The 70,701-nt window shown below is 43.8% G+C and overlaps 2 protein-coding genes across 4 annotated transcripts in view; one reads left to right on the top strand and one right to left on the bottom strand.

Annotated features, from left to right (window-relative positions):
- Positions 1 to 1,428, bottom strand: part of REDIC1 (regulator of DNA class I crossover intermediates 1) — a 243,801-nt gene extending 242,373 nt beyond the window's left edge. For both annotated transcript variants that reach the window (XM_075857251.1, XM_075857250.1), the window contains exon 1: positions 1,285 to 1,428. In XM_075857251.1, the coding sequence (XP_075713366.1) occupies positions 1,285 to 1,307 (23 nt within the window). In that variant the 5' untranslated portion in view covers positions 1,308 to 1,428. The remainder of the gene's footprint in view (positions 1 to 1,284) is intronic.
- Positions 1,429 to 10,128: 8,700 nt separating this feature from the next.
- Positions 10,129 to 61,916, top strand: ABCD2 (ATP binding cassette subfamily D member 2). 2 transcript variants are annotated; one of them, XM_075857248.1, is made up of 10 exons: positions 10,129 to 10,618; positions 14,345 to 14,525; positions 28,607 to 28,728; positions 29,959 to 30,115; positions 34,293 to 34,387; positions 42,146 to 42,291; positions 48,604 to 48,749; positions 55,590 to 55,674; positions 58,057 to 58,182; positions 59,662 to 61,916. In XM_075857248.1, exons 1-10 carry the CDS (start codon positions 10,352 to 10,354, stop codon positions 59,870 to 59,872), a joined length of 1,536 nt encoding a protein of 511 aa, XP_075713363.1. In that variant the 5' UTR covers positions 10,129 to 10,351; the 3' UTR covers positions 59,873 to 61,916. The 2 variants fall into 2 exon arrangements, with proteins under 2 accessions (XP_075713363.1, XP_075713362.1); XM_075857247.1 differs by having other exon boundaries at positions 10,129 to 11,260.
- Positions 61,917 to 70,701: the final 8,785 nt, after the last annotated feature.

Raw genomic sequence — 70,701 nt, 5'->3', positions numbered from 1 at the left:
CTGTAAAAAAATAATTTTATAGCTATTGGAAAGCGGAGAGGAAAAAACGAAAATTCAAAAATGAAAAATGGCTACGGCGGCAAGGGGTTAAAAGGAGTTTGGAAGTATTCCTTTGTGTCTTTTGCTATTCCCTTCTATCTCCTTAGAGAATCTTTCCCCTCTCCTCATGCCACAATCTGATCCTCCTTTTGATCAAAAAAAGATGTACAGAACGTATCTCTTGTACGTAAAGTGAAGACGGCCTTACATTTCTGGATATATTTTTTTTCACATAAAATCCAGAACATGTGGGCACAGTATTAGGCCTTATTCACACGAACGTGTTATACGTCCGTGCTACGCGCGTGACTTTCACGCGCGTTGCACGGACCTATGTTAGTGAATGGGGCCGTTCAGACTGTCAGTGAATTTCACACAGCGTATGTGCGCTTTGTGAAACTCATGACATGTCCTACATTTGGTCGTGTTTCTCGCGGCACGCACCCATTGAATTCAATGGGTGCGTGCAAATCGCGCTCGGCACACGGAAGCACTTCCGGGTGCCGCGCGTGATTCGCGTAACAGTAGTAAAAACAATGAATGAAAACAGAAAAGTACCACGTAAACATAAAACCAGAGTGTTATCATGATGCCGGCTGCGCGAAAATTACGCAGCCGCGCACCATATGCTGATGACATACTGACCTTTTGCGCATGCAAAACGCAGCGTTTTTTGCACGCGCAAAACGGACACTTCTGTGTGAATAAGGCCTTATGATGTAATATTGTGGTTGCCTAATCACAACAAATGTTTGCCACAAAAGCAAATATCTCAGAACTGGATTTTGAGAGGAAATGGATTAAGAATGAATATAACGTGCGTCAAACACCTGGAGGACCATAGCAAGACTTGTGTATCTGAGGGTGGATGCGCCATCACAATGTAGTCTAGTTTCTCTCACATCCCCCAGCGAGGCACATGGGGACTAAAAGGGACATAAGGACATAGAAGAACAACGGCTGCCTATTCTCAGAAAGGTGACAAAGAACTTCTAAAAATAATATGTATTTGTATAAAAAATAAAATCATTCCCCATCAGTTGCCGACAGCACACGGTCTATTATTTTTTTTATATACTGTAATAACATAAAACAAGCTGTATTTATGATACATTTCACAAACGTTCATTCACCTAAATGAACAAATACACAATGAATGAAGAATTATAGCCCGCTCTCCGCAAAAAGTCACCACATATTACACCAAACAGATGATCCAGAAACTATTGTGCCGTAACTACCCACCGAGAGCCGCCGACCCAGTTCATTGCGCTAGTGGAAGTTTAGCGATATGTGACGTCGACGGAAATGGCGGCAACACGGACCACCGCTCTGCAGAGTGAATCGTCGGCTCTTCACGTCATGTGACCTGACCGAGCTCTTCCAGGATTTTTGCTGCCGCTCGTGGAACTTGGGCTTTGTTGTGTAGGAAAATGAAAGTAGACATTGTAGCTTGTAATATTTATAATATGCATTCCTGGGTAAAAGGTCGTTCTCTGCCACTAATGATAATGGAATATTGATATGATAAGTCAGATATGTATGAGGGGTCTCACCACCTACAGCTAAAATGAAAACCCTTGACAAGTGTGCCTAATGTAAAACCATAACGTATGCAACTGCCGTATGCAACTGCCCCCCATGGTAAAGAACTATTCTGCGCAGTATACGTTTTTTTGCAGGATGCCTCTGTATTGAAATGCATAGTTGACTACGTTTTTCAAAACAGCTTGTGTATACCCAAAACATACCCCCGAATGTATAACTAAGGACAGCCCTTTTAAATATGTTACTCTCTGAACGAGTAACATATTTAACGTATGCGCCAGGGGAAAAAAAAAATGCTATGTGAACATAGTCTTAGGGGCTGTTCACATATGTCCGGCTTCAGTTTACCTTTGGCATGTTGAACAAAAGGCAAACTGATGCTGGAACGGATCCCATAGCTTTCTATGGGATCTGTTCTGGCACAGGGGACATCAGTTGTGGCGCCGGACCTCCCTGGGAGCCAGATCCCAAAACGTTACCTGTAGCATTTTTGGTTCCGCCACTGTATCCTATCTATTTTAATTGTGGCCGGATGAACACCGTGTGCTGCCGCATCCACCTTCCGGCAGCACCCAGCGGGAAGGTGGATGTGAGCTAGGAGCGGAATCCCCGGTCATAGCATTGCCGTGGATTCCGCTCCAGGCGGAGACCCTGATGACTACCCTCCCACCCGTCCCGCTGCTCCGTGCGGCCGGGGGTATATCCCGCTGTCAACTGTATTTGCGTACTCAGGATGCAGACACAGTTGAACTTAAAGAGGCTCTGTCACCAGATTCTCAAATCCCTATCTCCTATTGCATGTGATCGGCGCTGCAATGTAGATAACAGTAACGTTTGTTGTTTTTTTTAAAATGTCATGTCTATTCAGAATCCTGACACTTCTGAATCTTTTCTGTGAGATTTCCAGCAAGGGAAACAAAATCTCGTTTACCTTCGTAATCTCGCGAGATTTCGTTGCCCGTGCTAGAAATCTCAAAGAAAAGAGTCAGAAGTGTCAGGATTCTGAATACACATGACGTCCAGGCTGGATTTCATGTGTATTCATTATCAGGACACTTGATTAACGTTAATCTCTGTGTATGTGGCTGCACATCGCTGCTGTGTAAATGAATGGAGAGGAGAGTATGATGCTGACTGGTCACTGATTCGTCAGCGTCATACACGTAAACACGCCCAGTTAAAAACACAATACACGCCCAGTTGGACATAACGAAAAAAAAACGCCCAATTGTCCATTTCAAACCTCATTTGCATATATATAAAATAGCTCATAACTTGGCCAAAAAGGAATGTTTTTTAAAAAAAAAAACGTTACTGTTATCTACATTGCAGCGCCGATCACATGCAATAGGAGATAGGGATTTGAGAATCTGGTGACAGAGCCTCTTTAATACTGAAGCAGGGAGTGATTAGGTCCCTGCTTCAGAATGAGTTCAGAGCAGAGGGAGCTCCTCCGCTCGCCGATAATTCCCCGGGCACAGTGCTACTTTAAGCGCTGTGCTCGGGGAAGCCCATGACATCACTGTCCATATATGGGCAGTGGTGTCAGGGAGTCCTCCGAGAGGGAATCCCCGGCCGCAGCGTCCGCAATGCTCTGGCCGGGGATTTTTCTGCTAGAGGGACCTTCAGTGGCGCTATCTACAGGGGAAAGGGGGTAGCACTATATACAGTGGGTGGCGCTATCTATAGGGGGGCGCTATGTGGCACAATCTACATAGAGCACTGTGTGGCGCTATCTACAGGAGGCGCTGTGTTGCGCTATCTACAGGGGGGGCTGTGTGACATTATCTACAGGGGGTACTGTGGCATTATATATGGAGGGCACTGCGGCATTATCTACAGGGGCATGTGTGGTAGCATATACAGGTGGGTGTGTGGCAAAATCTAAAGAGGGCACTGCGGCATTATCTACAGGGGTTGTGTGGCAATAAATACAGAGGGCACTGTAGAATTAGCTACAGGGGATGTGTGCCACTATATACAGGGGGGTGGCACTATCTACAGAGGTCACTGTGGAATTAGCTACAGGGGATGTGTGCCACTATATACAGGGGGGTGGCACTATTTATAGAGGTCACTGTGGCATTAGCTACAGGGGATGTGTGGCACTATATACAGGGGCACATTTTCAGACCCTAGACTATCATTTTGTGGACCATTGTGGTAAAAACTGATGTTAAAAACAGATGACAACTGATGGCTTTGTAGCAAAAATCGTGAAAAAGCCTGATGGCAACTGATAAATTTTTGCATCAGTTGTAATCACTTGAGAGAAAAAAAACTGATGCTGATACAACTGATATATGTGAACGCACCCTTAGGGCCTGTTCACATCAGCGTTCGCTTTCGGTTGAGGGGTTCCGTCGGAGGTTTCCGTCGTGGAACCCTGCAACGGAAAGTCAAACGGAAACCTTAGCTTCTGTTTCAGTCACCATTGATATCAATGGTGACGGAAACATTGCTAATGGTTTACGTTTGTCACCGTTCCGGCAGGTTTCCGTTTTTTCGATGGAATCAATAGCGCAGTTGACTGCGTTATTGATTCCGTCGTTAAAACGGAAAACAGCCGGAAATGGTGACGAACGGAAACCATTAGCGATGTTTCCATCACCATTGAGATCAATGGTGACTGAAACGGAAGCTGTGGTTTCACTTTGACTTTCCGTTGCGGGGTTCACCCGACACAAACCTCCGACGGAACCCCGGAACGGAAAGCCAACGCTGATGTGAACAGGCCCTTAGTGATCCTTGCATGAGTCATATGTTTAGATTCAAGAGCATGATCGGATCCCATCATGTGGTATCAGAATAACCTTTGGGAAAGGCTTTCCTGATCAGTATATCATATTTGGCTTGAATTTTCCAGCTCCTGCATGAATCTGTAATAGGATCATGTTCACAGAGTCTAAGGCTGGGTTCACGTTATTCGTTTTGAAACGCTCCCAAAAAAAATGCATCTGAGGCCGGGTTCCCATATATCTGGCGATCCAGTGTAGTTTCCCTCCGGTATGGTACAGAATCTCTGGAGGAAATCTGATACCAGAACTGATCCCATGCAAGCAGTTCTGGCATCAGTTGCATCTGGTTTAAAGCCGGATGTCTATCTTCGCCTTACAGAATAAAGTTGCATGCAGCATGTTCTTGTCTGGCTATAGTTGGGCTGTGGATGCAGGACCAGTGCACAAAGTGCACATTTCATTAGTTGTGTCCGACACAGGCTAAAAACGACTGACCGGACGCAACTGATATAGGTGAACCCAGCCTTTAAAAACCCATGCATCTTTTATATACCCAAGCATTTTTACAAACCGTTTCAGCTGTAACCCTATGACCATTCAATTATAAACCTGATTACAGCTTTGTAAAAACGTGCAGGTATTTAAACATTTTTTTTATTTTTTAAGAGGCTTTATTTTTTGGCAGCAAAAATGCACAATGTGACCCCGACCTAAGCACCAGTAGGTGCATTTTGATGTGCAAAAAGAAACTGTATTTCACCTGCTGTCAGCATTCTTCCATACAAGGCCATATATCACATTATATGGTCAGATATAAAGAATCCTATGGAAAATTCTGTGATTGTTTTTTTGTATGCTGACTCAACATAACAAAAAAAAAATTTCATTTGCATACCCCTATTGAATTGCACTGAATTCTTCCTTGTGCTAGCGCCCAAAGCCTCTTTAAACAGAAGAATAGCTCAGCATGCAAGACTAGTCTTTTCACCCTATAAACCAGCAGTGGCTATTGTCACCAGCATTTTAGCCATTAGCCATAAGGAGGACAGATGGCATAACTGATGTACAAAGGGCCTCACTCATCAAATCTAAAGAAAAAGTTCTTGTTGCCTATAGAAATATTTAGGACCATGCACGGACGAAAAAGAGAAGCCAGATGCAGTAGGGAGGAAAAAAAAACGTAAATATATTCCTTTTATAATGACCAATACATGATTCATTGGCCTGTTCTACCATAATGCTAACATCCGGCCAAAAAAATCCAGCAAGTCAGATTGAAAGTTTTGGTTGGTGATCGGTTGTTAGGGTGCGCTCACAGTTGTATCAGCATCAGTTTTTTTTGTCTCTCAAGTGATTACAACGGATGCAAAAACTGATGCAAAAATGTATGAGTTGCCATCAGGCTTTTTCACGATTTTTACTACAAAACCATCAGTTGTCGTTACTTGTTATCAGGTTTTACCATTCGTTTTTAACATCAGATTTTACCACAATGGTCCACAAAATGGTAGTCTAGGCTCTGAAAATGTGTCCCTGTATATAGTGACACACACCCCCTGTAGATAATACCGCAGTACACTCTGTAGATAGTGCCACACCCCCTGTATATAATGCCACACAACCCCTGTAGCTAATGCCACAGTGCGCTCTGTATATAGCGCCACACAACCCCTGTAGATAATGCTGCAGTGCTCTCTTTAGATAGTACAACACAGCCCCCTGTAGATAGCGCCACACAGCGTCCCCTGTAGATGGCGCCACACATGCCCCTGTAGATAATGCCGCAGTGCCCTCTGTATATGCCACAGTACCCCCTGTGTATAATGCCACAGTACCCCCTTTGTATAATACCACAGTACCTGTAGATAATGTCACACAGCCCCCCTGTAGATAGCGCCACACAGCACCCCCTGTAGATAGCGTAACACAGCGCCACATGTAGATTGTGCCACATAGCGCCCCATGTAGATTGTGTCACATAGCGCCCCCCCTGTAGATAGCGCCACCCCCACTGTATATAGTGCTACCCCCCTCCCCTGTAGATAGCAAAAGAATCCCCGGCCAGAGCATTGCGGACGCTGTAGCCAGGGTTTCCCTCTCGGAGGACCCCCTGACGCCACTGTCCATATATTGACAGTGATGTCAGGGGTTACTCCCTGAACGGAATCCCCGGCCACTGCATCGCCGACGCTGTGTCCAGGGATTCCCTTATGGAGGACCCCCTGATGCCACTGTCCATATATGGACAGTGACGTCAGCGGCTACTCCTTGAGTGGAATCCCCATTTCCGACACTGGCCGGGGATTCCACTCCAGGAGGAGCTCCTGACGTCAATGCCCATATATGGACAGTAACCTCAGGGGCTTCCTCTAGGTGCGGAATCCCCGGCCAGATCTTCGGCAATGGGGATTCCGCTCAATCAGTAGCCACTGATGTCACTGTCCATATATGGACAGTGATTTCAAGGGCTTCCCCGAGCACAGTGCTTAAAGTAGCGCTGTGCTCTGGGAATTCTCGACGAGTGGAGAAGCTTCCTCTGCTCCGATCTCATTCTGAAGCAGGGACCTGATCGTTCCCTGCTTCAGTATTAAGTTCAACTGTGTCTGCATCCTGAGGACGCAAACACAGTTGACAGCGGGACATACCCCTGGCCGCATGGAGCAGCGGGACACCGCCCGGAATCTCGGACTGTCCCGCTGAATCCGCAGGGTAGTCGTCAGGCAGGGTGGAATCCCCCGCAATGCTATGACTGGGGATTCCGCTCCTAGCCAACATCCACCTTCCCGCCGGGTGCTGCCAGAAGGTGGAAGCGGCAGCACCCGGCGTTTATCCTGCCACAATTAGAATAGATAGGATACGGCGCTGGACCTCTCTGGGAGCTAGAACCAAAAACGCTACAGGTAACGTTTTTGGATCCAGCTCCCAGGGAGGTCCGGCGCCGTACGGGCCACAAGTGATGTCCCCTGCGCCTGAACAGATCCCATAGAAAGCTATGGGATCCGTTCTAGCATCAGTTTCCCTTAGACTTTTCTTCAACACGCCGGGGGTAAACTGAAGCGGACGCCGGACATATGTGAACGACCCCTTAGCAGGAATAAACGTGACTTAGGGGCCGTTCACATATGTACGGCGTCCGCTTCAGTTTACCTCCGGTGTGTTGAAGAACAGCCGGAGGCAAACTGATGCTAGAACGGATCCCATAGCTTTTTATGGGATCTGTTCTGGCACAGGGGACATCCGTTGTGTCGCCGTACTGTGCTGGACCTCCCTGGGAGCTGGATCCCAAAACGTTACCTTCAGCGTTTTCTTTTGTTTCGGCTCCTAGAGAGGTCCGGCGCCATATCCTATCTATTTTAATAGTGGCCGGATGAACGCCAGGTGCTGCCTCATCCACGTTCCGGCAGCACCCTGCGGGAAGGTGAATGTGAGCTAGGAGCGGAATCCCCAGTCATAGCATTGCCGATACAGCTCCAGAGCCCCTGACAACTACCCTCCCACCCGTCCCGGATTCAGCGGGACAGTCCCGGATTCCGGGTGGTGTCCCGCTGTTCTGTGCGGCAGGGGGTATGTCCGGAACTGCACTATTGATTCCGTCGAAAGAACGGAAACCTGCAGTAACGGTGACAAACGGAAACCATTAGCAATGTTTCCGTCACCATTGATATCAATGGTGATGCAAACGGAAACTAAGGTTTCCGTTTGACTTTCCGTTGAGGGGTTCCACGACGGAAACCTCAGACGGAACCCCTGAACGGAAAGCCAACGCTGATGTGAATCGGCCCTTACATATATACATTTAGATGTTATCATAGTGTTCTTTTCAAACTGGGAAAAATAATCTCAGCCGTTTCCTGAGCTTCATCTTAGTAATGGCAGACAATGGAACACCAGCCTGAGACCCTCCCATTGAGGAAGTACACTATTTTGGTGCCTTTTTAATGTGGAGCACAGTCCCTCCTCTTACAATAGCAGTGAGTGCAGTGGGTGGCTGGCTAGCTTTGTTAGTGAGGTATATGGCTAGAAATATTATGAGGGCATGTAGCTGGCACTGTTATGGGTGCTCTGTGGCCAGCACTGTTATGGGGCTTGTGGCTGGCGGTGTAATGGCAGCATGTGGCCTGCACTATTGCGGAGGTATATGGCTAGCACAGTTTTTGGGGCTTGTGGCTGTCACTGTTATGAGGGCATGTTGTTGACGTTAATTTGGGACAGTGAATCTAGCACTTTTCTTTCGATTTCTCTGACTGTGTCAAAGTGTGTCTGAATATGCCCACGTGTGTGTGTCTGTACTCATTTTTGTGTCTGTATTCATGTGTGTGCTCATGTGTGTGTGTGTCTGTGGTATGTACTAATGTGTGTGTGTGTGTGTGTGTGTGTCTGCTCATGTGTGTGTGTGAATCTGTCTGTATATGCTCATGTGTTTGTTTGTTTGTTTGTTTGTGTGTGTCTGAATGTGCTTGTGGGTGTGTCTGTGTGTATGTGCTCATGTGTGTGTTTGTGCCCATATATGTTTGTATGCTCATTTGTGTGAATCTGTGTGTATGTGCTCATTTGTGTGTCGTGTGTGTCTGTGCTATGTGCTCATGTGTGTGTCTGTGCTCATGTGTGTCTGTATGTATGTGCTAAGGTGTGTGTTTATTTATGCTCATGTGTATGCCTGTGTGTATATGCCCATGTGTGTGTACGTGCTCATGTGTGTGAAGATTTGTGTATGTGCTCATGTGTGTGAATCTTTGTGTATGTGCTCGTGTGTGAATCTTTGTGTATGTGCTCATGTGTGTGAATCTTTGTGTATGTGCTCATGTGTGTGAATCTTTGTGTATGTTTTCATGTGTGTGAATCTTTGTGTATGTTTTCATGTGTGTGAATCTTTGTGTATGTGCTCATGTGTGTGTATGTGCTCATGTGTGTGAATATTTGTGTATGTGCTCATGTGTGTGTATGTGCTCATGTGTGTGAATATTTGTGTATGTGCTCATGTGTGTATGTGCTCATGTGTGTGTCTGTATGTGCTCATGTGTGTGTCTGTGCTGTGTATATGTGCTCATGTGTGTTTCTGTGCTTGTGTGTAAGGGTATGTTCACACGGCCTATTTACGGACGTAATTCGGGCGTTTTTGCCCCGAATTACGTCTGAAAATAGCGCCTCAATAGCGCTGACAAACAGCTGCCCATTGAAAGCAATGGGCAGACGTTTGTCTGTTCACACGAGGCGTATATTTACGCGCCGCTGTCAAATGACGGCGCGTAAATAGACGCCCGCGTAGAAGAAGTGACCTGTCACTTCTTTGGCCGTATTTGGAGCCGTTATTCATTGACTCCAATGAATATCAGCGCTAATTACGGCCGTAATTGACGCGGCGTTCAAGCGCCTGCACATGCCGGTACGGCTGAAATTACGGGGATGTTTTCAGGCTGAAACATCCCCGTAATTTCAGCCGTTACGGACCCCCGCCGTGTGAACATACCCTAAGTGCTCATGTGTCCGTGTCCATGGACCCCTGCCTGATAAAATCCTGTAATGCATATAAGTAACATATCAGTAGACAGCACTGGCAGCGCAGTGTTCACAGGCACAGCTTTGACTCTGTAGGAGGGGTGGCCCGGTAGGAGCTGCATTTACGACTGTGTATTGATGTATATACTTTCTATCAACTTAGACATTTGTTATTTTTTGTTATTAAGAAACTCATTGTAGTAAAAACACACGCAGTAAGCTCTCGTACTCCAGTATGTAGCTCCATACACTGCAGCATCCGCCTACAGCAAGTGCAGAGCACCTTATCCTGAACGCTGCTTGTCAGTGTCAGGCAGGATGAAGCTTTATCCCTCTGCAGCCAGTGAGGCAGGGGCGGGGCTAGCCTAGTGCTAGTGGTATGTGGACGGATGCTGGAGACCATCAGTGGAGCTGTCATTATTCTGCATCTACCCACATGATGCTGCTGCCGTGATGATCAGTGGCATAAGCCTGACATAGGGGACATTGCTGGACAGGACGTGATCGTATTATCCAAGTGCAGGGAAGACATGTCACATATCCTGCAAGCCACCGAACGGGTAAAATGGGGAAGCAGGGAGATCGCCTTAAAGAGGGCCGCCTTCCTGCTGGCTGCAGCCTACGGACTAAAGACCTTATACCCCATCATCAGCAGACAGCTCCGGCGGAAGGACCGCAGCCCGTGCAAACACAGCTCCCAGGACAGGGACAGCGGTCACACTCACTCCTCCCCGGCTATTAATGCGGAATTTTACCGGCAGCTGCTGGAGCTCAGGAAGGTCCTGTTCCCTAAACTGGTGAGTAAGGAGCTAGGGCTGCTGTCCGTGCACTCGCTGGCTCTGATCTCCAGGACGTTCCTGTCGGTGTATGTGGCGGGGCTGGATGGTAAGATAGTGAAGAGCATCGTGGAGAAGAAGCCCAGGAGCTTCCTGCTGCAGCTGATCAAATGGCTCCTGATTGCCATCCCTGCCACTTTTGTCAATAGTGCAATCCGCTACCTAGAATGTAAACTGGCGCTGGCGCTGCGCACTCGGCTGGTGGACCATGCATACCAGACCTACTTCACTGATCAGACTTATTATAAAATCATTAATATGGACAGCAGGCTGGCCAACCCTGACCAGTCCCTCACTGAGGACATTATGATGTTCTCCCAGTCTATAGCACACTTGTATTCCAACCTAACTAAACCCATCCTGGACGTGGTGCTGACATCCTACACCCTCATCCAGACTGCCAGATCAAGAGGAGCTAATCCCCTGGGGCCTACGCTGCTGGCCGGCCTGGTGGTGTATGCTACTGCCAAAGTGCTCAAAGCATGCTCACCCAAATTTGGCAAACTGGTGGCAGAAGAAGCCCACAGGAAGGGTTACCTGCGCTATGTACACTCCAGGATTATAGCCAATGTAGAGGAGATCGCCTTCTACAGAGGCCATAAGGTAAGGCAGGCATGATGATCAATGAGTGAAATGTGAGAAGCCCTGGGAAGAAGATGCTGCTATTGTCATGCTGATCTGCCCTTCCCCCACAACCATTATGCGCTTCAGTTTCCTCGCGAAATTGAAAACTGTCTAGGAAACAGTGTTACTACTAGCATAGTACATATCATCTGAAGAGCTGTCAGGCCCCACATAGTGCAGAGGAAATATAGACTTATGTGTACATTGTGGATAAATGCAATATGTCTGCTGATTTCTAGCATTGCAGTGTTTATTGAGGTGTCTAGCAGCTATTCATAAAGCTGTGATAAAGGAGTCCACGATATATCACTACATAACTGGACAGAATTACCATTCATCTGGGTGACAACCCCTAGAAGTTAGGTGTTCATATACCCATTTATTACCACCTTCATTAAAGAAGGGAGACATTATCACTCCTACAATTTTTGCCCCTTACCCTTTCTCCAAAGCTAGCATTAAAAAAATCTAAATATATTTACTTGATACATTTTGCTCCAGCAATAGAGACCAGCAGCTGTCATCCTCTGCATAGGCAAGGTGTGCACAGATGTAACCATAAAAAAAATTACGTACCATTTTTTTTTTAGGCTCTGTTCACAGCTGCGTTGGGCTATTTCGTTGTGCTGCGAACCATTAGCAACGGAAGCATTACCATTGAAATCAATGGTAATGCAAACGCAAGCTATGGCTTCCGTTTGCCTTTCCGTTGATGGGTTCCTCCGATGGAAAGGTTTGACGAAACTCATCAACGGAAACCGAATGCTGATGCGAACAGGCCCTAAAATACAATATATTCATTATTAAAGGGATTGTCCAGTTTCAGCAAATGTTATTTTTTATATAATAAAAAGTTATACCATTTTCCAATATACTTTCCGTATTAATTCCTCACGGTTTTCAAGATCTCTGCTTGTTGTTCAGTAGAAACATTTATTATTTACTTCCAGTGGATACAATTCTGTCCTTGTCATGTGATGTACAACCCTTTATGCGATTTCCAGGACTATTTTCCCCAATCCCCAACCTATAGTACCCACCACAAGGAACTTGAAAAGAGAGTGTTGGGGGCAAAAACCAGCAACATTGCTTTGTACTGTATGTGAAATAAAGCAAGCTGTCGGAAATTGCTATTTCTAGGACCCTTTTCTGCAGTTAGCCGTCCATGACGTTAACAATTGATGACTTGTAATGTTATAAAAGAATGACTGTAGTGTTTTAGAGCATATTTAAGTATTTCAGATACAACCATTGAATGAAATTGAACATGCATTTAGTATAATATTAGATTTATCAGAGCACAATTAAATTGTACAATTAGATAAATGGGTTTAGTTTTGTGGCCTGATCCTAAGAGAATATGTGTAATGCTATCCCAAAGATATATCTGGAGAATATGGAGGCATGCCATGAGCAACTTTTAAATGCTTGTTCAAACTATTCTAACATTCAGAGAAAGCTGAGGGTTCAGATCATACATTTACATAACAAATCACATTGCTGTATTTTTATTATTTTATTAGGTTTAATCCTATTTTACATAGCAAAATTAGAGAGAAGAATTATGCTGGAAAACTCAATGTCGGTGGTGTTTGGTCACGGATTATCCCTCTGCTCTATTCAAGTGACATGCTTGTTTGGCCAATGGGAACAGTGCTAAAACTAGCCCAGAGAGTCACTTTATACTTGTGGCCACCTGGTTAGAAATGGTGATGATAAAATTGTTTCCTACTAAAGGATCTCTGTTCTACTGCTAGTCAATATCATCAACAATCATCCAAGAATTCTCTTCTGGCTCAATGCAAAAATACAGTGGTGCTGACTTTTACTATGACCAATGGGAAAATTGTACAGATTGTAGCAAAATATTTTGCCGTTTATGTTGTTTTCAGATGTTGTTTTCAGATGAGCATAACAATATTGTATATAATCAATGAAAACTCAGAGAACAATTTTTTCTTTATGTAATTTCTGTTTAACAAGGGCATCAAGCGGGTATTCCCATGTCAGACTTTTATGGCATAACCATAGCATATGCCATAAATGTCTGATAGATGCCGATCCTACACTGTTTCCGTAACTCGAGAGTTCTTTGACGTCCATATATTCTAATAAGGCATATGGAAAGGGTGTGTCATGTTGACAAAGGGGCTGTCTTTGTGTTGGCAGCTTTTGTGTAATATTTTGATAAATATAAGATTTCTGATTTTTTTTATGTCAAAAGAGGATTTCCACCGAAATGGAAAAATGCCCATTTAGTCATCATGTAACATCTATTACAAAATTACGGTTTTAACCAAATGGCTGTCGCAACTAAATGTAGGACTTGTCTCTAAAAAACATAATCTAATCACTTTTTGGGTAAGGCCACAAAATGCGGCACTTATCCGGCTGCAATGCCTGCTAATGGCCACGCATTGTTGTGGGTAAAACAGACGTTTACCTGCAAAATCGAGCGACCACAAAGGGTGTATTCATTAATAAGGGACGTTTTACTCACAACAATGTGTAGTCATTAACAGGCACTAAGACAGGCACTCCAAACATGGTGCCGGTGCGGATGTGGGCCGCATTGTGGCCAGGTCAGTGATGCTACATGTGGCCTTACCCTTTTAGGAGCACTGACTACCCTCCAACATTTTGAAAAAGCATTTCTATTTTATGAAGTTATATTTGTGTTAAAGGGGTTATCCAGGAGTTTTAAAATTTTGCAGGAGGGTATAAAATAATAACAGGGACTCACTCTTTCAAACGCCCAACCGTTCTAACGCTGACACACTGTGAGCAGCCACTCCAGTCCCAGAATCTCATGCAGCGATCACGTGCCGTTCAGCGGTAATGCTGCCATGAACGGCATATGACAACCGCATCTAAATGATGAACTGCACTTGACTACTGCAGGATCTTCTGGGACTGGGGCGGCTGGATTGGGGGGCGTTTCAAAGGGTAAGCATCTGTTAGTATAATATTTTATAGACTCCCCTACCCTCCTGCAAAATTTTAAATCTCTTCAAGTGATGCATGTCTTATTTTTCTTGTATTGAGATTGCCTTTTCTTTTTAGGTAGAAATGACAAAGCTGCAGAAGAGTTATATGGCATTAGCAGAACAAATGAATCTTATTCTGTCTAAACGCCTGTGGTATATTATGATAGAGCAGTTCCTGATGAAGTATGTATGGAGCGGAAGCGGGCTTGTCATGGTGGCTGTGCCCATCATCACTGCAACAGGCTTTGCAGATGGAGGTGAGAACCTCTACTGTGGTAATTTGCAAAATTTATGCTCTGATAATCGAAACTTTTAATTTCTGTTTTAGTGCCTTTAGACCTGTTCTTGTTATTTCCATCTTTCTTTTTACTTGTTGAGGAATGTCATTGTCTTTAGGAGTTTCCTTATATGTTACCTCATTAGGGCAGATTTACGACTGTGTCAGGGTGTAGAAAGTGTTGAAAAATGTTAACGCAAATTGGCACAGTTTGGTGCAATTTTGATGTTTAAATCTCACTAGACACCTTTTAAAACTGTTTCCGAAAATGGGGTGGGGTGTGGTGTGACAAAAAAGGGAGCGTGGCTTAAATGCACCAATGTGTGCCAATAACTGGCACAAAATTCGGGTGCAGAAAAGGACAAATCAAAAGTGGTATAAGGAAGAGAATAGTGCCTAACAGGTCATGCAAGATGCGCCAAAATTTTCATGCAGCATGTATCACTGTGATAAATTTGGCGCATTTGGTGCCTGCCTGGTCTAAGTTTATGCTGTCTTACTAATGGACGCATTAGTAAATATGGGCCATTCTGTAGGTTGTGAGCTGGCTCAGTAAGCGCACAAAATAGTTGGATGCATCCAGTTACATCACTTCTCAGTGTTTCCTCAACAAGCACATGACTTCTAATCTACAGGTCCTGGCATTCCTATCTGCCAGAGCTTCCTTGGAGAGGACATGTGGGCAGCCTTAGGCTGGATTCACACGAGCACATTAACGTCCGTAATGGACGGACGTATTTCGGCCGGAAGTCCCGGACCGAACTCAGTGCAGGGAGCCAGGCTCCTAGCATCGTAGTTATGTACGACGCTAGGAGTCCCTGCCTCTCCGTGGAACTACTGTCCTGTACTGAAAACATGATTACAGTACGGGACAGTTGTCCTGCAGAGAGGCAGGGACTCCTAGCATCGTACATAACTATGATGGGACTTCCGGCCGAAATACGTCCGTTCATTACGGACGTTAATGTGCTCGTGTGAACCCAGCCTTAAAGGGCTTTTTACAGAACCAATTAACTAATTTCTATTGCACTTCACATATAAAAATAATGTAATTTGTAATATACTTACGTTTTGATTTAATTTTCTAACACCCGAATCCAGCGCCGGTCACGCGATGCGTCTCCAGTAGCAAAATCTTTACTTCCGGTGGTACCCCGTACATGATATTTCACTTGCGTTTTCTGGCCGGCTCAATGTATGGGAACGTTATCCCTGACATCACTGCACACTGAGGGAAGGGGTGGACTGGATACTGTTTCTCTGGCGTCTCTGAGCATGCGTGGTTTCTTTCATATCGTGTTTGACCGGCCTTGCTCCCGGTGCATGGCATGCTGGGAGAAAAGCGATGCATGCTGGGTGCGGACCGGAAGCTGTCATAGGAGGCATGTAAACAAAGTGCAGAATTTAAAGAGAGGATGTTTACAGCACGGAAAGAAACAGAAAACGTCAAAAAGGTATTTCGGGTGTATATTTATAGCGAAAAAAATACTTTCGACTATTAAGAAAAATATTTTTTAGATCTCGGAAAACCCCTTTAAAGGCTATGTACACGTATTAAATCGTTTTTTTTTTTTAGTAAAAAGGCTATCACTGTGTGTAATTTATAAACTTAAATGTGATCGGTAACAACTCGATCCTGCGTGACAAAGACACTCTGGACCCGTTGACACTGAACCCGAGCGTTCCGCTGACCTGATGGATACAGGTTTCAGTGCTAGATTCAGCTGCTATGTATACAGTATACAAAGCAGATGTATCTCAAAAAGCAAAAAATTATTTTTAATAAAAAGTATTTCAAAAGTTGCACAAAACTTACTGATATAAATTTTTATCCAAAAAAAACAACAACCTATTTTAAAGGTGTACATTTAAAGGTAATTAACTGACAGGGAGGGAGGGCAGGTAGGAGCAGAAACCACGAGAAAGTGTTGATATAATTACAGAAGCTTGTAGTCTTAGCTGCTGACTGGAAGACTGAGCAAGCAGCACCATAAAATAAGATCCATGGCAGACAATGAAATTAACTCTTCTTATTTCTGAATTTGAAAGCAGAATGCTTCATGCACACGACAGTGTGCGCTGGCCGGGTCCCGTCTGTGATCGGTGGAAAGATAGGACATGTCCTATCCTTCCACAGATCGGAAAGTTCACACCGCTAAAGTGAATAGATCAGTGCAACTATCGATACCACTCGGATGCCTCGAAAAATGTCCTGAGTGGCACTTGGTTGCGTGCAACGGCCAGAAGAGGTCTAGAATAGAAATGCCTAAGCTTTGAAGAGAAAGATATCACGCAGGTGCTTAACATAAGGTTTTATAAGCACTGAGAAGTTTTTATATATATGGCTGGAGGCATGTTTTAAAGGTGATATTGAGTGTTTTGTATGCCAAAGGTCTTACTGACCAGACTAAACTTTGCTCAATTCATCTTTGTTCTAATACAATAAAATTATTGCAAAAGATAACTGTTATTTTGGTTGACGTCACTGAGTAATATGCAAGTGTAACCTTTTTGCATTGTTCAACTCTAAGGCTACATTCACACGACAGTGAAAAAAAATGACCATTAAAAACTGATAAACTGTCAGTTTTTCATTGCCATTTTGCATCAGTGTGTCTCTAAATTTGTATCCATTTCCAGTCCATCTGTCCGTTCTTAATGGTCGGTTGCCATCCGTTTTTCATGGCCGTAAAAAAAAAGGATGGATTTCATTTGTCAGAATTTTTTTTGTCCCAACCCCCTGAAAACACCACAGTGCCCATGTAGATAGTGCTGTAATGTCCCTGTAGATAGTGCCACAGTTCCCACTTTAGATAATGCCTACATAGGGCGAGTGCCCACATAGTACCACAGTGCCCACTGTAGATAGTGCCACAGTGCCCACTGTAGATAGTGCCACAGTGCCCACATATAAAGTGCCAGTGCCCACGTAGGGCCACAGTGCCCATTGTAGATGGTTACACAGTGCCCAAATAGTGGCACAGTGCCCACATAGTGCCACAGTGCCCATATAGATAGCGCCAGTGTCCCCTGTAGATAGCACCCCCATGTAGATAGCACCCCCTCCCTGTAGATAGCACCTCCTTGTAGATAGTACCCCCCACTTGTAGATACCACCCCGCTCCCCTGTAGATAGCGCCACTGTAGCTCACTGTAGGAGCGGGATCCCTCTGGCCGGGGATTCCTCATAGACGGAGCCCCTGACGTCTCTGTCCATATATGAACAGTGACGTCAGGAGAGCGGAATCCCCTGCCAGAGCCGGCCGGGGATTCCGTTCCTGGAGTAACGCCTTGACGTCACTGTCCATATATGGATAGTGATGCTGGGGACTTCTCCATCAGCGGAATCCCTTGCCAGAGCGGGGTCTGGCTGCAGGCGATTCCACTTGTCATGCCCATGGTTGTGGGCTGTCAGCCTCACTCCCCCCCTGACGCCCACAGCCATGGAACTGTGAGCGCTGGTCCCCATCTCCTTCTCAGGAGACACCAGTGCTCACTTCCACTTCTCCCGGCCGGGTCCCATACCCGAAATTAGTACTAAATTAGCCCATGAGCACCCTGGACTATAAGAAGGGCCCAGCCCCTTCCTGCAATGCCTGAGCGTTGTTGTCGTTACCCTAGTCTGTCTATGCAAATGGTCTCCTAAGTGTTTTCCAGTTCCCAGTGTTTCCCGTTCCTGCTACCTGTAACCTGTATCCCGTGCTATTCTGGTCAAGTGCCGTGTTGAGCTGAAGTCGTGCTGTGCTGTATACCACGCCTGTCCTGCTACACCACTCTTGGCGCCTGCCTGCTGCCTAGTCCCAGCCAAGCCTGTCTGAGCTACCACAGGTAAACTATATGAACTTTAGACTGTGACCTGTGTCCTGTTGGCCAGCTACCATACTGTCAAGGCGGTACGGTCCGTGGGTCCACGTACCCAACGTGACAGTACGCTCAGGCCATGGACCCCGCTGGTCAATCCAAGACCACGATGACATCACAAGAGATGCGGACGAATATGCTAGACCTCCGGTCTCAACAGGACCAACTCCTCCAGACCTTGAACATTATTGCTCGTCGGCTGGAGGTGCAAGCTGCCGTTCCTCCTACTACACCTCCTGGCAGTGCTGATCCCCGATTTTCTTTCCCCCTTCCTGACCGCTATGATGGAGACGCAATGACCTGCTGTGGATTTTTGAACCAGTGCCAGATCCACTTTAGCCTGTATGCAAGGGTCATTTTCGTCTGATGGCGCAAGGGTCTCTTTCATCGTCTCTCTCCTCACTGGCAGGGCCCTTGCATGGGCGAACCCTACCTGGGAGAGACAAGGACCAGACACCCGTGATTTCCATGGGTTCCTCCGGACATTTTGCACGGTGTTTGAGAAGCCTGGACGAGTCTCGTCTGCAGCCGCCTCCTTGCTGAACCAACGCCAGGGAGACACCTCCATGGGCGAGTACACCATCCATTTCCGAACCCTGGTGGTAGAACTGTTGTTGAACAATGAGGCCCTGGTGGCTACATTCTGGCAGGGACTGTCTCCTAAGATTAAAGGAACAGTGTCATCACAAATTATTTTTTTATATGTTAAAGATGTTAGTGCTTTATTAAAAACGTTTATATTCATTTGTGTGTTTGTGTTTTACTTTTTCTTATTTTTACACTTTTTCTTCCCTATGGGGGCTGCCATTTTTTGTTCCATTTCTGTCTGTGTCGATTAACGACACATACAGACATGGAATACGGCAGCCACAGTCCCATAGGGACTGCGAACGGCTCCCGTCCCATTGACTTCAGTGTACGGCGTCTGTGTGGGAACTGCGCATGCGCCGCTCCCACACAGTCCAATTCGAAATTGGCGCCGTCCGGCGCCATTTTCCTGTGGACCGGAAGTCGCGGCCGGACAGTAATATTACTACTTCCGGTCGCGGCTTCCGGATTTGTGCACTTGGACCAGCGGCAGCAAACGGAGCGGACGTGCCGGAGAGAGCCGCGGCGGCAGGAGCAGGTAAGAGATTTCAATGTATGTTCGTGTTTGTGTGTGTTTACTACTGTATGTAAACCTACTACACTGTGTGTTAGCGCAAAAAATGGCGACACACAGTGTAGGAGGTTACACCGTTCAAACCCCTCGTTTATCCCGGCACTAGCCAGGATAAAGGAGGGGGGGATGCTGAGAGCTCACTAGAGCGAGGGCTTTTAACCCAATGTTGCAATGCTGCAATTTTGGGAATAGCTCCATCTAGTGACCAAAAATGGGTAGTATTATAAATTAGAATTAATTTATAATATTTCCTGACTCGTGAAAAAAATAAAAAAAATTTGAACAATGTTTAATCACCCACACACTAAATGTTTAATTTAAAAAAAACAAACATGTTTTTCTGGCAACACATTCCCTTTAAGGACGAGCTTGCCGCTTGAGATCTACCGTCTACCATGGATGACCTCATCCTTCTGGCCGCCCAGATTGATATAAGGATCCGAGAATGGCTCCAAGAAGCTCGTTGGGAGGGAGGACTCCCTAGTCCAGTTCCTACTTTGCAGCAACCCCTGCTGTCCTCAGATGCTGATCCTCTTAGGGAGTCCGTGAGGACGGACCAGTTTAAGCTATCTACCCAGGAGAGACAACGCAGGTGCACCTCGGGACTCTGTCTATATTGCGGCCTCGGAGGCCATCTTGTGCGTCTGTGACCCCAAAAGCCCCAGAGCCTAGGGTTGGTGGGAGAGACCACCTTGGGTAAGGAAGGACTTTCATCTAAATTGTCCATTCCCGTGACCATAGTCTCCGGCGAGAGAACGCATTGGGTCTCTGCGTATCTGGACTCTGGATCCGCTGCTAATTTCATTCGTAGAGACCTGGTGGATCTTCTCCAATTGCCCACTACCCCTCTGGAGAGGCCGTTGATGGTTGCATCCGTGAATTGACTACCGCTGCCAGACGCAGTTGTAGCTGTGACCATCAAGTGGGAGCTCTCCACTCTGAGCTCCTCTCGTTCTTTGTCCTGCCCAAGACCGTCAACCCCGTGCTGCTGGGTCTGCCTTGGCTCCGACTATATGCCCCAGTCCTGGACTGAAATTCTGGAGAGGTTCTCTAGTGGGGCCCCGAGTGTCTCAGCCGTTGCCTGGTGCAGATTCGTTCGGCTCAGCCTCTTCTGCCTCAGTCCTTGATGGGATTGCCTGGTCATTATTCAGTATTTTCGGATGTCTTCAGCAAGAAAGAGGAGGAGAAGCTGCCCTCACACCGGGCATATGACTGTCCTATCGACCTAGTTCCTGGTGCATCCCTTCCCCGTGGTAGGGTATAGCCTCTCTCCTTGCCAGAGACTCTGTCCATGTCCGTCAACGTTAAAGAGAACTTGGAGAGAGGCTTCATACGGAAGTCTTCCTCCCCGGCAGGAGACGGGTTCTTCTTAGTCAAGAAAAAGTATGGTTCTCTGTGTCCTTGCATCTACTACCGGGGTCTCAACCAGATCACAGTAAAAAATAGATATCCGTTGCCATTGATCTCTGAACTATTTGATCGCATAAGTGGTGCCAAGATTTTTTCTAAACTAGACCTGTGTGGGGCTTACAACCTAATCTGGATTTGCCGGGGTGACGAATGGAAGACTGCATTTAACACCCGTGACGGACACTATGAATATCTAGTAATGCCCTTCGACCTGTGTAATGCTCCCGTGGTCTTCCAGGAGTTCGTTAATGACATCTTCCGTGACCTCTATGTTTGTGTTGTGGTCTATCTTGATGACATCTTGATTTTCTCTCCAGATCCAGTGACTCATTGGAGTCATGTCCGTCAAGTATTGCTGCGGTTAAGGGAGAATCGCCTGTACGCCAAGTTGGAGAAGTGCGTGTTTGAGAAAGATGCTCTACCCTTCCTGGGCTACATCATCTCGAATCAAGGTCTCAAGATGGATCCTGAAAAAAGTAAAGTCTGTCATGGAATGGCCACGCCCTCAAGGCCTGAGGGCCATACAGCGTTTCCTGGGATTCAGCAATTTCTACAGACAGTTCATTCCAGACTTATCACTGACATCTCCTATCTCTAACCTCACCAAGAAAGGCATGAACGCCAAGGTGTGGACTCCAGAAGCAGAGACCGCATTTAAACGCCTGAAGAGTGCCTTCATGTCAGTGTCTATCCTCCATCATCCAGATGTTTCCCGACAGTTCTCGTTGGAGATGGACGCCTCCTCTGCCAATGCTGGTGCACTCCTGTTCCAGAGAGGCTCCAAGGGCAAGTCAATGGTATGTGGCTATTACTCTAAGCTCTTCTCTTCCGCAGAACGCAACTACTCGATTGGGGATCGGGAGTTACTGGCCATCAAATTGGATCTGGAGCAGTGGATACATCTATTAGAGGGCGCAGTTCATCCCATCTTATTATTTATGGACCACAAGAACCTCACTTATCTCCAGACAACCCAATGACTGAATCAGGCCAGGTGGTCGCTGTTCTTTGCCCGTTTCCAGTTTGAGCTCCACTACCGTCCGGACAACAAGAATGTGAGAGCCGATGCCCTGTCCATGTCATTGGAGACAGAGGACACTATGGAGTCTCCAAAGAGTATCATTAACCCGTCCTTCATCATCCCTGTCAACCCTCTGCAAGTTAGAGACATTCCCCCGGGGGGGGGGGGGGACTTTTGTGTGTCTGGCTGACAGAAGAAGAATCCTCCACTGGGGACACAGTTCCAAATTGGCAGGTCACGCGGGTGTCCGTAAGACACAAGACCTGATTGCTCATCAGTTCTGGTGGCCCACGTTGCCCAAAGACATCACAGACTTTGTCTCCTCCTGCACGGTGTGCGCAGCAAATAAAGTTGCCCACTCCAAACCGGCGGGCCTGCTTCAGCCATTGCCTGTGCCCGATGCCCCCTTGCAACATATTGCTTTGAACTTTGTCATGGACCTGCCTCTCTCTACTGGTTGCAGTACGGTCTGGGTGGTGGTGGACCGATTCTCCAAGATGGCTCATTTCGTTCCACTGACCGGCCTACTGTCCTCTTCCCAACTGGCCAATCTCTTCGTCCAACACATCTTCCGTCTGCACGGCTTGACTCTACATATTGTGTCGGATAGGGGGGTTCAGTTCACCTTAAAGTTCTGGAGAGCCCTCTGCGTACTCCTTGGGCTGAAGTTGGACTTTTCCTCTGCCTACCATTCCCATTCCAGTGGTCAAGTTGAGAGAATAAACCAGATTATGGAGAACTATCTACAACACTTTATCTCCAGGTAGCACAATGACTGGGTGCAGCTGCTTCCTTGGGCTGAGTTCTCCTACAACAACCACACTAGTGAGTCCACCGCTAAGAGTCCATTCTTCATTGTCTATGGCCAACAGCCTCGAATACCTCTTCCTGTTTCCACTACGTCCCAGGTGCCTGCAGCTGACTCTGCATTCAGAGACTTTCTACAGATCTGGCAGCAGACTCGATCTTCTATTCTACTGGCGGTCGACCGCATGAAGAGAAAGGCAGACACAAGAAGACGAGAGCCTCCCCAGTTCCTTCCAGGTACTAAGGTCTGGCTGTCCTCTAGGTATATCCGGCTGAGGGTGCCATCGTACAAGTTTGCTCCCAGGTTCCTTGGACCCTTCGAGATTTTGCAACAAATCAACCCTGTCTCCTACAAGCTTCGGCTGCCTCCTACCCTCAAGATCCCCAACTCCTTCCATGTATTCCTGCTGAAGCTGGTGATCTTGAACTGCTACTCCAAGACTTCCACTCCTGCAGTGGCTCCCAGCGGTTCATCAGAGACTTTTGATATTAAGGAGATCCTGGGCACCAAGAGAGTGGGCGGAAGAACCTTTTATTTTGTGGATTGGAAGGAGTTTGGTCCCGAAGAGAGGTCCTGGGAGCCAGAAGAGAACCTCAATGCCCTACCTTCCTGAAGAAGTTTCTCTCTCGTTCTGGCCCCAAGAGGAGGGGACGTAAGAGGGGGGATACTGTCATGCCCATGGCCGCAGGTCGTCAGGCTCACTCACCTCCTGACACCCGCAGCCATGGAACTATGAACGCTGGTCCCCTATCTCCTTCTCAGGAGACGCCAGCACTCACTTCCGCTTCTCCCGGTTCGTGCCGTTCTTAAAGGGTAAGCGCGCGCACCTGAAATTAGTACTAAATTAGCCCATGACACCCTGGACTATAATAAGGGCCCAGCCCCTTCCTGCAATGGCTGAGCGTTGTTGTCGTTACCCTAGTCTGTCTATGCAAATGGTCTCCTAAGTGTTTTCCAGTTCCCAGTGTTTCCCGTTCCTGCTACCTGTAACCTGTATCCTGTGATATCCTGGTCAAGTGCCGTGTTGAGCTGAAGTTGTGCTGTGCTGTTAACCACGCCTGTCCTGCTACACCACGCCTGCCTACTGTCTAGTCCCAGTCGAGCCTGTCTTGCTACTGTCTGAGCTAACACAGGTACACTATACGAACTATAGACTGTGACCTGTGTCCTGTTGGCCAGCTACCATACCGTCAAGGTGGTACGGTCCAGTGGGTCCATGTACCCAAGGTGACACCACTCCTGCAGTGGCGCTATCTACGGTGGGTGGCGGGGTTGCTATCTTCAGGCAGGTGGTGCTATCTACATGGAGGGGTGCTATTTACAAGACTGGAGTCCCCGGCCAGAGATCTTGAGATGCTCTGGCCGGGGATTTCATTGTTGAAAGCCCTGACTTTACTGTCCTTATATATACAGTAATGTCAAGGGCTTCCCCGGGCTGTGCGGGGAGTGGCCAGGATCAGTTTTTACCAGCCGTTACAAGGATTGTTTCCTGAAAACAGCTGGTAAAAACTGATCAATTGACTTCTATTGGAGCCGCCTGACCGTGAAAACGGCCAAAAATAGGACATGTCCTATTTTTTGACGACCAATATTCACAGGCCGTTAAAAAAACGGCCATGTGAATACACCCATAGAACTTCATTGTTCTGAAAACGACCGTTTTTCACTGTCGTGTGAAAGAAGCCTTAGGGTATGTTTACTCGCACAATTAAAAACGGCTGAAAATTACGGAGCTGTTTGAAAGGGAAAACAGCCTCTGATTTTCAGCGGTTTTTGAGGCTTTGTTTTAGACGTTTTTGGAGCTGTTTTTCAAATGAGCCTATGATTTTTTAAAACAGCGGCATAAAAAAACGCCCCATTTCACTAGCGTTTTTCAAGGCGTATTTCAAGGTGTTTACACCCTGAAATACACATGAAAACACTGCATGAGAACATATCCTAAGGCCTAATTTACATGAGCGTGTTAAACGTCCGTGGGTCGGCTGTTTAAACAGCGGCCGTCCCACGGACCTATGTAATTCAATGTGGCTGTTCACACAGCCGTTGTTTCAACGGACCGTGTGAAGGGTCCGTGGGAAAATAGGACATGTCCTATATTTTCACGCATCCCTCCATATACTCTCATCTATGGGGGATGCGAGACATCGCGTATCGCAGCGCCGAGCACGTATGCACCTCGGAAGTGAAAAACTATAGTTTTTCACGTCCAATGTGCGCAACGCCCGTGTAAATAAGGCCTAAGGGTATGTCCACAAGTAGTTTAAACTCTGCGGATTTTCTACAATGTATTTCATTGTGGAAAATCCACAGCATAATACAGGCGCAGCAAAGTGGATGAAATGTCAACATATCTCATCCACACACTGCGTAAAAAATACGCCGAAAAAACGTTGATGAATTGATATGCGGTGTGGTTTTTTAATCCACAGCATGTCAGTTTATGCTTGTCGGTTTCCCCCATTGAATTCAATGGCGAGGTGAAACCCGCCAATGTTGCGAATTTTTGCGGTGGACTAGCTTAGATTCCGCTGCTAAAATCACAACTCAGAAAAAAAAAAAAAGATTATACTTACCCAGATCTCTCTGCTTCTGCGTCCATCCTGACCTGCAGAGATGATGTTTCATCCCATGTTACTGGTGCAGCCAATCACAGGCTTAAGCGGTCACATGGAATGAAACGTCATCCCAGGAGGCTGGGCTGCAGGACGTCAGAGGGATGAGCTGCCATGACGACGGTTAAGTATAGGATTATTTTTTTAACCTGCTGTTTTCCGCAGTGGACATTCTGGCCGAAAAACTGCACCACAATTTGGTGCATTTTTTTGGCTTGGAATTCCCTGCGGGGACCAGGGCAGATACGCTGTGTACTTTTAGGCAGCATATCCGCCGTGTGTGAACATAGCCTTAAAGTGGTTGTTCAGGTTTTAGCAAATAATGCTGTACTTCTTTGGGGCTGATTCAGGTGGTTGAACATTGTTGTCTGGTTTAAGCAAGATATCTTTGGTCAGAGGCGTAGCTAGGTTCTCCAGCACCCGGGGCAAAGATTCAGTTTGACGCCCCCCCCCCCCCCCCCCCAACCTCTTTCCCGACATCTCCTTCCCCCTCGCCGTGTTTGTTTTCTCTACCAATCGACGAGCATAAAAACATTTGTACATTTTACAAGCAATATGGTTCTATACACAACACCAGAATAGTGCTCAGTACATATATACAGCACCAGCACAAATACAGCTCAATTTACTGCAACCCCTGCTGTATAGGTATGTACGGCGTAAAAATACAGCTCCCAGCATGGCCCAAACAATGGTAAGGATATGCTGGGAGATGCCGTTTCACAAAAAATAAATCCTATCATAATCACACCACCCTTCATCTCGCTGCAGATCATACAGTGACTACATTACTGATCAGAGGCAGACTAAACATTTACATTAAGTGACTCACCGGTGACGTCTCAGATTCTAGTTCTTTTTCTCCATCCGGTCCAGACCTCTATGATGACTTCTCCCGGTCACAGCCCATTTCTGCAGTTTGCCGCTCAGATGTCTTCAGCTTCTCACTTTTCCAACATTTCTGCACCTATAAATAAATATAAAGTTATCATTATACCACACACTACACCCCTAAATATAATAGCGCCATACACTGCACCTCTAATTATAATAGCACCATACACCGTGTCACACACACACACACACACACACACACACACACACACACACACACACACACACACACTGTACCCCCTGTAGATAGTGCCTGCCATAGAGCCCCCTGTAGATAGTGCCTGCCATAGAGCCCCCTGTAGATAGTGCCTGCCATAGAGCCCCTGTAGATAGTGCCCCCATAGAGACCACCCCTGTATAGTGTCCCACAAATAACTCCCCCTATAGTCCTCTACAGATAGCCCAACCATGTATGTAGCCCCCCTGTAGATATAGCCCACCCCTGTATATAGTGCTCCACATATAGTCCACCCCTGTATATAGTGCTCCACAGATAGCACACCCCTGTATATACTATATACAAGGGTAGGCTATCTGTGGAGCACTATAAACAGGGGAGGACTATATGTACAAGGGGGCTATATACAGGGGTGGGCTTTCTGTGGTGCACTATAGGGGGAGCTATTTGTGGAATACTATATACAGGGGTGGGCTATATCTATCTACAGGGGGACTATATACAGGGGTGGGCTATCTACAGGGGGACTATATCTACAGGGGTGGGCTATATCTACAGAGTTGGGCTATATCTACAGGGGTGGGCTATATCTACAGGGGTGGGCTATATCTACAGGGGGCTATATACTATATAGCCCCCCCTGTAGCTATAGCCCACCCCTGTATATGGTGCTCCATAGATAGCCCACCCCAGTATATAGCCCCCCTGTAGATATAGTCCCCCTGTATATAGCCCACCCCCTGTAGATATAGTCCACCCCTGTAGATATAGTCCCCCTGTATATAGCCCACCCCCTGTAGATATAGTCCCCCTGTATATAGCCCCCCCCTGTAGATATAGTCCACCTGTATATAGCCCACCCCCTGTAGATATAGTCCCCTGTATATAGCCCCCCCCTGTAGATATAGTCCACCTATATATAGCCCACCCCCTGTAGATATAGTCCCCTTTATATAGCCCCCCCTGTAGATATAGTCCACCTGTATATAGCCCCCCCCTGTAGATATAGTCCACCTGTATATAGCCCACCCCCTGTAGATATAGTCCCCCTGTATATAGCCCCCCCCCCTGTAGATATAGTCCACCTGTATATAGCCCACCCCCTGTAGATATAGTCCCCCTGTATATAGCCCCCCCCCTGTAGATATAGTCCACCTGTATATAGCCCCCCCCTGTAGATATAGTCCACCTGTATATAGCCCCCCCTGTAGATATAGTCCACCTGTATATAGCCCACCCCCCGTAGATATAGTCCCCCTGTATCCCCCCCCCCCCCCCGCAGATACAGCGACACACGTCTATTACAATTTAAAAAAAATAAAAAATATTCAAACTCACCTTATTCCCGCTCCCACGCCGTCCGGCAGCCATGGAGCCATGGAGACCTGCGCTCTTCTGTGCCCGGTCATTCATTGCTTCTAATTGTACCTGTGTCCTTGCGACACAGGTACAATTACAGTGCAGGAGGAGGTGGCGCTGGCGCCCCCCTCTGAACTGCGCCCGGGGCACGTGCCCCGCCTGCCCCCCCCCTAGCTACGCCCCTGCTTTGGTTACTTTTGCTGACTGTGAGGACTTTGTGGCTATCAATGGATTCACTATGGCAGGCAATAGGAGCACTCTATCTTTGTGGTTGTTAATATGGGCTCTGACCCCGTGCCTGGAAACAGTGCTCTCTCTCTGTCTCTCTCTCTGTCTCTCTCTCATTTGATAGGGCCCAGTGGCTAGGCCTATTATGAGGGAACTGTGGGTAACTGTGTTATGGATCACCGTGGTTTGCACTTATGATAACACTGTGGCTGGAGATGTTATGGGGCAAAGACTGGCATTGCTATGAGAACACTGCAGCTGCCACCTTCATGGAGGCATGTTAAGTGTACAAAGAAACAATGACTGGCAATGTTATGGGGACTTTGACTATATCTAGCAAAGTTATGGGGGCACTGAATGTGGCCAGCAAGTGCACACACATATTTGTATGGGTGTTTGTGCACGTGTGCATATATCCATGGACCCCACCCTTTGACAATGTCCTGAACATCACCTGTAATAAAGGAAAGCCTTGTGGAAAGAGATGAATATAGTCATATATGAAGTGTTGGTTTTTCTGTTCCTTAGATTCAGAAGATGGGCAGAAACATGTCATGGTGAGTGAACGTACTGAAGCCTTCACAACAGCCAGAAACTTGCTAGCATCTGGAGCTGATGCCATTGAAAGAATTATGTCTTCATATAAAGAGGTACCTCTAATTTTACTGCCTGTTTATGCATGTATATGAAGTCACCTACCGGTAGTGCAAGAACCCCTCTACAATTATTAATTCACAGGTTTAAACAATAAAACTAGAATTATCGTGCCACCTTTTCTGCAAAGTTGTAGGGCCAAGTTTGTCTCCTGCTTCTTTTCATCATTCATTTCTAGGAGTAACGTTCCTTTAAATTTCAGGCAGTAGACATGAACACTGGAAGGGCCCTTTTACTATAGACGTGAGATAAATATTGTCAAAAATTGCAGGTTTCTACTCTTTACCCAGAGATTACGGTCTGTTAATTGGCCACATTCTTTCGTATTCGATTTTTTTTTGTCTGATCATAATCTTTATTATATTCTTAAAGGAAACTTTAAAAGCATGTACATAAGCCCCTTCAATTAAAAATGTTAGAAGTTTTTTGTTTCTTTTGAAATATAACACATTTATATTTAATCATTGCACATATTGTTACTTATAGCACAATGGGCCTTATTAATCAAAACTGTCATAAAAACTCAGCTCACCTGAAAAATGAGAGATGCGCTGCAAGGGTCAGTTCACACGTTGCGTAAATACTGCGGATTTTCCGCAATGGAATTTGTTGCAGCATAATAGAGTAGTAGCAAAGTGGATGAGATAGAACAAATCTCATCCGCACGCTGCATAAATACTGAGTGGAAAAAACTCGCAACAAATAGTGGTTGTTGCACAAAAAACGCAACTTCAAAAAAAATCTTATACTTTTCTGTGTTTCTTCCTCCAGGCCGGCCTCCTGAGATGCCGTTTCATCCCATGTGACCGCTGCAGCCATTCACAGGCTGTAGCGGTGGTCACATGGGATGAAAGGCCGGCCTCCTGGGTTGACGTTTTATCCCATGTGACCGCCACTGCTGCCAATCACAGGCTGCAGTGGCTCCTGGGATGAAACGTTAATTGCTTCAATTTTCCGCCTCAGACATTCCGGGCAAAAAACTGCACCACCGGGGCAGATACGCAGTGTAACTTTACGCAGCGTATCCACCCCATGTGAACTCAGCCTAACTGATTGCTGTAGACATCAAGACCACTGTTATTATGTGGTATGTAACGTGTGAAACTATATCCTCTACCTGCTTGGAATTACGCGCAATCACATGCTGGATAATGTTCTTTACAATATGTTTTTTTGTTTTTTACAAATTCATAGGGAATAAAACCAGTTCTTATTTCATTTTGTAGGTTACAGAACTGGCAGGTTACACGGCCAGAGTATATAATATGTTTTCTGTCTTTAATGAAGTAAAACAAGGAATTTATAAAAAATCATCAATTCAAGAAACACAGAACCAAATAAAAAAGACTGGACTTCACATAGATGGACCTTTGGAAATTAAAGGTATTTCTACTTTTTAATCGTGTACAAAAGAGAAAGGCTGATTAGGTCACCGTACAATTATCTAAATTATGATCCTCATCTCCGGCAGTGCAAAGGAAAAGTAAATCATCCGTGTCCTCAGATGTATACAGATATATTCAAGCTTGTATCCAGCATACGTCTAAAATTGTAGTTAGAAACACATCTATATTTATTTAAGACTATTTAAAAGCATTAAAAAAAATCCACAGTTATGTTTCGAACCCTATACCTATTCTTAAAGGGATTATCCGAGAGTATGAAAAATACAGAAAACTACCTGTATGTGTATGAATAGTTACCAGATGATATCAACAGAAGTAATTATTTCTAATTTTCATTATGCTACCCAGCTCTGTGCAGTACAGATGTTTTGATGCTGTGGGTGGGATTATCATCTAAAGCAGTGGTCCCCAACCTTTTTTGCACCAAGAACCAGTTTGACGCAAGAAAATGTTTCCAGGGGCGGGGTTAGAGTCAGTTCACACATTGCGTAAATACGGCGTATACCTGTATTATAATACCTGTATTATGCTGCGGAACATCCGCAGCATAATACAGTAGCAGCAAAGTGGATGAGATAAAACAAGTCTCATCCACACTCAGAAACGCTCAGAAATGGACCTGCGGTCAATTGTATTTGCGTAAATTCTGCTTATTTGTTTGCGGTGTAAAATCCACACCAAATAGCAGCAGGGGCATAGCTAAAGGCTTATGGGCCCTGGTGCAAGAATTCAGCTTGGGCCCACCTACCCCTCCCCAACACCACCAGACCCCTGACCACGCCTATGCCCAGCCGCCTTGCCCAACAGTCCGCATGGATGCCCCCACAGTATATTGCCCCCATAGCTGCCTCCACGGTATAATGCCCCCCATAGCTTCCCCCACACAGTATAATGCCCCCATAGTATAATGCTCCCCATAGCTGTCCCCACACCGTATAATGCTCGCCATAGCTGCCCCAGGCAATATAATGCTCCCCATTGCTGCCCCCTCACAGTATAATGCCCCCCATAGCTGCACCTCACAGTATAATGCCCCCATAGCGGCCCCTCACAGTATAATGCCCCCATAGCTGCCCCCACAGTATAATGACCCCCATAGATGCCCCCACAGTATAATGACCCCATAGCTGCCCCCACAGTATAATGACCCCATAGCTGCCCCCACAGTATAATGCCCCCCTAAAGCCTCCCATACAGTATCAGCCCCACTCCCATACCCAGTAAAATGCCCACATATGTGCCTAATAAAAAATAATAACATAATTACTTACCTATCCCCATTCCCACGACAGGTGGAGAATCCTTCTCCTCCAGTCTGTGTTATGAGTGACTCGGCGCAGACAGGCGTGATGCCGTCACAAAATCGCGCCTTCCTGCGCCGAGCCACTCACGGCAGAGTGAATCCTGGGGCAAGGAGCCGTCACTCTTTCGTCAGCATTCAATTCAACTGTATCTGAATCCTAAGGATGCAGATGCAGTTGGAACTGGAACCAGAAATATCATCCTAGGAGGCCGGCCTGTATGACGTTAGAGGACCGGCCTCCTGGGAGGACGTTTCATCCCATGTGACCACCGCTGCAGCCAATCACAGGCTGCAGCGGTCTCCTGGGATGAATCGTCATCCCAGGGGGCTTGCTCAGCAGTTTTCCGCAACAGACATTCCGGGCGAAAAACTGCACCACAGTTTGGTGCAGTTTTTTGCCCGAAATTCCCTGAGGCCACCGGGGCAGATACCAGATACCGCGGCCCGGTACCAAATGATCCGCGGCTCGGTATTGGTCCGTGGCCCGGTGGTTGGGGATCATTGATCTAAAGCACTACAGTTCCCATAATTCCTCTCCCCTCTCAAGACATTGCATCTATTTACAGCTGCCTGCCCTTCCATTGCAAAGTGTAAGGGAGTGCTAAAATTACTCACTGTCTTCACACACAACAGAGGCTCTGCAATTGATACACGATTCACATGCACGATCTGCTGCCCAGCATGTGAAACACCACGATGGGAGAGCAGGGAGCAAAGCAGATAAGAGTCATGTGATGTGTGATGTTTTGTTCTTCAGAGAGGGAGAAGACAGGGAGAGAGGATATAACCACATTGTCAGAATATCAAACCTCACACAAGCAGGAGAGAAGAACCAGGAGCATGGTCATGTAATATGCAAGTGTGACTGCATGCACACGTTGCTTATTTTGCTGCGGAAAATATGCATCAAAACCGCAGCACCGATGCTCTAGCTGGGGACTCCGTAGTTGAAAGTCCCTGACCACACTGTCCTTATATGGACAATGATGTCAGGGGCTTCCAGAGTGCAAGAATCCTCGAGCCAAGTGCTACTTGATGCTCTGCCCAGGGACTTCGACCTTGGGGAAGCTCCACGAGTTATAAGTTTATCTGTCACACGAAGGCTCCCATTTTTAAAAAAAACGTATACCGCACTATACTGCGCAATTGATTCTGTAAAAAAAACAGTAACCTTTCACAACGGCGACAAACGCAAACCATTAGCAAAGTATCCGTCACCATTGAGATCAATGGTGATCCAAGCGGAAGCTATGGTTTCCGCTTGCGTTGAGGGGTTCCCCCGACAGAAAGCTCAGACGGAACCCCTCAACGAATAACCAACGCTGATGTGAACAGGCCCTTACTTTGGAATTATTCACACGTCTGTACTTCGGATCGTATCATGCTGTTTTTTTTTTAATTTAAAAAAATGTGTTAAGAAATTTAAATGGTTTTATTCACATTTCCTTTTTTTATGCACATGCCTTTTTTTTTTATACACAACATGTAGCGAATGGCACCGTTTTTTGACCATTTTTAACCCATAGAAGTCAAAGGGTTGATGCATGTTCCTTTTTTGCATAGTTCATAGTGTGTATTTGTTCTGCTTTTTTTGATTTAGTTTTTCAGCAACATTACAAAAACAGCAAAAAAATTGTTAATACTTTAACAATGAACAGTTAGTGCCGACAACCGACAATAAAATACAGAAAGAAAACGGATACAACACAGAAACAGAAAGAAATTGTAAAAAAAACAAAAACTATCAGTATTGCGCATGCGTATTTGATCCTATTTTTATATGCACGTGGAAAGAAGCCCTCTTTACTAAGGCATAATAAGTCATTTATAAAATACTGTGTTATTTATTTTTCTCAGTACAAAACATTCAAAGTTGATCCAATGCCCTTAAGTGTAAAAAAAACGTTGGTTTTTACAGCTTCTATGTATCATTGATACATAGAAGCTGTATGTTACGATTAAACCAGAATCCATCAGGTCAACAAGACTGATGGCTTTGGTGACAGTGGGTCCAGCGTGTCTCTGACACGCATGATCGCTGCTATGGATCACATCAAAGTTCAGTATATGATAGGTGATCTGTCCTGTCGTGAGGGAAGGGGCGGTTGTGGACATGCACGGTTGGCCAGGAGTGCAAGCACACAGCAGGAGGTCGAATGGGCATGGCCAGAAAAGTGGGAAAAGGATCCATCTGTTATCAATCATATCTAAGTTCATGACTTAGATGTGATTGATAACAGCTGGATCCACGGATGTCCCCCCGTCACCGAAGCCGTCAGTCTAGCTGACCTGACGCATTTGGGTTTGAGCGCAAGATACAGCTACTATGTATCCAGGATACATGAGAAGCTGCATCTCAAAAAGTAAACTACTTTTTTTTTATTTTTTAAATAAAAACAAAGTTGTTTAAAATTCGTTGTTTTATTAACAAAACTGTGCTCAAATGTTTACATAGCCTTTATACTGCTACACTATGTCCTATAATTTCATAAAATATGTTCAAATTTGCCAATTCTGACTAAATGTCCAGCCAGTCTGGGCTAATTCTTAGTATGTCAGGGATACAATCTGCTGCAATATGATTATGTCAGAAATTCAAAAGTCCAGCAATAAACAGAGTTTCACAATGTTAAAATTCATTAGAAAGTTCTTCAGACTGCTATTTTCTAAGCTTCTGTCCAATATGTTTTGGGCTGTTGCTTAGTAGCTGACATTGCTACCAGAAGATAATATGACCAGATTTCCACACTCCTGATGAGATCAGGATATGTAAGCCACTATATTTATAGACTGTTGGTGCAAATTAATACAGAAATGTTTTAATCTTTTTCACTAAATTATTTTGTCACAGGCAAAGTAATCGATGTAGATCATGGGATCATCTGTGAAAATGTGCCTATCATTACCCCAAATGGAGATATTGTGGTTTCTAAATTAAATATAAAAGTAAGTAAAGATACAGACTTTCCAGCAATGCATTTATCCCTTTATTATAATATGTATTGTGGATTACTATATTGCATTTAAAGGGCATCTCTGGCTGTAAATAACTTTCCATAAATCAATAGTACAAGCAAAGATAAAATTCACTGATAAAATCCGTAGAGCAGAGAGTAGGAGTGATTCACAGCTTCACTTAGAGATCAGGTTACAGCTGCCCATAGAAGTCTATGGAGAGATGGGGAAGCGGAAGCAGCAGCAGAGTGAGAGTGAGGGAGAATGGAGCGGAGATGGGGAGGAGGAAGCAGCAGCAGAGTGAGAGAGACACACAGACATATGCTTCTGCTTCCAGTAAGTGTTTTACTGTCTCATCCCAATGCTGGATTCAAAAGCTAAAATGCTCATTATGGCTGTATAATATCCTCCACGCTACAGCAGCGTCTGATACGTGTTTTACTGTCTGAACAAAGTGCTGGATTAACAGCTGCACTGCTCATTACTGCTGTATAATGTCCTCCATGCTGCTTCTGTGTATGTGTCTGAGAATGATAGGGAAGCAGGATCTCCTCTGAATGCTGTGTGCTAGTATTAAAGACGCTACTCTCCTGCTTCTGCTTTTTCCTTCTACTCCTTGCTCCATAGACTTCTATAGACAACAGCTGTAACCTTATCTCTTAGTGAAGCAGTGAATCAGTCTTCCCTCTGCTCTACTGATTCTATGTGGGAATTCTGAGTAAGTAAATGAACAGTTAGGGTATGTGCACACGAGAACTGTCTTTTACGTCTGAAAAGACAGACTGTTTTCAGGAGAAAACAGCTGCGTCGTTTCAGACGTAAAAGCTCCTCCTCGCATTATGCGAGGCGTCTTTGACGGCCGTAATCTTGAGCTGCTCTTCATTGACTTCAATGAAGAACGGCTCAAATTACGTTGCAAAGAAGTGTCCTGCACTTCTTTGCCGAGGCAGTCAATTTATTTGTCGTCGTTTGACAGCTGTCAAATGACGACACGTAAATGACAGGTCGTCGGCACAGTACGTCGGCAAACCCATTCAAATGAATGGGCAGATGTTTGCCAACGTATTATAGCCATATTTTCAGACGTAAAACGAGGCATAATACGCCTCGTTTACGTCTGAAAATAGGTTGTGTGAACCCAGCCTTAAAGAGGGGGAGCAGGAAAGGAGTATGGTAAGTGGAGAAAGAGGCATTTTTCTTTAATATTATATTTTACAAAGTTTCTTATCTTCGCTTCTTCTATTGATTTATGGAATGTTGTGTATAGCCGGAGGTACACTTTATAGTGTAAGTGCACACGGGTGATTAAAAATCCATATTTTGACATCTAATTTCTGACATATGACATTTCAGACTTTTCTTTGTAGAGATCGGTGGGGTCTCTACAAAGGGATCCCCAATAATACTATGTCTCTGTATTATATCTACAATTACACAGCAACTTGTCAATAACCACTGAAAGAGGCGGGGGAGCGCATCCTTAATTTATACAACAAACCCATAACTATGAGTGTGCATTATTCTTTGATAGCTCCTATTAGCTAAATGGCCTAATATTTATTTTTTGTGCCGTTTAGTCTTTTAGGAGAGCGGACCTGTCCAGACACTATGCTTCCCTTACATAGCGCAGTATAGTCTGATGATAGACCTGCTTTGACCCTTTCCCTGCCAAGGACGTATCTCATACATCCTGGCAGGGAAGCACTTTAGTAGTCAAAAATTTATCTGACAGAATCCTAGCTAGAGCAGGCTGAAGTCAGAGCTTCATAAACACAATCATAAATATTTTTTTGTTTACATTTAAACTATAATCTGGGAAAGGCTCCCGACATATACCCCAAGCCTAGGCTGTGACAGTTGTCTAATAGTGGCATCCATTACCCGTAGACTATAGTGGTGTTCTTTTAATGGATACATCATGAACTCTCATGACCTTCTTCATGACGTATCCGTTAAATGGATCCAATAATAGTCTATAGTGACGAATTAAAAGCAATAAAGATAATGTTCATCACTTGTCCAGGGGAAAGTTAAAAACAACAACATTTATGTCATAATTTAAAAAACAGTAACAAAGAACACATCCAACATATATTAACCATAACAATGCCAATTAATCTCTTGATCACATATGCAAAAGTTAATTTGATTTTTTAAAAGCATCACACTACCAGAAAAATATATACCATTGCAGAATGACAATACAAAGAGCAGAGCAATTCCTATACTATTTATCAATGAATAAATATACATAACATCAGTCCTTCAATTAAAACCCATAGGTGATCTGGTATCCAATTTTGATGTCTAGGATTATAGATATTACATAAATGCTTATTAATTTGTTAAAGTTTTCGCGAGGTGCATTCAACATACTGTGAATTGCAATAGTTGCCAATAAATTACATACACACTATATGTAGAATTACAGTTCAATGGTGGAAGATTGTGGTGTATGTGCAGATCTAAAAGTTTTTGTTTTTTCAGGGCATACCGACATAATCCAGATCTTGTCATACCACATTTATATAAACCACTAGAAAAAGTACCCGGCGCTGCCCGGGTATAATGTGTCGGTCTGTCTGTTTGTGTGTTCATTGGATTTGTTCCAAGGGTGCCCAGGAGGCCAATCCATGCCCTCGTATTTTCTTGGTTTACGGGGAAATCGCTAGTTGCCCTATATACCCCAGCAGTTACACACTGTTTATTTCAATTTTAACTTCCTAAATACCTAACAGCTGAACTGGTAGGAAATGGAGCCATAAGGCCCCATGCACACATTCATATTTTTCATCCGTAATTACGGACCCATTCATTTCTATTGGCCCACGAACACCTTTCCGTATTTTCACGGATGGGTGTCCATGCTGAAAAAATTATAGAACCTGTTCTATTCTTGTCCATAATTACGGCACGGACCTATGAAGCCTACGAAGCCTAGGGGCGCTTCCGTAAATACGGACGGCTACGGATGTGCATCCGTAAACCGTTCGTATTTACGGAAGCGTTGCTATGTTACTTGTTGGTGACATCATTTGCAGTCTCCCTCCTTTTTTTACGGATCTGTATAAACGAATCAAATATGGATGCACTGCGGACCGTATGTGCGGATACCGTTCTGTATATTTACAGATAAGTTACGGATGAAACCCTAAATAATGTCTGATGCATGTGCATTAACATTATAGTTACCAGAAAGCTCTGTTACTGCTACATTTTCTCCCGTAGTTAGGTTATGTCTCTTGATGCAACCCTCATTAGGTAGTGGTTTAAAGTAACACTATACTCGCACTTGACAATCATCCAAAGTCAGTGATCTGAATTGAAGAGGATAAAACAACGGATTAGCTCTACAATCAGAACATTTGATCTGTCACCCATAGACTATTATAAAAGCTAAAAGCTATTAAAAAAACATGACATATATGTTTAATGGATGCATGTGAAGTATTCCATACAAAGGCATACGTCACCCATGGTCTCCCATGTTAAAAAAATGTATACTGGGTGGGGATATACGTTCTTGCGGGATCCCGTGTGATTGAATAGCGTAGTCTACTAGGTTTTTCACAAATATGAAAAAAAAGTATACCAGCCTGACAAAGGCTGAGAGGACACTCTTTTAATCTATATTAGGCTAATGGAGCCCAATGAACACGTCCAGCGTGTACATCGGAGCTTTCCCCACGTACAAGCTAGACCAAAGGAGAAAACAAGATTTTAACTGGGTTTTTTATGGCCCTCTGTAGATAATGCCACACCCCCTGTAGCTTATGCCACAGTGCCCTCTGTAGAGAGTGCCACCACCCCCAGATAATGCCACAGTGCCATCTGCCTTTGTAGATAGTGCCACACACACCCCTTTGTAGATAGTGCCACACATATCCCCCTATAGATAACTCCATTGGGGCTTCCTCTAGGAGTGGAATGCCCAGCCAAAGCGTTGCCGGAAGTTTGGCCGGGGATTTCTTCTCCTGGAGGAGCCCCTGATGTCACTGTCCATATATGGACAGTGACGTCAGAGGCCTCGTCTATCAGCGGAATCCCCGACCAGTGCGTCGGCAAAGCGATGGCCGGGCATTGCGGTCCAGCAGGAGCCACTGACGTCACTGTCCATATATGGACAGTTACGTCAGAGGCCCCGTCTATCAGCATAATCCCCGACCAGAGCCCTCTGACTGGGGATTCCACTCCTAGAGGGAGCCCCAATGAAGCTATATATATGGAGGGGGTATAGCGCAGTCCACAGGATGGGGTGTCTGGCGTGGCACTATCTACAAGGCGGTGTGCATCGCTCCTCCTTCGGCTTGCTCTCTGCTATTCTGCTGTCAACGGGCTGCAGATGACAGCTTGAGTGGCCGCATGTTTGAGACCTCTGGTGTAGGCAGTGCTCTTTGAGCTAAACAATTTGGACTTCAGACTGATACATGAAATCATCAGCAAGATTTGTGCAGTTGCTGCTGATATATTTAGCTCACAAAGAGACGAGATACAATTGTAACCACTTTTTAGCTAATCGCAGAACTATCTATGTACAGGTTTGATGTCCTTGGCTCCATGCACACGAACGTATTTTTTTGCTCCCATAAATACTGGCGTAAATACGGGTCCTTTGTTACATGTATTCGACCAGTATTCCACCCGTATTTACGGACCCGTTTTCTCTTCACTATCAGTGCTGGATAGAGAGAAGGGGCAGCCCTTTCGTGCAGAGTTTCCGCAGCGATTGAAAGTAAAAGAAGTTCATACGTAGCCCGGCCGTTGTCTTGGTGACGCGTCCCTTTTTGACATCCAGTCCGACCTCCCTGGATGATGCGGCAGTCCATGTGACCGCTGCAGCCTGTGATTGGCTGCAGTGGTCACATGGGATGAAACGTCAACCCGGGAGGCCAGACTGGAGGAAAAAGTAGGGAGTTCTGGGTAAGTTAACTTTTAATACTATTAACGCCAGCGGTAGTCACTCTCCCGGGTGCTGAAAGAGTTACTGACGATCAGTTAACTCTTTCAGCACCCTGGACAGTGACTATCCCCTGACGTCACCTGGCAACGTTCCCGTAATTACGGGTGCACACACGTAGCCACCCGTAAGTACGGGAGCCCCATAGACTTCTATGGGCCTGCCCGTGCCGTAATTACAGCCTGAAATAGGACATGCTCCATATTTTTCAACGGCCTGGGCACCTTCCCATAAGCAAACGGGAAGGTACCCGTGGTCTATGGGCCCGTAATTACGGCCCGTAATTACGGTCTTTTTTACGTTCGTGTGCATGGGGCCTAAGAATGTAAACAGGAGTGTTCTCATTAACTGAGAGCAAACTGATTATCTTAAAAATGGTGATGAATTAAAATATTTATATGAAACCGGATATGTTTCCAATATGATGCCACAGTGGTCACTATTGTGATGTCACAATGGGATCTTTTGTGATGTCACAACTGTGATTATTTTAATGATGTCACAATGGTCGCAGTTGTGATGTCACAATGTTCACTGTTGTAATGTCACGATGGTCACTATTGTGATGATACAACGGTTACTATTGTGATATCACAATGGTTACTATTGTGATATCACAATGGTCACTGTTAATTTCATAATAGTCACTGTTGTAATATCACAAAGGTGACTATCATGAGTCATATTAATCACTGATGTGATTTCGGAATTGCCACTATTGTGATGTCACAATGGCCACTGTTGTAATGTCACAATGGTCACTTTTGTGATGTCACAATCATCACTTTTTTTATGTCACAATGGTTACTATTGAGATATCACAATGGTCACTATTGTGAAGTTACAATGGTGATGTGATGATGTCACAATAATCAAGGTTATGATGTCACTGTTGTGATATCAAAATGGGCACTGTTGTGATGTCACAATCACTATTGGGATGTCACAATTGGCACTGTTGTAATGTCACAATTGTAACTATTGTGATATTACAAGAGCACTGTTGTCATGTCACAATGGTTACAGTTGTTATGTTACAATAGTCACTCTTGTGATGTTACAATGGTGACTATTGTAATGTCACAATGGGCACAGTTGTGATGTCACAATGGTCACTATTGTAATGTCACAATTGTCACTAATGTAATGTCACAATGGTAAGTGTTGGAATGTCACAATGGTGATCGTATTGATGTCAAAATGTTCACTGTTTTGATGTCACAATCATGACTGTTGTTATGTGACTATAGTCATTTGGCTTGAAAATGCTGAAGACGTACTTTGAAATGGTTCTGCAACACTTTATGGATATGGTGATGGTGTGTGTGTTTTCTTTAAACAAAAAGTAGGTTTACAAAAATTAGATATGGCTGGATGGCACATCTGACCAAATCTCATATTCTGGTTAATCTAATTGCTACATAAATTTAAGTGAACATATCAGTTCAGTTGAGAGTACTCAGGCAAGTGGATATATAACAAATGTCTGAAACATTCTATATCTAAAATCAGTGGGTGTAATAATTACATGGTAACCACATGCAATTAGACACAATTACATTACTTTCCTTATAATTTAGATAGATTTCTAATCAATGCTCTAATTACTATTTAATTTGCAATGTAACCCAAATAGTACATGTTGTGTATGTAACAGAAATTTACAAGATTTTCAGAGTTTGGGTCAAAATATTTAATTGGTTATACAGTATTTACAACATTATTTTCTTAAGCTCATATAATTTGGTTTAAATTTGGAACCCATACCTATATCCTGAATGGGGTCCCACGACCCTGTCCCTCCTCATTGCTGGCTGTGCTCGGGTGCTTTGGGAGTTACAGAAACAGACAGCTCGTCTGTTTCCAGAATTCCAGGCCACCTTTCCATTGACTCTTCGCCTGGATTCTGCAGCCAGCGGGACGGGGTTAAAGGGAACCTCTCTCTGGAAATAGGTGTGGGTCATGCATCTATCAGACTTTTATGGCATACCCTGCCAATATGCCATAAATCTTAGATGGAAGTACCCCTTTAAAGTTGCCATATCTACCACTTTATTGATAACTTGAAAATGTATCTATTGTTCATTTTTTTACAATATTCTTAGGCCTCATTTACACGAACGTGTTTCACGTCCGTGATACGCACGTGAAAATCACGAGCGTCGCACGGATCTATGTAAGTCAATGGGGCCATTCAGACATTCCGTGTTTTTCATGAAATTCACAGCATGTCCTATACTTTAGCGTTTTTTGCACATCACGCACCCATTGAAGTCAATGGGTGCGTGAAAATCACGCGCAGCACACGGACGAACTTCCGTGTGCTGCACGTGATTAGCGCAACAGTTGTTCAAGAAATTAAGGGAAAATTAAAACCACCTCCTTCATTTAATTTTCTAAACCTCAAAACCGCGTGTCATAAGGATGCCATATGCGCGAAAATCATGCAGCCACGCACCAAACACTGATGACACACGGAACTGCAACACGCAAAAAACGCACACGTTCGTGTAAATAAGGCCTTAAAAGCGGTTGTCGTGGATTAGAAAAACATGGTTGCTTTCTACCAAAAACAGCTCCACACCTCTCCACAGGTTGTGTGTGATATTGTAGCTCAGCCCCATTCACTTCAATAAAGATGAACTGCAATACCACACACAACCTGTGAACAGTTGTAGCACTATTTCAGGAAGAAAGCAGCCATGTTTTTCTAATCCCGGACTACCCCTTTAATTACAATATTGCTGTTGTCTTCGTTTAATAGACTAAGCACATTTGACTATTCTCTTTAGGTAAAGGAAGGAATGCATCTCCTCATCACTGGCCCCAACGGTTGTGGAAAAAGTTCTCTGTTCAGAATTCTTGGAGGCTTGTGGCCAGTTTATGAAGGTGTTCTATACAAACCCCCACCAGAGAAGATGTTTTATATCCCCCAAAGGTGGGTTTTTTCTTGACTATGCAATTGTTGCTGTGTAATTATTTTCCCATTAGTTTAGTGGGTATAAAGATAGAGGGAATGGATTATTGAAAATGTTATAAAAGAAGATATGTTGCATTAATCCTATTGAGAAATTCCTTTAATCTGGCATCTGATAATCCAGAAAATCTGGAAATCTTTTTTTCCCCACAAATATCTGAAATTTTACAAGACCTAGAAGCAGAAAAGAACCAGTATTCCCTTAAGGTTTTTTTTACCCTTACAAGTGAGCCAGAATATCTGATTAAATGTAGCATATATCATTATGATATTTGATTACTTAAAGGGGCTGTTCAGGATTAGAAAGACATGGTTGTTTTCTTCCAAAAACAGTGCCACACCTGTCCCCAGGTTGAGTGTGGTATTGCAGCTCAGCCCCATTAATTTCAATGAAGCTGAGCAGCAATACCAGAGACAATCCATGGACAGGTGTGACGTTGTTTCTGGAAGAAAGCAGCTATGTTTTATTTTTTTTAAATTCTGGATAACCCCTTTAACCTTTAGGATAGGTAATAAATGTTAGATTGGTGGTGTTTGACCATGGGGATCCTACAAATCCCTAGAACGGGTGTCCAAATCCTGGGAGCTGTCCTGTGGATAATTAATTTCGGTTAAAAAAAACATTTAATTATGATGACAATCAATGTTGCTATTTGATGCCTTCTTTTCAGTACAAATACATTTATGTTAATGAGTAGGGGAAGTATATATATTTTATTATAAATAAAATACAATAATCTGCTTTTTTTTAACCATCGCTAAAAAATCTCACATTATTATACAATATATGAAAAAGTGCAGCAATTCACTGTAAAGTTACATAAATATTGTTCATCTTCTATACATCTTGGTACTGACTGCAAGGCTGCAATTTTGTATTTGTTTCTTGTCTTGTAACCTGGTATACAGAGATTAAATGGTGTAGTGAACTACCGCATTGCTTCATATTTGCTATCCCACACCTGTATCCCCTAGTCAAAGACAGATTGTTCCAAGATGCAGAGAACAGAAGGGTGATCTTGTTACAGCTGCGTCACTCTCTATGAAGAAGCAGCACTTGGGGATGCAATATTTATATACATTAAAGGCTATGTAAACCTTTGTAATGGACTTTAATAAAAAGGTCAATCGGTGTGTTTTGTGCAACTTTATAATTAGTTTTTATTAAAAATTATTTTTACTTTTTGAGATACAGCTGCTTTGTATATTGCTTACGGAGCAGCTGTATCGTGCGCTAAGACATGAATCCGTCAGGTCCGCGGGACTGATGGGTTCAGTGTCAGTGGGTCCTGCATGTATCTGGCACGCAGGATCCACCTGTAGTCGATCACATCTAACTTAGGCCGGATTCACACGAGCGTGTTCAGTTCGTGATATACGGTCCGCAACACAGTGCAGGGAGCCGGGCTCTTAGCATCATCGTTATCTATGACGCTAGGAGTCCCTGCCTCTCCGCGGACCTACTGTCCCGTACAGAAAACATGTTTTCAGTACGGGACAGATATCCCGCAGTGAGGCAGCGACTCCTAGCGTCATACATAACGATGACGATAAGAGCCCAGCTCCCTGCAGTGTGCTCAGCCTGGGAAATACTGCCGACAAACGGACCGTATATCCCATACTGAACACGCTCGTGTGAATCCGGCCTTATGAACTTCGGTATGATGGATTACAGGTGGACCCTGCTTGTCAGAGACACCAGGACCCGTTGACACTGAACCCGTCTGTCCCGCGGATCTGATGGGTACAGTATTCAGCGTAACATACAGCTGCTCTGTATACAGAATACAGAGTATGTGTATCTCAAAAAAAAAAATAATGAATTATAAAGTTGCACAAAACACACAGATTGACCATTTTATATAAGAAAAATCCCTTTCAAAAGGTGTACATTGCCTTGAGGGTAGGAACACACAATGTATTCAGTGCGGATACACTGCGTTAAGCTACGCAGCGTATCTGCCCTAAACACCACAGGAGTTTCCGTCCGGAAAATGGCACCACGTTGTGAAGTGGCGCCGGAAAGAAAAATAACTTTCATACTTGCCCCCTCCCTCTTATTCGCGCGTTGTCCGGCCTCCTGGGATGACGTTGCAGGCCATGTGATGCTGCAGCCTGTGATTGGCTGCAGCGGTCACATGGCCTGCAACGTCATCCAGGGAGGTCGGACAGGTGAAGAAGCAGGAAACTGTGGGTAAGCATAACTTTATTTTTATTTTTTTCTTACTTGCGATTTTTGCAGCGCATTGCAGTGATTCCGCCGCAAATATCGCAACACACATTGCTTTGTTGCGGGTTTAAGCACCCCATTGAATTCAATGGGTAAACCCGCAACAGAAGAGTTGAGTATCCGCAGAATTAATTGACACGCTGCGTTTGAAGTAACCGCACCGCAGGTCAATTTATGTGGGTTTTTTTAGGCGGATATTTAGCGCAGTGTGGGGATGAGATTTGTTGAAATCTCACCCACACTGCTGCTACTGTAATACGCTGCGGATTTTCCGCAATTAATCTATTGTGTAAAATCTGCAGTGTTTACGCTATGTGTGTTCCTACCCTCAAGAAGGAAAGTCGCCTGGATTGCTGCCTTCATGCTTCAGAGAGTACTAGTGAATGTCGTTTTAAAAAAATATTTCTGTACTGTATTTAATTTTTTATTTAATTTGTAGTCTTGTTTTCTTCTTTGATGTGCTTGTTATTGGAGTTGATTCAGACAAATCAAGAATCATCAAGCAGTTTTACAAGCATTTCCATTTAAAAAACATTTATTAGAAAAAAACAGGAACAATGTAGAACCATTTGTGCAATGTTAACTATGTTGCTGTGATAACAATATAACTTTTGGAGTGGTAACTTTGCTTTTACCCGATTTTCTCATATTTTTTACATACTTTGTTCTTTAGCTTTGGGTTTGGCTTGGTGAGAATAGCTGTGTGAACTGCACATTACAGATTGAACCAATTCTGTTTGAACAGGCTTACCGAGATACAATGTAATCCTTCTTACTGCTGCTTAGGTCGTCATAGGCTTCTTTCATTTCCTCATTTGGATCAATGTGTGTTGCATTATAAACCTATAAATCTTTTTTTCTAGCAATAAGACTTCAGAATTAGTCCATCTGTTGTTTCTGCTCAGTTAGAAATATAATGAATATTAGCAAGATACTAATACATGTATTTTGAACTTTAAATTTATTTGTACTTTACAGATATGTTTATTTAATTTCAATACTGTGTTTATTTCAGAAATGGTTGCGACAATATATATTTAGATAATTAAAGGTGTTTTCTGGGACTTTTAATTAATGGCCTTTCCTTTGGACAGGCCATCAATGTATAGTAAGTGCACGTCTAATTAGGCCCAGGGTCCCCTATAGATTAGCAGAAGGAAGGGGCAATGACTATTGCTGGAACTTTGGATGTGGCTGTGCCTGGTACTGCAACTCAGCGCAGCCAAGTGAGCTGTTATGGTGTGTGTTTGTTATGATTAGCAGAAGGACTGCTGCTAATCAATGATTTCTGTTATCTTTGTGTTTGGGCTTTGCTAGGCAATACCTTTGGTCTGGATTTGGTCACCGTTTATCTTTGCCTGGTTATTTAGGGCAGAGTAATTTTATTGGACCTATATATACTTCAGGCTTGGATTATTCAGCTGCTGGTTATACTGATTATGGCATGTACTACACTCTTTCCAGATTCTAGTTGGTGACTTTATTCTTGTCTATGTGTTTGTTTGTACTGTGGGACCTGAAAGATCTGTTTTTTGTATGGTGGCTTTATGTGTATCCTGGGATCAGTAGTTCCACTTTCCTTTTGGTCTGCTGCCAAGCTGTTGTCTTAGGCCTCATGCACACGAACATATTTTTTTCCTCCCGTAAATACTGGCGTAAATACGGGTCCTTTGTCACACGTATTCGACCCATATTCCACAAGTATTTACGGACCCGTGCCAGTAAATACGGGTCCGGTGTCACCAGTATTCCTCCCGTATTTACGGACCCGTTTTCTCTGCACTAATCAGCAGCCCCTTCTCTCTATCAGTGCTGGAAAGAGAGAAGGGGCAGCCCTTTCGGGCAGAGTTTCTGCAGCGATTGAAAGTAAAAGAAGTTCATACGTACCGTTGTTTTGGTGATGCGTCCCTCTTTTGACATCCAGTCCGACCTCCCTGATGCGGCTGCAGCCTGTGATTGGCTGTAGCGGTCACATGGGATGAAACGTCATCCTGGGAGGTCGGACTGGAGGAAGAAGCAGGTAAGTTAACTTTTAATACTATTAACTCCAGCGCTAGTCACTGTCCCGGGTGCTGAAAGAGTTACTGCCGATCAGGTAACTCTTTCAGCACGCTGGACAGTGACTATCCCCTGATGTCGCCTAGCAACGCTCCCGTAATTACGGATGCACACACGTAGCCACCCGTAATTACGGGAGCCCCATAGACTTCTATGGGCCTGCCCGTGCCATTATTACGGCCTGAAATATGACATGTTCCATATTTTTCAACGGCACGGGCACCTTCCCGTAAGCAAACGGGAAGGTACCCGTGGCCAATAGAAGTCTATGGGCCCGTAATTACGGCTCGTAATTACGGGCGTTTTTACGTTCGTGTGCATGAGGCTTTACCCTGCTGTGGGATACTTTCAGATCTGGGCAGTGAGTTCTGTTCATTCTTGTCCACTGTCTGTTCATCTATTAACTACTTGCATGCTATTCATCTGCTATCCTCTCATCGTCTCTGTCTTCTACTACCTTTAGTGTTCCGCTCATTCACTGGTGAGTTACTTGTGGCTTTTGTTTTCTGTCAGTGTTGATGCGTACTTCACCCATGTGATAGTGTTTGCCTGGTGTTGCGGTCTTAAGCACCACCAGCAGTGTAAACGGTGTAATTTGTTTGATCAACGACAAGGGTTACTGAACTAGAAATATGTAATCAATGTGACCAAGTCTCATAAACCTGTGGCAACTTAAATATGTGGCCAAATTAGTCACTTAGGCCTGTTCACACTTGCGTTTGTTCTTTTCCATCAGGTATCCATTGCTTTTTCAAGGTCAGAATAGTAGCATGCTGCACTATTCTATCCAGTAAACAAAACAAAAAACGATAGCTGATGGACTCGATAGGAGTAAATAAAACTGATCCTGATTGCTTATAACGGTTCCGTCAAACGGATCATAACTAATCATGATGAATCATAATGGATCCATCATGTATTCTGTAAAAATTGAAAACATGACACCAGTCTGAACAGAGCCTATCTATCTCCTATTCTGTACTTAGTTTGTATGTAGTTTTTAAAGCTATCGGTAGGCTTATTTAACTGTCATGTTTTATTTTACTGAGGAGTAAGGGTATGTTCACACGTGGCAGTTTTGTTGCAGACATTTCGACTGTCCCATACATTTGAATAGCGTTTATACAAATCCATTCACATACTGTAGAAACAATTCCAATGTTAGTCCTTTTTTATTTATTTTCCTTTTGATAGGACTACATGTTTGTATAATGAGTGCATTTACATGGCGTCATTATTGTCCTTATATCTCCTAAGCCAGCATCACATCTCTACAGCCAAACACAAGTGGACACAAAAGAAAGGAGATGCATCAGTACTTTTCCATCCTTTTGGATCCACTTCTGGTCTAGCTAAAAAAGTGAGCCAAAAACATCGCTAAAACTGTGTCTGTGATCTTAGCCCTAAACTGGTATACACTCATTGTAGGGCTTTTGTATAAAAAAAAGTGTAAAGAAAAATTAAAGGTGTTCACTGTCCATAGTAAGGGTATGTTCACATGGCCTATTTTCAGCCGTTTTTCGGGCTGTAAAAAAACGCCCCGTAAAAAAGAAGTGCATGTCACTTCTTGAGCCGTTTTTCATCGTCTCAATAGAAAAACCGCTCCAACAACGGACGTAAAAAACGCTTAATGCATAAAAAACGGCTGAAGTTTTAGCTGTCATGTAAAGGCCCAAAAATAAACCTTTATCATTTTTATTGATAATGGATGATTAAAAAAACGTCTACTACTTGCTGCATTCGCTTCCGAATTCTTCTGCCATGTTTGGGTTACCATCATTAAGTAAGATGTCTGCTCAGGAAAACACTGTAGTAATAGTAATGCTCATACCCAATGTTCAATTCAGCAAATACATGGGTAAAATAACCTAGAAGAACAAAAGTCAATATTGCAATTTAATGTTTGGTAAAATGTGTGAGAATAATAATTTATGTCTGATACCTATATATGTCATTACATGCATATAACCAAATATTTGTTTCAGACCATATATGTCAATTGGAACATTGAGGGATCAAGTTATCTATCCTGACTCAGTGGATGACATGCATGAAAAAGGATATCAAGACCAAGATCTTGAGCGTATTCTTGACATTGTACATCTGAATCATATTGTGCAAAGGGAAGGAGGTACATGTTTTTTCCTTATTATGATTCAAAAAACGACAAACCAGAAAGAGTGCACACACATGATATTAGATAATAAAAAAATATTTATTTTATTACATTCCAGCAATATATCCAACAAACAATTAAAAACATCTCAAATATATTGCATAAGAGTAAGGGTATGTGCACACGCAAACTCAAAAACGTCTAAAAATACAGAACTGTTTTCATGGGAAAACAGCTCCTGATTTTCAGACGTTTTTTTAAGCCACTCACGTTTTTCGCTGCACTTTTTATGGCTATTTTTGGAGCTGTATTTCTATAGAGTCAATGAAAAACTGCTCCAAAAATGGCTCAAATGCACTTCTTTTTCGCGGGCGTCTTTTTACCCGCCGTTTTCCGAAAATGAGGCATACAAAAACGTCCCATCGGGCAGATGTTTGGAGGCATTCTGCTTCCGATTTTTCGCCCGTTTATGGCCCGAAAAACGGCTGAAAATAAGCCATGTGAACATACTCTAACAGTAAATAGTGTGACCCTTTTGTATCGACAACACAAAATATGAGAATACCCAGACAAAAATTGATACAAACTATATAGATAATGTACCACCCTCCCTCTATGGCTACTCGGCCATGATCCTAGCCAACAGATACAGTGCCACACACACACAAATGGACCCCTTTGTGTTTTTCCTGTCTTATTGCATTACAACCTGAAATTAAAATGGATTTTAAATTTCATTTTATGTAATGGACCTGGCAAAATAGACTAAATTGCTACAGTAGAATGAAAAAAATATATACTGTTTTTATATATATATATATATATATATATATATATATATATATATATATATATATATATATTGAGGAAATAACTAAAAGTTGTGAGTCAGTATGTATTCAATCCCTTTGCTATGACACCCCTAAGTAAAGTCTGCTCAAACCATTATCTTCTGAAGTCACATAATTAGTGAGGAAGGTCCCTGTGTTCAATCAAAGTGTCACATGATGTCAGTATAAATACACCTGTTCTGATAGCCCCCTGAGTCTGCAACACCACTAAGCAAGCAACATGAAGGCCAAAGAGCTCTCCAAACAAGTCAGAGGCAAAGTTGTGGAGAAGTATGCAGTCTTGGCCATAAGTTTTGAGACTGACACAAATGTTGGTTTTCACAAAGTTTGACTGATGGCAACCCATTCTTGCCTAATCAGTGCTTGGAGTTTATCACAATTACTGTGTTTTTATTTGTTCAACTGCTTTTTGAGGATTAACCACAGTTTCTCAATGGGATTGAGATCTGAGAAGTTTCCTGGCCATGGACCCAAAATGTAAATGTTTTGTTCACCGAGCCACTTAGTTATCACTTTTGCCTTGTGACATGGTGCTCCTTCATGCTGGAAAAGCGTTGTTCATCACCAAATTGCTCCTGGATCATTGGGAGAAGTTGCTCCTGGAGGATTAGATCCCATTCTTTATTCATGAAAGTGTTCTTAGGCAAAATTGTGAGTGAGCCCACTCCCTTGGATGAAAAGCAACCCCACACATGAATGGTCTCAGGATGCTTTACTGTTGGCATGACACAGGACTCATGGTAGCGCTCACCTTTTCTTCTCCGGACAATGACTCTTCCAGATGTCCCAAACAATCTGAAGGGGGCTTCATCAGAGAAAATAACTTTACTCCAGTCCTCTGCAATCCAATCCGCGTACTTCTTGCAGAATGTCAGACTGCCCTTGATTTTTCTTGGAGAGAAGTGGCTTCTTTGCTGCCCTTCTTTACCAGGCCAGCCTCCAAAAATCTTTGCCTCACTGTGCGTGCAGATTCACAGACACTTGCCTTCTGCCATTCCCGATAAAGCTCTGCAGTTGTGTTGAACCGATCCCGTAGCTAAATCCTCTTTAGGAGATGGTCCTGGCACTTGCTGGACTTTCTTGGGTACCTTGAAGCCTTCTTCACAGCAATTGAACCTCTCTCCTTGAAGTTCTTGATGATCCGATAAATGATTGATTCAGGGGGAATCCTACAAGTAGCAATGTCCTTGCCTGTAAAGTCCTTTTGATGCAAAGCAATGATGCCTGCACGTGTTTCTTAGGAGGTAACCATGGTTAACAGAAGACAATGATTTCAATAACCATCTCCCTTTTAAAGCAACCAGTCTGCTCTTATAATTCAATCAGCATGACAGATTTCAGTAGCATTATCCTCATTAACACTTTCTCCTGAGCTAAGAGATCACTGAAATTATGTTAGCAGGTAATTTTGTGGCAGCGTTAAATGCAGTGGAAATATTTTTTTTTTGTGATTAAGTAAATTTTCATGGCAAAGAATGAATTTGCAATTAATTGCAATTTATCTGATCACTCTTCATAACAATCTAGTTAATGCAAATTGCCCCTATAAAACCTGTAGCAGCAAACTTTGTGAAAACCCAAATTTGTGTCAGTGTCAAAACTTTTGGCCAGGACTGTAGATCAGGGATGCGTTATATATAAAAAAAATATATAATTTGAATATCCCACGGAGCACCATTAAATCTATTATTACAAAATGGAAAGAATATGACACAACTACCTGACAAGAGAAGGCCACCCACCAAAACTCACAGACCTAGCAAGGGCATTCAACAAAGAGATTCCTTTAGAGATTCAACAAAGACACCAACCATAACACTGGAGGAGCTTGAAAGATCAAAAGTGGAGATGGAGATATCTGTCCATAGGACCACTATAAGGCATACACTCCACAGAATGGGGCTTTATAAAAGATGGCCAGAAAAAAACCCATTGCTTATAAACAAACAAAAACATTAGAAAACACATTTTGCGCTCGCCAAACAGCATGCGGCAGACTTCCCAAACACATAAAAGAAGAAGGTTCTGTGCTCAGATGAGTCTAAAATGTAAATTTTTGACTGTCATGGGAAATTTTTTGTGTGGTGCAAACCCAACACTTTCCTTCACCCACAAGTACACCATTCCCACAATGAAGCATAATAGTGGCAGTTCTTGAGGAGAACCTTTTTGTCTGCAAGAGATTTAAGACTGGGACGGAGGATCACCTTCCAGCAGGACAATGACCCTAAACAAACAGCTAAAGCTACACTGGAGAGGTTTAAGGGGAAACTTTTCAATTTCTTGAAATGGCCAAGTCAAAGCCTAGACCTTACTCAAATTGAGAATCTGTGACATGACTTGAAGACATGTACACAACACAACCCATCTAACTTGAAGGATTTGGAGCCATTTTGCCTGGAAGAATGGGAAAAAAACCCTTAATGTGCTAAGCTAATAGAGATACAAATAGACTTGTATCTGTAATTGTAGCAAAAGGTTGCTCCACAAAGTATTGCTATTCAGGGGGTGAATTATGCACATTAGAGTTCTCCTTTTTTTTTTTTTGTCTTTATTATTATTTGGGAAAGAAAAAACAATCGATGTCCACAGCACACTCCTTTTGTAAGATCTTCCCTCCCAAGGGCTTAAAAAGGGATTCAAAGTCGCAATGTCGAGGAATCCCTTCAAGACTAAACACAAAAGACCTTTTGGAAGACGACGACCGCATCCACCCAGGTGTAGAAATATATCAAAAGGGTATTTTTATTCCAGCATGACAAAAAAAGCTGCAATGTCTCAACTGAGGAAGTCAATGGGGCTCCCGTAATTACGGGTGACTACGTGTGTGCACCCATAATTACGGGTGACTACGTGTGTGTGCACCTGTAATTACGGGAGCGTTGCTAGGCGACGTCAGTAAATAGTCACTGTCCAGGGTGCTGAAAGAGTTAAGCGATCGGCAGTAACTGTTTCTGCACCCTGGACAGTGACTACTGATCACAATATACATCAACCTGTAAAAAATATAGAAGTTCATACTTACTGTAATGTCGGGGTAGGGAGACAGACAGGTGAGCCCTAATCTACCCGCCACTCAGTCCCTGCCTACTTGCAACGTCCCGCCCTAGGCGACGGGGTACAACTGGGCGACGGTCCCTACACTCAATAGGTGCACGACAGACAAACAGACAAGGGTACAAAGAAGCCGGGGAAATGGGGAAGTTGCCCACGGGAACACCGTGAGCAACAAGCGAGGTGAACGAGCCGAGTCAAACCAGGAGATGAGCGAGGTACAAAAACGCAGAGCAGAAGAGTGGTAAGTAAAGCCAAGGTCAATAACAAGTAGAGGGTCAGTAGTTCAAGAAGCTGCAGCAGGGCCAGGAAACCAGCAGAGAAGAATCACAAGCAAAGGAGGAACAGGAAAGGCAGGTATAAATAGACAGTGGGCGGGAGCTAGCTCCGTCTGGCCAGGCTGTGATAGGCTCTCCCACTCCTAAGCCTGCCATCCTGAGTGGTGGAAGATGGAGTCAGTCTCACAGACATAGAAGCAGGTGAAGACTGATTACCTATTGGCGTTGACACAGAAGCTGTGTCTGGCAGATCCTTTACACTTAGGGCATGACCACACGTGGCGGATTTCCTCCGCAACTGTCCGCATCAATGCCGCACAGAATCTGCGTCGCAGATTCTGCTGCGGATCTGCACAAAATGTGCAGAAAATTGATGCGGACTAGCTGCTGCGGACTGCGGGAAAAGTGCTTCCCTTCTCCCTATCAGTGCAGGATAGAGAGAAGGGACAGCACTTTCCCTAGTGAAAGTAAAAGAATTTCATACTTACCGGCCGTTGTCTTGGTGACGCGTCCCTCTTTCGGCATCCAGCCCGACCTCCCTGGATGACGCGGCAGTCCATGTGACCGCTGCAGCCTGTGCTTGGCCTGTGATTGGCTGCAGCCGTCACTTACACTGAAACGTCATCCTGGGAGGCCGGACTGGAGACAGACGCAGGGAGTTCTCGGTAAGTATGAACTTATATGTTTTTTTACAGATACATGTATATTGAGATCGGTAGTCACTGTCCCGGGTGCAGAAACAGTTACTGCCGATCGCTTAACTCTTTCAGCACCCTGGACAGTGACTATTTACAGACGTCTCCTAGCAACGCTCCCGTCATTACGGGAGCCCCATTGACTTCCTCAGTCTGGCTGTAGACCTAGAAATACATAGGTCCAGCCAGAATGAAGAAATGTCATGGTAGTAAAACCAATACGCTCCGCAGCACACATAAGATCTGCGGACTTCATTGCGGAATTTTGACTCTCCATTGAAGTCAATGGAGAAATTCCGCCATGAGTCCGCCACTGCTCCGCAACAGACAGAGCATGCTGCGGACACCAAATTCCGCTCCGCAGCCTATGCTCCGCAGCGGAATTTTACGCCTCGTCTAAACGAACACTGCTAAATTAAAGTGTAAGTCAATGGACAAACGGCACCGCTGCGGATTAACGCTGCGGAGTGTCCGCAGCGGAATTTAAGTGAAATTACGCCACGTGTGAACCCAGCCTTACCGAGAACTCCCTTCTTCTTCCTCCAGTCCGGCTTCCCACGATGACGTTTCAATCTAAGTGACGGCTGCAGCCAATCACAGGCTGCAGCGGTCACATGGAGTGCCGCGTCATCCAGGGAGGTCGGGCTGGATGCCGAAAGAGGGACGCGTCACCAAGACAACAGCCGGTAAGTATGAAATTCTTTTACTTTCACTAGGGAAAGTGCTGTCCCTTCTCTCTATCCTGCACTGATCGAGAGAAGGGAAGTACTTCCCCTCAATACGCAACGGCTAGTCCGCATCAATTTAATGCCCACTTTGGGCAGAGCCGCAACAGAATCTGCAACGCAGATTCTGTGCGGCATTGATGCGGACAGTTGCGGAAGAAATCCGCCACATCTGGGCATGCCCTAAGGGTTCATGCACAAAGGAGTATTACGTGTTAATTTTGTACAGAGCTGTAATGGGGCTGCTATAGAGGTAAATAGTAGACTAGAAGTAATGACCAAAAAAGCACGGTGCCATAGTAGTGCAGATCACCTGAAGTAATTGTGATGAACTCTTGAGGTTGTGTAGCCAAAAACACAACACTATACTGATTAGGGAGCGGACCATAAAACCGCTGCAGCCAGGTACACAAAACCGGTAACTGGAAATAGTTACCGCTGGGATGGATTGTAGAAGAGAGAAAAAAACTTTTTTAAAAAGTAGTGAATCCTAGCAGAGCTGCTTGTATAGGGTTGAGAGAAAATAGGAGATATAAGGATATCATAAGCTTTAATGCAAGAGGCTATGCGTTTCGACGCTGAACTAGCATCATCATCAGGCCAAGAATACAGAACAGTAAAAACAAGTCTCCTTAAATTTTGACTTTTCCACACCGAAAACTGTCGTGGAGAACTTAGTAAATTCCATGCTGTTTGCTTAAGATGCAAAATAATAAGAATATTGACTGAAAATCCAAGACCGCAAGACTGTTTGCCCTATATCCCCATAGATTTTAGTTAGCATTACCAGTAGGAAAGCAGTCAAATGTTTATGACCAGCTTTAGTCTACAGTAGAGTAAACAGAGCAAGAGCGATGTGAACAACAGTGTAATATTCGGGTATGCTCACGAGCAGTGTAAACATGGCAGAATTCCCAACCAGATTTTCTGTGCAGAAATCTGCATTTTTGCAAGAGAAATTGATGTGCTGCAGATCGAGAATCCGCACAGCAGGCTATGTTCAAGCACCTTTTTTTCCCCGGCAGATTTATTACGCAGCGTGTGGATGAGATTTGTTCCAATCTCATCCACTCTGCTGCTACTGTAATGCACTGAAATCTTTGCACAAAAAAATCTGATCAGAAATTCTGCAGTCTTTAAGCTACGAGTGAACATGCCCTAATAATACACTGTTTCTCTTACTGATTTTAATCTTTGTGAACATACTCTAATTTTGGGATAGCTGACTATCTATAATGTTGTTTATGTACAGGGTGGGATGCTATCTCAGACTGGAAAGATGTTTTGTCAGGAGGCGAGAAGCAAAGGATGGGTATGGCACGGATGTTCTACCACAGGTAAGAATAACATGTTTTTTTTTTTCATCTATAATAAATGGATTTTGTATCTTTGAAGCTATTTGTCCTTGGCAGCTGAGAGGAAAGTAGAATCCTAAAAGGCTTTACAAATAAATGAAATCATAATCATGTCATGTACATTAAAGAGGCTCTGTCACCAGATTTTGCAACCCCTATCTGCTATTGCAGCAGATATGCGCTGCAATGTAGATTACAGTAACGTTTTTATTTTTAAAAAACGAGCATTTTGTGCCAAGTTATGACCATTTTTGTAGTTATGCAAATGAGGCTTGCAAAAGTACAACTGGGCGTGTTGAAAAGTAAAAGTCCAACTGGGCGTGTATTATGTGCGTACATCGGGGCGTGTTTACTACTTTTACTAGCTGGGCGTTGTGTATAGAAGTGTCATCCACTTCTCTTCACAACGCCCAGCTTCTGGCAGTGCAGACACACAGCGTGTTCTCCAGAGATCACGCTGTGTCGTCACTCACAGGTCCTGCATCGTGTCAGACGAGCGAGGACACATCGGCACCAGAGGCTACAGTTGATTCTGCAGCAGCATCGGCGTTAGCAGGTAAGTCGATGTAGCTACTTACCTGCAAATGCTGATGCTGCTGCAGAATCAACTGTAGCCTCTGGTGCCGAAGTGGCCGACACGATGCAGGACCTGTGAGTGACGTCACAGATCTGCACTGCCAGAAGCTGGGCGTTCTGAAGAGAAGTGGATGATACTTCTCATCAGAACGCCCAGCTAGTAAAAGTAGTAAACACGCCCCGATGTACGCACATAATACACGCCCACTTGTACTTTTACTTTTCAACACGCCCAGTTGTACTTTTGCAAGCCTCATTTGCATAAATACGAAAATGGTCATAACTTGGCCAAAAATGCTCGTTTTTTTAAAATAAAAACGTTACCGTAATCTACATTGCAGCGCCTATCTGCTGCAATAGCAGATAGGGGTTGCAAAATCTGGTGACAGAGCCTCTTTAAATAAATAATAAATGAATTAAGTAATTGGTTGAATGAATTTACAGGATGATATATTAGGTATACAATTAAAAATGCTAATTTTCCAGCATATAATAAAGTAATTTTGACTTATATTCTATAACAATGGACAGGAGGAATTTTTAGAAAATCATGTTATTAACCAAAAACTTCTTAATGGACTGCCATTCAAGAGGTTTTTATTTGTTGTTCAATGGGATATTTAATTACAAATGTTACATATCAATTAGGTTAAAGTGGACCTACAGTAGGTTTTACATACATAAGTAGCACTAACACATTCAATACACAGTGGCAAGAAACTTTATGGTTTTCAATGGCTTTTGTTGCTTGATATCACGCTGCAGCAAGATATCAGTCAAGATAAACTGTGCTACATCTGTATGTGTATTGTTGCTCAAGCATGGCATTTAAAACAATTTATAATCCTGTATATACCCTATATTAACCCCTTAAGGACACGACCAATTTTAGCCTTGAGGACAGAACAATTTTTTTATATTTCCCTCTTTGCATCCAGACGCTCATAACTTTTTTATTTTTTGTACAACGTAGTTGTATGAGACTTTGTTTTTTGCGGGATGAGTTCTACTTTATGTAGGTACCATTTTTTGGTACAAATACATTATCGTTTATATAAATTTTATTTTGGCGAAAATGCAGAAAACAAAAGCTGCTGCAGTTTTATTATTTTATTTTTTTACACCATACACCGATCATCATATTATAACTTTTTTTTTTTTAATCCCATAGAGGGATTTTTCATTTTGATTTAAAATTTTTAACTGTAATGTACTGGCATATATCTATATGCCAGTACATTACAGTTAAAAAAAAAATCTTTATCTATATGCTTTTACATTAGCCTGTGTACTGATTGTACACAGACAGTTGTTAGGGCATACCAACGTATGCCCTAACAACAAGGGATATGGTCAGACAGCCCTGGGGTCCTTCGATGGAACCTAGGCTGTCTGGCCATACAAGTTATGGGCTTTGATTGCGTCACAGGTCAATTTACGCATTTGTTGTCTGCGGATTTTTTCCCATAGCTTGTGGATGAGATTTGTTGAAATCTCATACCCTTCCTGCTATTGTGATACGCTTCGGAATTTTTGCATGGAAATTCCACACCATTTCCGTACCGTGTGCACGGGGCATAAAGGGGTGTCACAGATATTGCAACATATTGAGAAATATCACATAGTATAGAGAAATCTTACATTTTTCTGTTTCCAATTTTTACAAATTATAAATTAATGTACCTTTTACATAACATTTGTAATATTTGGTGTAATGACATAGTTTAGAAATTGTTGTATAAGCAAACAAACAATTTTTTACATGTCGATTTGTCTTCTTCACAAAAGGCCACAATACGCATTGCTGGATGAATGCACCAGTGCTGTGAGCATAGATGTGGAAGGAAAGATATTTCAAGCTGCAAAGGATGCTGGGATAAGCCTCCTTTCCATAACTCACCGTCCATCTCTTTGGTAAGCAATCATTTCTAAATAAAAGATAAGGGTAGACTAAATGTAAATAAATCCATTACTGTTTTTACTGTACAGTTAAAAGATCACATTACATACTTATATTTTTTTTCTAAAAATCAGCATTTCTATGACAGGTACATATACTTTAAGAGCATTTCCAGCAAATATAAGCCATTGAATTGTCCTCTTCTGTCATATTGGTATGAATTCTATTCAGCTGTTTGAAAAGCAATACAGCTCTTTACCCAGCTTTCCTAGGGTCCTGAATGACAGGTATTACTAGTTATGCATAGGGTTGCCAGTTTCCCAGACAAATGTACTGGCCAGGTTAACACGCGTAGAAAACGTAGTGTGTTTTTGGGGATTGTGAATTTACACGTGGAGCTTCAATGCCTCACGCTGTGCCCCTAAAAATTGTGCTCTGGGTAGTGCCCCATGCAAATAATAGTGCTACACATAGTGCTTCATGTAGACAGTGCCCCTTGTAGTCACGGACACACAGTGTTCCCCGTAGATAGTGACACACCCAGTGTTCCCTGTAGTTAGTGACACATACAGTGCCCCCTCTAGCGGTCCTGTACCATGACGTACATCACTCACATGACTTCTACAGCCAATCACGGGCCTTGATTGGCTGCAGCGTTCACATGAATGATGTACGTGGCGTCATTGCTGCAGGACCGGTGGGTACTATCTGATTGTCAGTGGCGGCGCAGCAGTTACCCAAACTTTTTCACTGGCTTCTGGATGTGCATACTAGCCAGGCCAGTGGTTTACCGACTGGGTGGCAAACCTAGTTAAGCAACAACATGGGAGCAATGGATACACCATTGCATAACTAGACAACTCTGTGTTTGCACCAGGGGTACAGTGGTATCTGAAACATTTTAAATGATTTTGGCTGCAGGAAGTGTGTAAACTTTTTTGTTTTAGAGGGGGAGACGCTGAATTTAGGGATTAGTAGAGGGAGTTATTATGCAATGTTAAATACTTTTGTGTCAAAAAAGACAAAAGTATTATTGGTATAACCAGAAAAATTATATATGCAAGCTTTCAGAGCACATAGGCTCCTTCATCAGGCATGTTTACAAATGAATGACCTAGAAAAAACTCAACATTTAAGATATTATATTGTTTCTGGCTAACACCGTACTACGCTATTTTTTTACTGTACTATAGTGAGTCACATAATGCTTTCTCAGTTTCATCCAGTTGGAAACTTTTTTTTTTTGTTGGGCATCAAAAAACACAGCATGCTGCACAATTTGGGCCAGTAAGGGACGGTTCACATCAGCGTCAGGCTTCCGCTTATCGGTTCCGCAGCGGAATTCCAGAGCAATCCCGCCACGTCTGGCCATGCCCTAAGGGTTTTTTTTTTCTTCGTTTTTTTTTACACTACCTTCAAATGAATTTTTAATTGTAGAAAAGTAATAACATTTGGGCTTATTCTCAAGTCATGGTTTTATTATATCTGCACAGGAAATACCACACACATCTGTTGCAGTTTGACGGAGAAGGTGGATGGCGCTTTGAAGAACTAGATACTGCCACACGTTTATCATTAAGTGAAGAAAAGCAAAGACTTGAGTCTCAACTTGCTGGAATACCCAAAATGCAACAGAGGTTGAATGAACTGTGTAAAATACTAGGAGAAGACTCTGTGCTTAAAACTGTTTGTGAAGGTGTCTAGCTATTACAGGTGTCAATGTCCACTCTGTACATTTTTTACAAGAGTTTACACTGGTAAAAGAATATGATGTATTTTGTAATGAATGTACTCTGTGCATGGGATGATGTATTGGAATCCGGGTTGTGAAAGGATGAATGAATAAATGAACAAATATGTAAAGAGAACATTAATATACTTAAAAATAAGATGTGACAATTTATCAGATTTGCAGAATTAGGACTTTAGTATACGGGCCCTTTTTACTGTTTACATTGATCAAATGCAATAGACAGCCCCTTCTGATGCCCAATTATGGCATGTTTAGCTAATATAGGGTGTTTACCTCTATTTCAATGGCACCCTGTCATTCTATATTGTCTCTGCAGGGCACTGCAGTGTAAAAATGGATTAACATTGTTTTCCCCCTGAACTGTTTGCAGGAAATGCCAGCTAGGAAGCTCCCATGATTCGCCTTTGGAAAGGGGAGAGGAGTTGTCCAAATCATAGAAAAGCATTAATCAATCATTAAACTTTTACAGGCAGTTTAAAGAAGCACTCCAGCATTTTATTTTTTTTATAAAGTGCAACATAAACTTTTATTAACGTATAATGTAGAGGCTCTTGTGTCTGCCTTGTGTATACCGGTTTTAGTTAATGTGCCATTTATGGGTTGTCTGCCATCTTGGTTCCTTCTTCCTCTGTAATATAGCTCCCTCTATTGCAGCCTACATTTTCTATAATGCTTCTGGCTTTGCAGAGTGGACAGAGTCTCATCACACTGCACTTGCTCTGCTCTAATTCCTATCTAAAGGCAGAAAATGATAGCTCAGACATAGAACTTCTGTCCCATAACTAACACTGCAGAGTCTCCTGTGTCCTATGTTATGCAGCTTCAGCCTGTCTCCTCTCCCCCCTGCTAGTGATAGATTAATGACATACTGTAAAATTGCTCTCCCCTAACGCACACTGCAGAGTCTCAGTGTATCCTATGTGATGTAGCTTCAGCCTGTCTCCCCTAGTAATAGATTTCTGTCAGTTCTTGCAAGCAGGGGAGAGCATTGAGAATCTGAATCTCATAGAAATACATTTGAGTTTCTGCACACAGCCCTCACAGAGAGTATAGACAGTCAGTGTGGGCCATGGGAGTTTTCTAAATCTGCAGCTAATCATTGTAAGCACTCATCTATTATATCACTCATACTTCTTTAAATAATGAAAAAAAATACCTCTTCAGCAGCAATATATGCATGGGGGGGACATACAGAAGAACAAAGAGGGTGGAGTGGGGAGGAGTCTGAAGTTGCAAGGAGGGACTTGATAAGAGGATGATGTAATCCCGTGGTTCACAGGAAGTCAGCCACACAAGTGAGACTGACCTCCTGTCTACACATGAGAGTATTGTCTACTTTGGTGGTCAGACTGAGCTCACATGACACAGCTGCCCATAATGAAAGTGTTCAAAATGTAAAGATGCACCTAAGCTGGGAAGAAACAAATGACACTTCTAGAATTTTCATGGTGAGCTAGCACAATTTGTGCAACAAAAAAAAAAAAAAAAGAGAGGGAAATTACTGGAGTGCTTCTTTAATGTGGTTATTGAGTTGAAGCAAATATATTAAGACAGTATTATTATAATAGTCATACAGCTTTTTCTGACACTATGATCTGGTATTATTTGGTCATATGCTGTACAATGGCTTGTCAATCCCCATATATTTTCTAGTGTTATTTTCTCTCAAACTATACTACATTTTCTAAAACATGTAAAAGGTACCTGTATGTCTGTCACTCTGCCCTTTATATCGCTGGAAGGAGAAGCAGCCTGTTTGTTTTCATGTTGACAACCCTGTTGTTCCTTGAACTCAGGGTTGTTCAGCCCTAGAATTAGAGAGTTGCATAACTAGTAATGTGTTTGTGTAAAAGTTAAAATATACAGTATACTTCTGTTCCAAGATAAATAGTGGCCCAAAAATAATACACCTTACTTTAATGGAACGCTACAGGCAATGCTGATACATGACTCAGAGACTTAAAGTGAAGCTAAATGTTTGACAAACTTCTGACATGTCATAGTGACGTGTCAGAAGTTTGGATTGGTGGGGATCCAAGCAGTGAGACCCCCATCAATCGCTAGAACGAAGCAGCTGAAGTGCTCGTGTGAGCGCTCAGATGCTTCCTGTCTGTTCGGCTTTTTCCAGAAATAAATGTATCAGTGTACGGACTCAATAGAATGTCTATGAGCCCGTACTCCGATACATCGGCCTTCCGGAAAAAGCCGAACAGACACGAAGCGGCTGAGCGCTCACACGAACGCTTCGTTCTAGCGATTGGTGGGGTCTCAGTGCTCGGACCCACACCAATCCAAACTTCTGACATGTCAGTATGACATGTCAGAAGTTTGTCAAACGTTTAGCTACACTTTAAAGGCTGCTAAAGAGCTTAGTCATGCATTGCCCCCTAAGGCCCTGCACTAGGCATTACACAGTGTATCAGTATAGCCTGCAGTTTTCCTAAAATGATTTTACGTCTATTGCCTATTGCATTAAAGTGTTAAATTTAAGTAATTTTTATTTATAAAGTTAAAAATATGGAAGAAAATGGTATGTGCCTTATATACATTTGTTATATAACTACATATTGTGTAAGAAATGAAGGACAGTATATAAGGTTGCACAAAAATAAGCGCTAATAAACTAAGCAAAGAGCAGCAGCGGTAAGTGTTAAGGGCCCCTCAAATATTAAGCATTAACATTTTTTTCTAATGATTGTTGGGGCCCCCAGCAATTATACATTTATTATCTATCCTGTGGATATATGATAAATGTCCTTAATGGGAAAACCCCTTTATAGAAAGGACACACACTTATCCATTACACCCTTCCACCGTGTACAGTCTATACTTACCCTACCAGTTCATGCAGATGGCCGTACTAAGGCCCATGAACTGTATATTAAGCACCAAGGACTGAATTGGTGCCATTAACCCCTGAAGATGCCGATCAGTAGCGATACATGTCAGGGCATTGACTATGTGTTTTAAAAATCTATATCAATGATTGTGTTGCAGAATACAGCCACATCTAGACAGTTCTACATTATTGCGATTAAAGCTATATCTATAATACTGCTGCAGCCTAGCAAAGTGTTATTCTCTGTGCACCTGGACCACTGAGTTGCAGTACCAATGTCGGATTTTGAACTTATAATTTTTGGGCTCTTTATCACATTATTGATAAAAGTTACACTTTACTCCTCACCAAATATATTTGGTATAGTAGAGTGTAAATGAGGCATTGTGTAACATAGTGGCAAATGGCAATAAATAATAAATATATATATATATATATATATACATATATATATATATATATATATATATATATATACACATATATATATATATATATATATATATATATATTTCTTTCTTGTCTATTATTGGTTGTAAGGACAGGATTGGATCCCATTCTGTGAGATCAAGAAAGCCTTTCCCAAAAGATTTTTCCCATATGCGATCTCGTCCTTGGCACTAAGTTTACAGCTCTTGTACAAGACAATAGTATGTGTATAAGCCCTAACTTATTTTCTATTGTCATCAGTCCTCAATACAAAACAATACACAGCATTTGTAGAGATAATTAACACTTATTGATGCCACAAACATTTCTTTTCAACACAGCATAAAATAAGGCTGACATACAGACGTGCCAAAGTGCAAATCCTTAATTAAAAGCTAAACTAATGAACAAGTAAGCTTTATCTTAGTCATAAGCTTGCATAAATATTTCACCAAAACCAAATTTGTTCAGATGTATGGATATATTAACGTAAATCTTGGTAATTTTGAATAAAATGCTCGATTTAGATAGATAAAGTAGATATTGTTTTGGGATGGGGTGTAAATGAAATAAGGCTGACACACTAGGGGGTATCCACTGGAGTGCTGCAACACAGATTAACCATGAGGTGCATCTTAAAAAGCGGGTTAGCACAATTACAGAAATAGGCAGAATCATCTGGTCATAATTCCGGTTATACCGCCCTTCTGTACTCCTAAAGATGATGGATATGCACTGTGGCCATAGTAAATGAACTATACATACATCTGTCCTTCTTCATTATGCTATTCATATTGCAATCATTTTGAACATTTTCAAGAATGTAAACACTGACAGCAAAAGCACCACCTTTGGAACTACCTGATATTTAAACAGTGGTTTATGGGGAAAAAAATGTATGCAAGATATAGTAAAACCAAAATATATTGGAGAGCAGAATGGATAGAATTGCAGCATGTGAAAAGCTGAATATGCGCTGTAAATGCTGTAGAAATTATGTAACATGATTTGCAAATGTGATGGCAATAAAGGCATGACTATTTAAGACATAAAAAAAACATTAACAAAATGTGTTATCATCAACTGCCACTCAGGCAACTACAATTGTATTTAGTCTAATAAAAAATACTATGGATGACAAATAAAAAAAACAATATTTTATTACAGAAAACCCAAAACATATGTTGTCTGTTTCCCTTCACTTCAGAATACTGTTGTTAAATGAATTAAACTACATAAAATAGAAAAATGTCTGCAGATAAATATATATATATATATATATTATGTTGTACACACCGAGACGATATTCTTTACATATACAGTTGTCCCTCAAGTTACAATATTAATTTGTTTTGGGATAACGTTCTGTGGTTCTGAGTGGAAAGTTTAACTTTTTGGAAGACATGGGTCTTGTTACATCTGGTGTAAAGCTAACTGTAATGATGGGGGTAGGGAAACAGACAAGTGAGCCCTAATCTACCCGCCACTCAGTCCCTGCCTACTTGCAACAACCCGCCCTAGGCGACGGGGTACAACTGGGCGACGGTCCCTATGCTCAGTAAGTGCACAACAGACAAGGGTACACAAAGCTAAGGGAAATGGGGCAGTTGCCCACGGCAACACCGTGAGCAACAAGAGTGGTGAACGAGCCGAGTCAAACCAGGAGTGTACGAGGTACCAAACGCTGAGCAGGAGAGTAGTGAACAAGCCGAGTCAAACCAGGAGTGTACGAGGTACCAAACGCAGAGCAGGAGAGTAGTCAGTAAGCTAGGGTCAATATGAAGCAGGATCAAATAGTTCAGAAGCTGCAGCAGGGCCAGGAAACCACACGAGAAGAATCACAAGCAAGGAGGAACAGGAAAGGCAGGTATAAATAGACAGAGGGCTGGAGCTAGCTCCGTATGGCCAGGCTGTGATAGGCTCTCCCACTCCTAAGCCTGCCATCCTGAGTGGTGGAAGATGGAGTCAGTCTCACACACCAAGAAGCAGGTGCAGACTGATTACCTATGGGCGTATACACAGAAGCTGTGCCTGGCAGATCCTTTACAGTACCCCCCCTTTTATGAGGGGCCACCGGACCCTTTCTAGGTGGACCTTGTTTATTGGGGAAACGAAGGTGGAACTTCCTGACCAATACCCCAGCGTGAACATCCCGGGCGGGTACCCAAGTCCTCTCCTCAGGCCCGTATCCTCTCCAATGGACCAGGTACTGGAGGGAGCCTTGGACCATCTTGCGGTCCACAATCTTGGCCACCTCGAATTCCACCCCCTCAGGGGTGAGAACGGGGACAGGAGGTTTCCTCGAGGGAGCCAAGGACGGGGAGCAGCGTTTAAGGAGGGAGGCATGAAACACGTCGTGTATTCGAAAAGATGGGGGCAACTCCAGTCGGAAGGAGACAGGATTGAGGACTTCAATGACCTTATACGGCCCTATAAACCGGGGAGCAAACTTCTTGGACGGGACCTTAAGGCGCAAGTTCTTAGACGATAACCACACCAGATCCCCGACCATAAACAAGGGGTTAGCAGAACGTCTTCTATCTGCCTGAGTCTTTTGTATGCTCTGGGACGCCTCTAGGTTATTCTGAACCTGGGCCCAGACTGTGCACAGTTCCCGATGAACGACCTCTACCTCGGGATTGTTGGAACTACCAGGTGAAACGGAGGAGAACCGTGGATTAAACACAAAATTACAGAAAAAGGGGGAGACCCCTGACGAGTTACTGACCCGGTTATTAAGGGAAAATTCGGCGAGGGGAATGAATGAGACCCAATCATATTGACAGTCAGAGATAAAACACCTTAAATATTGTTCTAGAGACTGATTAGTCCTCTCGGTTTGGCCATTAGTTTCAGGATGGAAGGCAGAGGAGAAGGACAAATCAATCTCCAACTTTTTACAGAAGGCTCTCCAAAACAATGAAACTAATTGTACCCCTCTGTCTGAAACAATATTGACAGGGACCCCATGGAGACGCAGGATGTGTTTGACAAACAAGGTAGCTAACGTCTTAGCATTGGGTAGTTTCTTGAGGGGCACAAAGTGGCACATCTTACTGAAGCGGTCTACTACAACCCACACCACCGACTTGCCTTGAGATGGAGACAAATCGGTGATCAAATCCATGGAGATATGGGTCCAAGGTCTCTGGGGAATGGGCAAAGAACGTAGTAAGCCCGCTGGTCGGGACCTGGGAGTCTTGGACCTAGCACAAACCTCACAAGCGGCGACGTAGGCCTTAACGTCTTTAGGCAACCCAGGCCACCAATAGTTTCTGGCAATGAGGTGTTTGGTACCCAGGATGCCTCGATGACCAGATAGTGCGGAGTCATGATTTTCCCTAAGTACCCTTAGCCGGAATTGCAGGGGAATAAACAGCTTGTTCTCAGGAAGGTTCCCGGGAGCTGAACCTTGATCAGCCGCAATTTCAGAGACTAAATCAGAATCAATAGAAGAAATTATTATACCTGGAGGCAAAATACAAGCAGGATCTTCCTCCGAAGGAGGGCTGGCCATGAAGCTACGCGACAGTGCATCAGCCTTAAAATTTTTAGACCCAGCCCTATAGGTAACCAAAAAGTTGAATCAGGTAAAAAATAACGCCCATCGAGCTTGTCTCGGGTTTAGCCTCCGGGCAGATTCTAGGAAAACCAGATTCTTGTGGTCGGTAAGGACCGTTACCTGGTGCCTAGCCCCCTCCAGGAAGTGGCGCCACTCTTCAAATGCCCATTTAATGGCTAAGAATTCGCAGTTGCCAATATCATAGTTACTCTCAGTGGGCGAAAACTTCCTGGAGAAGTAGGCACAGGGACGGAGATGGGTGAGGGACCTGGTACCCTGGGACAAGACAGCCCCCAATCCCACCTCGGATGCGTCAACCTCCACGATAAATGGCTCCATTTGGTTGGGCTGAACCAGCACCGGGGCCGAGATAAAGCACTTCTTAAGGACCTCAAAAGCCTGGACAGCCTCAGGAGGCCAGTGGAGGAGATCAGCACCTTTGCGAGTGAGGTCCGTAAGAGGCTTAGCGATGACCGAGAAGATAGCAATAAATCTCCTGTAATAATTAGCGAACCCCAAGAAACACTGTAACGCCTTCAGGGAGGCAGGTTGGACCCATTCCGCCACAGCCTGGACCTTGGCGGGGTCCATGCGGAATTCATGAGGAGTGAGGATTTGACCCAAAAATGGTATCTCCTGCACCCCAAACACACATTTTTCGGTCTTCGCAAACAGTTTGTTTTCCCGAAGGACCTGGAGCACCTTCCTGACATGCTCAATGGGGGAGGACCAGTCCTTGGAAAACACAAGTATGTCATCAAGGTACACTACAAGAAATACCCCCAGGTAATCTCTTAAAATCTCATTTATGAAATTCTGGAAGACCGCGGGAGCATTACACAACCCAAAGGGCATGACGAGGTATTCGAAATGACCTTCGGGCGTGTTAAACGCAGTCTTCCACTCATCCCCCTCTTTGATGCGGATAAAGTTATACGTCCCCCGTAGATCAAACTTAGAGAACCATTGGGCCCCCTGAACCTGATTAAAGAGATCAGGAATCAAAGGAAGGGGATACTGGTTCCTTACAGTGACCTTATTCAAGTTACGGTAGTCAATGCATGGCCTAAGACCACCATCCTTCTTCCCTACAAAGAAGAAGCAAGCACCTACCGGAGAAGTAGAGGGGCGAATCAGGGGCGTAGCTAAAGGCTCATGGGCCCCGATGCAAAAATTCTTACTGCCCCCCCCCCCCGCAAACTTCTCATGGCCGACGGTCCGCAGATTTCAGCTGCATCGCTGGGTCTCCTAAGTGACCCAACAATGCAGCACTAGCAGTCGGGCGTCACTAAGGCTGGGTTCACACACCCTATTTACGGACGTAATTCGGGCGTTTTAGCATTGAATTACGTCCGAAAATGCGGCTCAAAAGCATTGGCAAACATCTGTCCATTCATTTGAATGGGTCTTACGATGTTCTGTGCCGACGGTCATTTTTTTTTACATGCCGCTGTCAAAAGGCGGTGCGTAAAAAAGACGCCCGCGTCAAAGAAGTGCCTGTCACTTCTTCAGACGTAAATGGAGCCGTTTTCCATGGACTCCATAGAAAAACAGCTCCAATTACGTCCGTAACGGACGCAGCGAAAGACGCCTGCACATGCCATTACAGCTGAAATTACGGTGCTGTTTTTTCCTGAAAACAGCACCGTAATTTCAGCCGTAACGGACGCTGCTGTGTGAACATACCCTCAGGGCTTAAAATGTCAGGGAAATAGCCCCAATACATATGTGTCCGCCCAAAAAAAAATGTGTATATGAGACAGCATAGCATATCTATAGCACTACGACCCTATAAACTATGGATAGGATTAGATACAGTGGCTCAGCAGACAGTATCACACATGATAGGATTAGATACAGTGGCTCAGAAGACAGTATCACAAATGATAGGATTAGATACAGTGGCTCAGAAGGCAGTATCACACATGATAGGATTAGATACAGTGGCCCAGCAGACAGTATCACACATGATAGGATTAGATACAGTGGCTCAGCAGACAGTACCACACATGATAGGATTAGATACAGCGGCTCAGCAGACAGTACCACACATGATAGGATTAGATACAGTGGCTCAGAAGGCAGTATCACACATGATAGGATTAGATACAGTGGCTCAGCAGACAGTATCACACATGATCGGATTAGATATAGGGCCCAGCAGACAGTATCACACAAGATACGATTAGATACAGTGCCCAGCAGACAGTATCACACATGATTGGATTAGATACACAGCTCAGCAGACAGTATCACACATGATTGGATTAGATACAGGGCCCAGCTCGCTGACATTGCGTCTCCAGCGCTGGACCCAGGATAGGTAAGAATAATAATTTTGCTTCTTTATGTGTTAGGCTGGGTTCACACGACCTATTTTCAGACGTAAACTAGGCATTTTATGCCTCGTTTTACGTCTGAAAATAGGGCTACAATACGTCGGCAAACATCTGCCCATTCATTTGAATGGGTTTGCCGACGTACTGTGCAGACGACCTGTCATTTACGCGTCGTCGTTTGACAGCTGTCAAACGACGACGCGTAAATTGACTGCCTCGGCAAAGAAGTGCAGGGAACTTCTTTGCAACGTAATTTGAGCCGTTCTTCATTGAACTCAATGAAGAGCAGCTCAATATTTACGAGCGCCACAGACGCCTCGCATAATACGAGGAGGAGCTTTTAAGGCTGAAACGAGGCAGCTGTTTTCTCCTGAAAACAGTCTGTCATTTCAGCCGTAAAAGCCTCTCACCGTGTGCACATACCCTCACTGATTATTTTTGTGTGTTTGTGTTTTTTTTACAGGTTCGGTTGTTGGACTTCGGATTCGAGGACTTCAATGACGGCGTTTTTTTTATTCTCAATAAAATGGTTAATGAGGGTTGTGTTTTTTTATTTCAATAAAATATTTTTTCTATGTGCTTGTATCTTTTTAAACTTTATTATCACCGCCTTAGTAATGGCCGCTGGCTGATTGACAACCTCCATTACTAAGGCGAGGCTTAATGTTAGCCGGTGCAGAGGCTACACTAACCCCCATTATTACCCGGTACCCACCGCCACCAGGGGTGCTGGGAAGAGCCGGGTACGAACCAGTACCATCTGTAGTGACGGGCAGGCACCGGGGTGGCCGCAGGCTGGTAGTATTAGGCTGGGGAAGGCCAAAAACAGTGGCCCTTCCCACCCTTGTAATGCTGCCTGCTGCTGCTGTGTTGTATCTGGCTGGTTATGAAAATTGGGGGGGACCCCACATCGTTCTTTCCAATTATTTTTTATTTTATTTTTTTTAAATGACGTGGGGTCCCCCCCATTTTTCATAACCAGCCAGATACAATAAAGCAGCAGCAGCCTAGCATCACCAGGGTAGGAAGGGCCACTGTTTTTTGGCCTTTCCCCTCCTGATAATACCAGCCTGCGGCCACCCCAGTGGCCGACCATCACTACAGATGGTCAGGTACTGGATCGTACCCGGCTCTTCCCAGCACCCCTGGTGGCGGTGAGTACCGGGGTAATAAAGGGGGTTAGTGTTAGCCTCAGCACCGGCTAACACTAAGCCCCGCCTTAGCAATGGATGCTGTCAATCAGCCGGCGGCCATTACTAAGGCGGTAGTAATATAGTTTAAAAAAAAACACAAAGACATAGAAAAAATATTTTATTGAAATAAAAACCCCCCACACAACCCTCATTAACCATTTTATTGATAATAAAAAAAAAGCTGTCATCGAAGTAGTCCTGGAATCCGCCGTAGTCCAACGACCGAACCTGTAAGAAAACACACAAAAAATGATTAGTAACACGTGTGTTAGGCCTCGTTTACACGAACGTATTATACGCGCGTGCGACGCGCGTGCTTTGCACGCATGTCGTACGCACCTATATTAGTCAATGGGGCTGTTTAGACGATGCGTGAATTGCGCTCAGCGCGTGTGCGCAGAAAAAAACTCACGACATG

The sequence above is a fragment of the Rhinoderma darwinii genome, chromosome 3, assembly GCF_050947455.1.
Source record: "Rhinoderma darwinii isolate aRhiDar2 chromosome 3, aRhiDar2.hap1, whole genome shotgun sequence".
Taxonomy (NCBI): domain Eukaryota; kingdom Metazoa; phylum Chordata; class Amphibia; order Anura; family Rhinodermatidae; genus Rhinoderma; species Rhinoderma darwinii.
This window is presented reverse-complemented; position numbering and strand designations above follow the sequence as displayed.

What these genes read in the sequence shown, in the direction of transcription:
- ABCD2 (XM_075857247.1), top strand. Translation starts at nt 10,352, where the DNA reads ATGTCACATATCCTGCAAGCCACCGAACGGGTAAAATGGGGAAGCAGG. An exon ending in AACAGGCTTTGCAGATGGAG is followed by an intron (nt 14,526 to 28,606) that starts GTGAGAACCTCT and finishes TCTGTTCCTTAG; the next exon opens with ATTCAGAAGATGGGCAGAAA. An exon ending in TGGACCTTTGGAAATTAAAG is followed by an intron (nt 30,116 to 34,292) that starts GTATTTCTACTT and finishes ATTTTGTCACAG; the next exon opens with GCAAAGTAATCGATGTAGAT.